General features: G+C 35.0%; 1 protein-coding gene across 1 annotated transcript; it reads left to right on the top strand.

Annotated features, from left to right (window-relative positions):
* Positions 1-3,224: 3,224 nt before the first annotated feature.
* LOC111152119 (protein phosphatase 1 regulatory subunit 3A) lies at positions 3,225-43,293 on the top strand. The gene is made up of 4 exons (XM_022510426.1): positions 3,225-4,012; positions 38,698-38,756; positions 38,869-38,993; positions 40,912-43,293. Exons 1-4 carry the CDS (start codon positions 3,225-3,227, stop codon positions 43,291-43,293), a joined length of 3,354 nt encoding a protein of 1,117 aa, XP_022366134.1.
* Positions 43,294-72,089: the final 28,796 nt, after the last annotated feature.

A 72,089-nucleotide genomic window follows, 5' to 3' on the forward strand; every position in this document is an offset into this window, starting at 1 on the left:
TCAATGTATTTTTGTTCCTGGATCTCTCCTGGCAAGGTCATATTTGGTTGGCTGTGTCCCTTGACCAAAGATCACTGATCCTCTTCAGCCAGTAGGGAGCTCATGGCACTCTTTGCTTTCAGGTTCAGATGATTATCCCTTTCCTCATCCCTTGAAGGATGGTAACTGATATGCCTGGGCCCTAGTTTACTGCACTAGTCCTCATGGCTTTTGTGCATTTATACTTTATAAATAGATCCTTATAAATAAACCCTTCTGGAAGGAATTATCTTATTTTGAGCATGATGTTGATTTCCCATTTACTGGGATCATGACTGATACAGTCCTTTACATTAAAGTTACCTTTGAGAATCTTTGATTAACACAAAGAAATGGAGTATGTGAAAACCTGAGCTGTAGTTTGTTAAGGAAAAGAAAAGCCCTAGTTCTTAGCCCTAGTTCTTTTTCCTAGTTAAAAAAAAAAAAGTATGTCTAAACAATTGAAGAAAATTATGGTACAAGTCATTTTTACAATTGAAGTAGTGGTGAATATGAGAAAATGGGATGATGATCTGATCTCGGATATGGAAAACAAGCAAGGTGATGTGAATTTTAACTGAATACCAACACCAAGTCACAAGGCTGGAACCAGTATTGTTTCTTTACATGCTCCAGAGACACTGGATCTGTGATACTGCATTCATCTGGGGGCAGATCACTAACAGAATAATATAGGTAAGCTGGAAGGAGGCCACAGAGGAGTAAAAAAGTGATAAAAAGCGCTGGAGGACAGACATGTGAGAAGAGATAAAAAAGATGAAATCACTGGGCTTTTGCTAAATGGTGACTGAGAGGGATTATTCAACTGTCTACAATTATGCAAAGGTTATAAACTGCGAAAGAGAGGCAGTGATTACTACAAATCAAGGGAGTAGTGCTGTGTAAAGACACACATTAAGAAGAGAAAACTTTAGTTCAAATAACAGGGCCATTTTCTAATGTAGAGCTGTTTTAGGTCTTATAAAGTTAAGTGTTCCCTACTAGAGTCTTTGAAAAGAAAACCAAATTACAGATCATCACTTAATATATGTGGACTCTCTCTAGTCTATTGTCCACCTATTGATGTGTCTTAGAAATCAGCCATTCCCAAACATATTTAGAAGTAAAAATAATGCCTGCCACTGTTACTGTTGATTTTGTGCTACTTTTAATGTGCAGCTCATTTACTTGTTAATGTTGCATTTTAACAATGAAAGAAGATGGGGGTTAAAAAATTTGAGCAGAACATCATCCAGATAGTAAGTGTCAGAGACAGAATACAACCCCAGAGGGCTTTAGCTCTATGCCTCAGCTCATAACCCATGAATAGTTAGATTACTTTGGTACATCATTGTATCTATAAATTTTATTCTTCTATTATTTACATGACTGTATGGATTATTGACTAATTCTTTAAGGTATTTTGTTACTAATGTCCTTGCATACCTAATGATATATTTTAGGTAACTTGGGATATGGTTACTTAAGGCTCACGGTCATTAACTTTGTAAGGGATAGCCATTTTCCATTCTTGAACAATACATGAGGTCACCACTCATTCTTGCTGTATTGATGATGTAAAGCCCAAATAATTTTATTTCCCTATTCTAGACCCCACTCATTTTTAATTGTAAATAATAATTTCCTGGGCCATGATTTTATGCAATTCAAATTGTCCAATAAGTTAAAGTGTATTTACAAAGTTGTAATTTTAAAGAAATGCTGTTAGGCAGCTCTTTTAAAAAAAATTAATCACCTTTCACAGTTTAATTAATTGAATGAAGAATAGGAATCTCCCTTCCCCTATGACCTCCAGACTCTGATCGGAATTATCCACTGCTAACAATTCTGTGTCTTTCCAGGAATATTCTAGGCACATATTGTGCACATTTTCTTTCTTCACTTAGCCATTTATCTCGGTTATCTTTCTGTGTCAATACATGAAGTGGTACTTTAGCCTTTTTAATGACTATATAATATTTTATTGTATGGGTGTCACATTATTTATCCAGTTTCCTTTGGGTTGATTTCTGAGTACTTTCTAAAGTTTTTAAAATAGTCAATTCTGTTGTAAACATATATCTATATTTATTTTTTCATACATATACTGGTAGGGTAAATTTCTAGTTGGAATATTTCAGGGTCAAAGCACATGTCTGTTTAAAATTTTTTATAGGTATTTACCTGATTGTCATTTCCCCAGTGGATTTTACATTAACAGAAAAAATATGGTGGTCTAAACAGGGCGGCTCACACTTTAAAACTCATATCAAATTCCAAGATGTCATGGTATTAACCTGTTTTGTGGGCATAAAATGGCAGTTTGCTAGAGATGAACATTTTATTCTACATAAATATTTCACTCCTGGGCCAGGCCTACCATTGCCCATCTATATTTTCAAGGCAATAACACATTACTTGTATATATTTTTCCATAAGTTAATTAAAAGAAACTTACTAATGTTTAAAATAACAGATTTGACTAACTATTTGTTCTAGGCCTTGGCTCAGGCCATTTCTTCCACCTGGAAAATCCACCTCATTCCAGCCCTGCATGTCTATATTCTACCTACCCTTCATGGTTTATTTCAAATGATAACTTCTTCTTCTAAATCATATTTCTTCAAGACTCCTAGAACCTTTATCTAACACTTTTATAGTTCACATTTTACATTGTCAGCCCCTGTTACATAGTAGCTATCATTATTATCAGGCACTGGATTTTCCCCCATTCTATAGATGTTCTTCTGTTCTCCTATCTGTCCTTGTCTGCTTCAATGGATTGATTTAGCTCAAAACTATGTATTAGTATGGGATACTACTTTTATTTTCTTTTCAAATAAGTGGTCCATGTTTTTGTTTTTAAGATCAACTGGTTAAAACAATTTTTTTAAATTCTAAATTCAGATTTTTCAACACAGCAAAAAATTATTTAAAATGTCTTTTTGGAAATCACCTCAAATGGATGTAACTTTAAAAACTGAGAGTTAACTCTGAAACATACTTGTGAAAGTAACATGGATGCTATCATATTAAAGGCCTTTGGAGGCAAGCTAGCATAGTTTACACGCCATTGGACCTATTTATAGAGATGACTCCTTTCTGCAATGTCAACTGTAACATAATACTTATTTTAAGCCTCAGTATCTCAAATATCAGCCTCTACTAGTTGTACAGTCTTCCCTTATTTGATATCAGAGAGCCCAATGGAGCCTTCTGAAGAACCTAGACAGATTAGCAAAGATAACTTTTTAGAAGTTCCTAATTTATCTGATTCTCTTTCTGAAGATGAGGAAGTTAAAACTACTTTCAAACCTGGCTTCTCCCCTCAACCTAGTAGACGAGGTTCTGATTCTTCTGAAGATATATACCTGGACACTCCATCTTCAGGTGCAAGAAGGGTTTCATTTGCCGACACTTTTGGATTCAATCTTGTGTCTGTCAAAGAATTTGATTGCTGGGATTTACCGGGTGTTTCAACTGGTTTTGACTTAAGGAAGGACATTTTTCACACAGAAGAATATGTTTTGTCTCCACTATTTAATTTGCCTTCTTCAAAAGAAGATCTTATGCAGCAACTTCAAGTACAGAAAGCAATACTGGAGTCAACTGAGTATCCTCCTGGGTCTACAAGTATGAAGGGCATTATTCGAGTTTTGAATATTTCTTTCGAGAAGTTAGTATATGTGAGAATGTCCTTGGATGACTGGCAGACACATTATGACATTTTAGCAGAATATGTCCCAAATTCCTGTGATGGTGAAACTGACCAGTTCTCCTTTAAGATTTTATTGGTTCCCCCTTATCAAAAAGATGGCAGTAAAGTTGAGTTTTGTATACGTTATGAAACTTCTGTTGGTACATTTTGGTCAAATAATAATGGCACAAATTACATACTGATTTGTCAAAAGAAAGAACAAGAGCCGGAACCTGTAAAACCACGGGAAGAAGTTCCTAACAGACAAATAAAAGGCTGTTTAAAGGTAAAATCAAGGTGAGAATCTATCTTAACATTCTTTACTCTTCATAATCTTTTTATAATCTTTTAATAAGTCTTTTTATGTCATTCTTATTTCATGTGTTGTAAGAAATAGCCATTCTGCTTAAAAATATACTGCTCATTATACACAAAACAATGGTGCTAGGCTTTAACAAGGCCAGTGCTATTCAAATAATAGCACCATGTTAGCTCTCCACTTAAAATGCAAGGAAAAGTATGGGTATAATATAGTAGATGGGGGAGGAGGGGAGCACAATGTACAGATGGCTTGCCTAATGAATTACGAATTGTTAAGTTCAAATCATGGAATCTAGATTCTTAACATGTACAACTTCACTTTGAAATTTATAGTATATTTATTTTCAGTGGGTTTTAAAGGTCTGTGGTGTATTTCAAAATATTTCTGATTAGCATAAAACTGTGTTTCAAAATGCTCTTAGTGCTCAGAAATTCATAAGTTTCCCCCCAAACTTCTTAATGATCGAGTCATATAGGGCTGTTTGGAGTACATGTTAAGGTAAATCATAAGATGTATGACTTTAATGACAAACCAAGAGAAAGACAAAAGAACATGAATGTATAAATAATATATATAAATATATAAATTACACATAAAATTTTGTCATTACAACCAAATATAACATTATAGAACACAAAGTAGTATAAGTTAATAAAAGCAAATGGAGCAGAATTTAAAAAAATGACCCAAATAGAAGTAAGTATATTCAGCTTTATAGATTAGAGATTTGGGATATGATTCCTCATTAGTAACCTTGCTCTCCTGTTAATATAAAAAAAAAGAAAACTGCATTCAGCCCTTTCTATTGTAGAGTTGGCTAATTTCCATGACACTGGGTTAGGAGATAAAACATCCAGGAGGAGATAGATCCCTTCTGCTCCTCAAAATGTCTCCGTGGGAAGTCCACATGTCTCCACAAGTCACAGGCAAAGGTTGGATTGTCCTGTGGGTGGTCCATCCTGTTACTAGACCTAAAGATTCTAGCAACTGTACCAGAAATACTGTAATATGATGAAGAGGGAACTGTACTATGAATCAAGACTCTGAGATTCTAAGAATAATTTAATCAAAGCATAAGGAATGACATTGAAAAAATTTTAGCCTCTTTATGCTTTAGTGCCTTAATCTATGATAGGACAGTAAATAGAAACTACTAAGTGTGTTAGTCTAATGCATTAATGAACTAAATATAACATAGGTGGAAGCAATTCAATCATATAAAATATTTCTATTTTCATTACCCTTTAAAGTCTTTTGAAAGATTGGATTACTCAACTTTGTGAATTTTGCCAACTTTTAGTCCAAATAAAACTTTCTCAGATCTTAACTGATGCTATTAAGAGAATAATATAACCATAATCTCTACATGTGCTAAAATAATAACTTAGATGTTTATGAAATTACTCAGCAACATGTTAGCTATATAGGCAAAATAAACTCAACATTATTTAATTTATATACACATACACATTAAATATTTTACAAAAGAGATGATCATCAATGAATAGCTATTAAACATGTTGCAACTTATTCTCTCTGCTAGAGAAAAGCAAAATTTAGAAAAGTCACAGCCTTATTGTCAAAGAGCTAATAGAAGGAGTGTTTAACTCAGAGGACTGTTCTGAAGTTAAAGATGCAGCTTTAAAATACAAGCAATACATACTGAACTATGATAAAAACAGGATTCCTTTGATAGGCCAAAGTTGACTTGATACCAAGAACAAAAATGGGCACTGATAGGCCTCATATCTACCCAACTCATGATATTATTGGAACTTCTTCTATTGTAAGATATGTATAACTATATATATCCATACAGACATTTGTATTCAGAACAGTAATCACTGGATTCATAGCGGACACCATTCAAGTTTTAATATTGCTTTGGGGAAAAACCTGAGAAGAACTAAACCACAAAATGGTCTGAAGGCCTGTAAAGTTTCCTAATGAGTTATAAAAATGGAAAAAATCTCTCTCCTTCAAAACCACAAATACATTTTCTGCACTTCTATAACTTAAAAGTGACCAACATAATTCAAACCACATTTTGAAAAAAGCATTTGCCTCTGGAGGAGGCCTTTTGTGCTGAGTTTCAGTCCAACATGAATTTTTACATCTGATTTATATACCACTCAAAATGGAGTGTATAAAGGAAATCCTGACAGATCCTTAGAACAGCATGTGCCATAATAGAATATTTATACAGCTTTTCCATGATATAATTTATATGCAATGGGGTTTCAAATATTCCTAAAACTCACACAAGAGAGCATTATCAAATTTCTAAATGAATATTGCAGTTGGATTTCATTGTGAAGAATTTAGTTGGGGAAAAATAGCACACCTTATTAGTGTTATTTTACAAAACGTATACTTGGCTAAAATAAAAGTGAACTAATACTTATTTGATCAAAAAATTACAGCTTCGAAAATATCCTCCTCCCTCCAAAGAGTTGCATAATTTAAATGGGTCTTTTTTGAGTGTTTCCACACTTCCTCCATAGCTTAATTTGGAGGTCGCTTCTTCCAACAGATAAATACAGAAGAGAAATTTATATGGATCTTTGCTTCATACATGCAAGTAATTAACAATAATGTGTTATATAACTCAGAGTTAAAGTGAAAATAAGCTGTCCTAATGTAGACAGTAACATACAACTTGAATTCCTCTTAATACCAAAGTTAATTTGCTATCAGGGTCCTAGAGATTTTATCTTCTGAAAGTGTCAATAATCCCTTCTAATAAGTTCAGAACGAACTATGTGAACACATTTACTGAGGTAAGATTTCTGTTATGTCAATCACCGTAGGCACTACACTTTTTCTACGGAGATTTTTTTCAGATCAGAGTTTGTATATCTCTACATTGATGAGGTTGTCTATTTTCTTTTATGTTTGTTAATCCATCCACTTTGACAGAAATAAATATCTAGACTAGGGAGAGGAATGCAGAGTTTGTTACTTGTAGGCATGTGACTGAGAGTGACCCAGAGGTATTTAATTGCACCGAAAGGCACGCATCAGGAGATACTCAATAAGTGTCACCACAGACAGGGCACAGGTGTATGTGCTAGCAAACAAACTAAGCAGATTTCTGATCCTCATCCCATAGGCTTTATTTCAAAATAAATGACCAAAAGAAATAAATGACATTAATAGGAGTTCCCTTAAATGTACATGAATAAATAAGCTAAAAATAGCATTCAGAAGCAGTTAAAATTATGGGCTTCAAAGTTAAACATATCTTGCTTTGGGTCCAAGTTCCACCATGCTAACTGTATGAATTTGGGCAAGTTAAGCTTGGTTTCTTCATCTGTTAGTTAGGACTAACAATTGTACTATCTTATAGGGTTGGCTGAGATTTCTATGAAATAATACATATAAACTTTTGGTACAGTATCTAGAACATAGTAAATGGTCAGTAAATGTTAACCAGTATAAAAAAGACAAGGCTAACTTTAGTTTAGATGGATCCCTGAAACCCTAAAAAGGCTCAACCTGCCCCAGAGTCTCTTCTTTCTTTCCAAGGTTCCTAAGTTTTTAGCATTGGAGAGCCACCTTTTGATCTCTTGCAGGACTTTAATCAATTAGCAAAACTAATTAAATTCTACCTTTTCTTGAGATGTATGTTACCTTATATCTGAAATGTTTTAAAACTGGTTATCTTTTTTTTTTAAACTTGTTATCTTAATGACTATTAAATATTCCACACTTACTAGATTATAAAACGGAGAACCAGATGGGAAGGGATAAAAAAAGGCATGAAGTTTGGCATTGAACAGACTTGTGTATTCACCCCAGTAAAATATATATTTATAGCTATGTGATTGTGGACATACTACTTTACTTCTCAACACCTCAGTTTATTCATCTTTAAAATAAGGGTAATGATGCCTGATATTGTGATGACTCAATTAATATAAAATTAGATATTCTTAAAGCTTTTAGTGCAGTGCTGGGCACGTATGAAGTAGTCATCAAAACCACCTATAATTGCCATAATCATTATCAAACCTTGTTCAGCTAACTAATTTCTGATTCTTGGACTTGCATTATTTTTCCAGATATCATAGTCTACCTTGTTCAGGTTTCAAAACTCATTCAACAAGTGTTTATTAAGGACCTATGTGTTGTTAGGCACCAGTATCCATGAGAAACCATGGCTGGAAATATGACCCTGTGAAGATGAAGAGAGGTCCCAAGAAAAAAGTCCTCACAGGGACTGAGAGCAGAGAAAGGGACAGAGAAAGAATATCAACTCCAATACTTTGGGTATACAAGGGAAGCCATGGATAAAAATTAAAATAAGAACCATTTACATTATGTTTCAGGTTTTCTAGAATAAGTGATCTATAACTGATCTCGTGCATGGGCTAGGGGAGTGATCTTTTTTTCCCCTCACCAGCTGCTAAATGTATGTTTCCAACCACTGGGTACACAGACTGACTTCATCTGGTTTTGTATTTTATTAAGTGAAACCAATTTATTATTTTAAATAAAGAAATGACATGATATAGGTGTTGGATGGTATTTATAACTTGGCCAGGTGAATGCAAATAAATTTCTGAAAGACTTCAATGCCAAAGGAGAAAATTGATCAGTCTTCAATTTTTGTACCTGAGAAACAGAACCAGGCATATTCAAGAAGGGAAAAGAGAGAAATACATTCTAAAGCATGATTTTAAGATTACAGAGAGTTTCCCTTTCAGGGTGGTAAAAATCGCTAAAACGAGGCCAAGAAAAGCACTGGAAAATGAAGCATAAGATATGGTAATGGGGCATGTTCCAGTTAGAGCCATTGGATTGTGAGACTTCCTTAATTTACACTTACAGTATAATCTGGGATCCTGGAAATAGTCCAAAGAGGTATAAATAGCCCCACGAGGCCTTTAGGAGTTAATGTATTCCATAACTAACTTGTTGTGAGTCCGTACTAATTGTGGAAGCCAGGTCTGCTTAAGGTGGGGACCTCTGGCAAGGCCATATGGAAACATAATATGCAGCTGCACAGGACCTGTCAAGAGGACTGTTTGGAAGCTGCCAGCTGGTTGACAGCAAGGAGCCAAGAAGCTTAGTTTCCTTGGAGATCTACCAGGGCTTTGTGGCTTCCTGGTTTTCTATAAATCCATACCCCAGAAGCCTAGACTCCTTGGCGTAGTTTTGTAACTTTTTCTAAGAGAAGGGAAACGAGAGTCTCATCATTCAGGGTGTTTCTCAAGTTCTAGCTGAAGGGAATCACTATGGATCCCATTGCTTACATGGATCCTCTGGATCTCCAACTTTAACTTCCCACCGGAAGCCCATCTGCAAGCCTGTAAAAATTATCATTTTTATTTATTGTTATTTTTACATTTTATTTATTTATTTATTTGACAGTGAGAAAGAGCGCACCAGCAGGGGGAGCAGCAGAAATAGAGGGAGAAGTAGGCTCGCTGCTGAGCAGGAAAGCCTGATGTGGGGCTCAAACCCAGGACTCTGGGATCATTACCTAAGCTGAAGGCAGACACTTAACAGACTGAGCCACCCAGGCACCCCAAGCCTGTAAAAATTTCTTAAAGGGCCCAAGCACTCTGAGCCAGTAAGGCTAAGGGGAAAAAAAAAGAAAAAGAAAGGAAGGAAGGAAGGAAAGAAGAAGGAAGAAAGATTATGAACTGGGACATTTAGTTTTTCAACTTCTTCCAACTTTACCCCCAAACCCCAAGAGGAATAATGCAGGATAAATGAACTCAGGAGAAGACACCTGAGGTGGGCCTGACCACTTAGTAAACTGGCAGACTTAAAAGATCTTCTATGCTCTGATACTTCACTTTGAAACCATGCCTGACATTTTTATATACATGTATACATGTATACACACACACACACACACACACACACACACACACACTCCCCTTCCTTAAATGCAGACACATTCAGGATGGCAGGGGCTATCTTTATCTTAAATCCGATGAAGGTTGGTTGCACATAGGGGCTTTAAGTTTGGATTGAGCCAATGGAAATGGATAATTTTAGAGGAGAGGGCACTATGGGATACAACCAGGTTTGAGTACAGAGTTTGCAGAAAGGGTTCCATAGAAGTATGAGGACTCTGGGGGTCTGGAGAGAGAGAGAGAGAGAGAGAGAGAGAGTGTGTGTGTGTGTGTGTGTGTATTTAGGGGAAAACGTGGAGTCCATAAACAATGAGGCATAATGGAAACAGCATACCCTTTAAATTGGGGGCAGATCTGGGCTGTCAGTCTAATTAATTACTAACTGTGTCAACTTAGATAAATTATATTTTGTGTCCTCTTTACAAAAGCCAAAACAGGGTTAATAATTTCTACTTGGCCGAAGTGCAATGAGAACTACATCAGCTAATATATATAAGCATCTGTCCCAGTTGCTGATACTTCATAGATATTCATAATGGCATTGGTGATAAATATTGCTTTTAAAAATCTTCTATATGACTGGTCCTACACTCAAAATTAGTGGAGGAATGCTTTATTTCCACTGTATCATTTCTGCTGCCAGGACCCAGGCTAAAAAAAAGTTTCAAAATTAGTTGTATTGTAGAGTCAACAAGCTTTGGAGCACTAACCAGAGAAACTAACCAGAGAAACTTATGCCATTGCTGCTATAGGGAAAATAATTCCCAAATTCCAGCAATTTCTGGATTACAAAAATTTTTGGAACATTGCCTGTTCATAAGTTGAACACTACTTTAAAAAAAAAAAAACTATAACATGTTTCTTAAGATAGTTCTTAAAATAGTTCTTTTGGACTAAATAAATGAGATAGTTGCACACAACTTCACCGTATCATCACTTTACACCTGTAAGATGAAATTGAATTTTACATAACTCTTTTCCTCTAAGAAAATATATTATACACCAGCGCATTTCAGTCATTCCTTTGTTTTAAAGGATCCTCTGTACCTCACCACTATATAAAAAAGAAAAAGCTTCTCGGGACATATGTCTCTAATCTTTTCAGGTTTTTATTCTGCCTCTCTAATAGTTTTACTTGGATAAATGGCATGGTAGTGTTATTATCTATTATGTGAGTAATAACCGGTTTTGAAGCCTTAATCATATCATCCTGCTATTTAAAGATTTTATGACAAAATGGTAATTCCTAAATTGTACTGTTTTATGGCATTGTTTGGTGACAGAGATCAGTTGTACATTAAACAAAGCTGTCTTACGTAATTCTGCTACTCCTTCCCCCTCAGGTGAGGACAGGGGGTCTGAAAATGGTTTGTCTGTATTGCATTTAAGTGCTATTCAAGTCACAAAGAGAAATAATGCTACCATCATAAGACAATGATTACTCTACGTGTGGTTGTGGACTTGAATTTTACTTACCCCTTTACTTACCAAAAGATAAAATATCCCCCAAATTTGTATTTGTAAAGCATGCCAAATAGTAGATTCTTTTCTTAATTATGTGAAACAGATTTTATAACCCATTTGACACTGAAAGTATTCTGATTTGTTTTACAGATTTAAGCCATGATACAAATCAAATAGACTAACTCTGTAAGGAAAAACCCCAAACTTACTTTCATTCTTGAAAATTACTGTGGATGTCCTCACACAATTAAAAATCACAAAAAATTGTGTAGGTAAATGTTAGCTTCATAAGACATATAATGAAATGAAGCTGAGAAGAATACTCACATCTTACTAGTATCTCCTTTTGAGGATAAATACTTACAAAAGATTTTAAAATGTATTGTTATAACTTAAATCTTCTGGGTATTTGCCAATAGAAATAGCACACAGATTTTAAAAAGCACATTTATATGCAGTAAAAAAGTGTAATCTTCATACATATTCTAATGGGGGCATAAGACTATTGTGTTTGGTGTAAATAAAGTTCAATCGTTGTTTCCAGGGTTAATACAACAATTGATTTCTGAATCATTTTCAATAAATCATTGTTGTAGAAAATACCATTTAATTCTGTTTTTTTGCTTTGAGGCAGAATTATTTTAAAAACTACCCAAGCCAAATGGTTATATATTCTCTTTTGAATCATCTTCTAGGAAGACTGTGTTCTTCAGTAATGTATTCTATCAGGAATTCTAGGTTTTTTATGTAGCCATTCATATTGTTCTATGTCTTTAATCTTGTCATTTGTTTCCTCTGATTCTCAGTTGAATTAAATGTTGGAGTCCCTATCCTTACAAGGTTAAGCAGAATCATATTGTTTTTGTGACTGTTTCTATTTTTCAGGTAAACCAACCTAATAACTTTAGATTTTTGCCCTGGGGCTCTAACCAGTAAAAATTAGTTTGTATTATTTAATGCAAAAGTGAGAGAGGAAAAAACTCACCACCAACTAGATTCTCTGAAGGGGGAATGACATGACTATTACAAAGACTGTGCACAGCGGGCACTAACATTCCAGGGGCTGCAGGGAATAGCAGACTAGCTAAAGAGCTCTCCCAATCCTGCCATCATTAGTTTTGAGTTCTGAGTACTGGAGGGATTGTTGTTATTACTGTACTTTCTATGGGGCCGAGGGAAGAGAAGTTACAAAATTCAAAATATTTGAGAAGATTACTCAGTTTATTTCTCAATTATACCTAAAAAGATAGCCGTTAGAATTTTTAAAGTCCTCTTAGACAAATAATGAATAATTTAGAATAGCTATGTACACTATATTCTAGATATCTAATTTTTATTTTTTTATTTTTATTTTTTAGATAATAATTTTTAATAAAATTTCACTCAAGAATGTTAACTGTATGAGACACTGAAAGAAATCTTGAATAAATTTGCAAAAATCAAATGTAATATAGATCAGCTGAAACTTAAATTGGTTCTAATTATATCATTTTGTAGAAAGTTTAATATAGTAACTACAAGCGGAATTCACCTGAATATATGTTAAATTTCTTGAACCTGTGTGTGTGTGTGTGTGTGTGTGTATATAAGTTTTAACTAAAAGCTATTTGTTCTAATCAATGAATATGTGCAGAGAACTGGGAAGCCAATCCAGTTCATAATTTATTTAGTAAATTGAACTTAGGGAGTAGTTAAGTAATACTGCCCATTTATATTTGAATTATTCTTAATTTGTGTGGAAAAACTACACACACATCTGTATATATCAGCTTTTTACTTAAACCTTATCTTGTTTGTGTGCATGTGTATGTGTGTGTAATACACATAAGAAATGCATTGTTCAAAAAAAAATAAAAAAAAAAAGAAACGCATTGTTCAGATAGTTCTTATGTTTTCTAATATTTTCCATTTTCTGTATTAATAATATCTCATTTAAAGCTAACTTTGGCAAACCAAGTTTTTAGGTAATACTAGTTGTAGGGACATTTAAGACATTTGTCTACAAATCTCATTAAACTCATGTAGTTCAACAAGGCTCCTGGTCCTATTCCTGATTTATCCATATTATGGGATTGCCTTTGTCCTTATATTGCTTTGTCATTCTTCCTTTAAATTACAATATTTCTGGCAATATTTTTTCATGGAATAGTTACTTCAAGGGTACAAAATAAAACAGCTTTCCTTAAATGAAAGCATTGTTGTTTACCATGTTTGCAACTGATGCAATTAATCTATAGGCAAAGAAATTAACATTTAACAAAAGACTTCCTGTTTATCAGATATTCATATGTCTGGAAGGAAGAGGACTTCCATCACACAGCCCTCTATTATCTGTTTAGTCAAAATGTTTACGAAGGTGTTATTTATAGTGGTGGCCTTTCTCTGCACTTTAAAAAACCTATGTGTGTCTCATCTTCCCAACTGGTCTGCAAGTTCCTTGAGGCCAGGAATGATGTATTTGTCTAAAAATTATTCCCCACTGTAACTAATAAAGGATTTGCATATAAAAAGCTCTCAAAATTAATATTAAAGGCAACTGGTTTTTTCATTTATAACCCTGAGGCCTAGTAAAATCCAAAAGCACCTTCTGAATAATTGAAGAGTGAATTATACTTGTTACAGTTTTAATGATGAGTGCTTTTATTGTTTTCACAATCTTTAAAAATCAGATGTCTTCTGGACATCTCCATCTGGATATCCAGGTGGCAAGTTAATCCCTTAATGTCTCACACCAAAGTTGCATCTCTCCTCAAATCCTAACTCTTCTTTATTCTATATTTTGTTTAAAATCATAGTCATTCTCCCTGCAATGCAAATAAAAAACTTCAACATAATAACTGATTTCTCTTTTGCTGGTTCTTATTAATTCTATACTCACATTATATCCTATAGCCATGAAGTAATGATTGTTCATTGGATCAAAAATAAAAATTACTTTAAAAATTAAAAATAGAATAAAATATAGAAAGACTATATTTACATAACATAAAAACATAAAAAGGAAATTTGTCTCTGCAATAACCATGTATTTATTATCTAAATTGACTCAAAATTAAATATAGAAATGAACACATTAACCATTCTAACATCTTATAGATAATCTAAATTTAGATGGTTACTTTCAGTTATCAAGGTATCAACAAGAGATCATATTGAGAAATAAATTAACATAGCCTACGATGGGATACTCTCATTATTGTCTTTCCTTCTATCCTAAGTCTTCTAAAGAGCTGATTCATGGAGTCACCAAAATATTACTTTGAAGTAATAACAAGTAATCTTAACATCTCAAATAGAATAAATATTCACTGGTTAGCCTTTGACTTTCTACATACAACAGTCCAGACCAGTGGAACCAGAGCCAGAAAAATCTAATAGGCTGAATAATGAAAAGACCAAACGCAGATATTGTATGTCTACTGATCAGAACAGAGTCATTCATCCTTCCTTCTTGCCAGGGCCAGGATCACAGCCAATATTCATAGTAGTGCTACTGCTGCTGCTATGGTGTTCCCTGATTCTGACACCTGTGGATTCTGGGCTTGCCTGCTGTCTTATCTGCTTTTCTTTATGTTAATGTCTTCTCTTGACCGGGCCTTTTGCCCCTGTGTACTGCCCTCCTTTTGCCCTCCTGTGTACCTAAATCTAAACTTTTTTAAGTTATACAGTACTGTCAGCTCTGTCTTGAGATTGCATTCTTGGTCTTCCCCTCCAGGAAACAAAAAACAAAAGTATTTAAGAGGAGTAATGCAACGTGTTTACATGTTTAACCTTAAAACTTACAAAAAGGTAGTGTGATGGATCTGCTATGTTCTAATGAATACTGTTTACAATTTTTTGGTATATAATTTTAGATTTAAAGAAGAGTTGCAGGAAGAATATGAAGACTCCCGACTCCCCATATTCCAGTATACTTATGTTTTAAAACTATATAACAGTGGGGTCCAGTTGCATTGATTCTTATAGGCCAGAGCTTCAACTTTTGAAAACTTTAAGCAATGGTAACTTTCTAGTTTGGAGCTAATTGCTGATTTTGTAGGATATAAAATACATTCAAAATATCTTGTGAAAATGTTAAACTCAAACTGATGTCGTACTGTCATCAGACATCATAATGTTCTAATTTTTTAAAAAATTTTAAAACTTTGGGGCGCCTGGGTAGCTCAGTGGGTTAAGCCGCTGCCTTCGGCTCAGGTCATGATCTCAGGGTCCTGGGATCGAGCCCCGCATTGGGTTCTCTGCTTAGCAGGGAGCCTGCTTCCTCCTCTCTCTGCCTGCCTCTCTGCCTGCTTGTGATCTCTCTCTGTCAAATAAATAAATAAAATCTTAAAAAAATATATTTTTTAAAACTTTGAAAATTATATTATTTTTCTTCTTATGGCAGTAAAAATTGGGAAACAAACATATTTGTATGTATTTCTTATGGCAAAAATAAGATGCTCCCCTATACTGAATAGCAATTAATTCTTACACTGCCACCCTCAACTAACATCTCACTGTTTTCATTAAGAGTTTTACTATAATTTTCCTAATATCCTAAAGAAATTTAGAGTGTAAAACCTAAGTTTACAACCCAAAGTAAAAATGTATTATTGAGGTAGGTAAGGCATAGAGTTTGTAAATAGTAATTATTACTATTTTTTTTTAAAGATTTTATTTATTTATTGGACAGAGAGAGATCACAAGTAGGCAGAGAGGCAGGCAGAGAGAGAGGGGAAGCAGGCTCCCCGCTGAGCGGAGAGCCCGATGCGGGGCTCGATCCCAGGACCCTGAGATCATGACCTGAGCCGAAGGCAGAGGCTTTAACCCACTGAGCCACCCAGGCGCCCCAATTATTACTATTTTTTAAAGAAGTTTTTAAATGAAGTTGTCTGGAAATTAAAGTTTTACCATTTAAATTTGTTGTTTTCCAATTAATTTTCAATAAACAAGTGGAGATGGGTTACTAATGAAAATGTTATTTGTGAGACTGAAGTAAATGTTTTCTGGGTAAGGTTTAACTGCTGAGAAATTGGGGGTTATTTATTTTTTTTAGTACAATAGAATGTGTTTGTCTGTGATTAATTGTAACCTCTAAGGAAATTAATTTTTTGGAAATCCTTTTTAAAATTATGTTGTCATGATTATAAAGGCCAGTTGTGTGTGTGTGTGTGTGTGTGTGTGTGTGTGTTTCTCCAATTCCTAGAGAATTCCTTGACCACTTAAGGTATGAAATTCCTTTCATTCATCTAATTTTGTATGTAAGGATCTGTTACATTAGTTAGAACTTGGCTGCCAAACTAGGAGGAATTTTCATGTCATGTATGGACTAAACCTTTTTGACAACTATAATTCTACGATATTTACTACTTTAATGTTACTTTGGTCTTTTATTTAGAAACTTTTAATTATATAAGCTTAAGGAATATGTGGTTTAAATCTATCATCATTTATCTTAAATGATAAAAAGTTATTTCTTATTAGCTCACTTTTATACATTATAGTAAGCAACACCAGCCCCATCTGACCTAAGAAGAAATTTAGGCAATGGGGATTTATTTGATCAAGTCCAGAAAATATTTAAGAGGAGAAACTGGGTTTGTGATTTAAATTCTCTAATCTCCTATGGCTCTGAACCATAATGCCTCAATAAGACACTTATTCATAAAGAAATAATAGGGTTCTTATTTTGTGTAGGACACTTCTAGGTAGCTTCTATCTTCAAGCATGAATTTGGTTAAGGAATATATTTATATACATGAAAAGTTAGCTATCAGTGTAACGTATGCCAAACAGAAGTACACATATTCAGAGAAAATTGTAGGAGATACAGAGCAATAGGCATTCAAGAAAGGACTGTTCTAGGGGCCCCTGGGTGGCTTAGTGGGTTAAGCCGCTGCCTTCGGCTCAGGTCATGATCCCAGGGCCCTGGGGTTGAGCCCCACATCGGGCTCTCTGCTCAGCGGGGAGCCTGCTTCCTCCTCTCTCTCTGCCTGCTTCTCTGCCTCCTTGGGATCTCTCTCTGTGTCAAATAAATATATAAAATCTTAAAAAAAAAAAAAAAAAAAAAAGAAAGGACTGTTCTGCAGGCTGCCCTCATTAGGAAGAGCATCACAGAAGAACTTAACCTTGAAATGGTAAAACTTGGGTAGGTGGAGAAAGAGCAGGGGAGTATTTACAGACTGTAAAAAATATGTGTGGAATGGCAGCACAAAAGACAACTTGGGGATTTTATTAGTCAATCAGATTGCCTAGAACAGACAGAATTGTGAAAGTCAAACTTGAAAAACAAAGATGGAAAAGAACTGTACACTCTTGCTAGGCTGAAATTTGAACTTTAGTCTCCCTGTTCAAGGATAAAGTAGTATTTTAGTTATATTAATTCAGAAAATTTTCAGAGCAAATTAATGAAAAGTATGAACTAGGTTGCTAACTATAAGAAATGGGATTGATGTAATTGTAAATGTTGAGCATAATTTCCCAAATGTTTCTCTCTTAATATGCTTTCCACTAATCATGTTTTATGAAAGATTCTTTATTGCCTTGAAAAACTACTTACGGCACTTATGAACACCATTGTACTTCTGCTTGTGTTTTGGGAGTCTCATGGTTTAGAAAACTTTTCTAGGTTTTTAACCACTTTTTAAAAATATTTTATTTATTTAACAGACAGAGATCACAAGTAGGCAGAGAGGCCGGAAGAGAGAGAGGGGGAGGAAGGCTCCCTGCTGAGTAGAGAGCCCCATGCGGGGCTTGATCCCAGGACCCTGGGATCATGACCTGAGCCAAAGGCAGAGGCTTTAACCCACTGAGCCACCCAGGCACTCTGTTTTTAACCATTTTTTTACTATCTCTTTCTGTATTTGGAATGGTTAAATACAGGTCTTATTCTTTTTTAATTTTATTTATTTTTATTAAAGCTTTTTTTTTTTTAAAGATTTTTATTTATTTATTTGACAGAGGGAGAGAGAGTGAGAGAGGGAACACAAGCAGGGGGAATGGGAAAAGGAGAAGTAGGCTTCCTATTGAGCAGGGAGCCCAATGTGAGACTCAGTCCCAGGACCCTGGGATCATGACCTGAGCTGAAGGCAGATGCTTAACGACTGAGGCACACAGGTGCCCCTACAGATTTTATTCTTTCCTCATTATCAATATTAGTTATTTAATTTTGCTATAGGTCACCTTTAATATAAAAAGCAGGTATGTATGATGGCACACATTTTTAGGTATTCCTACACCTATTTCATGAGTGATTCATTTTACTGCTCTGGTCATGTTCAGGGAAAATTTCCTTTTGTAATTAGTTGACTCAAATTCTTCCTTTAAAATCTAAGGTTTATGTTTTAACTTAGTGAGAAAGATTAATCCAGGCATCTCAATGTTTGTCCTTATGGATGGGTACATGAAAATTACACTAGTATGCTTCCTTCTATAATACCAATGCCCTCAAGATTGAGAAAGTATGGGTCTTAGTTAATGTCAAAGAAAAAAATCATCAAGATACCAGTGGCAAATCTCTTATTGTGCCCTTTAGCTTGTGCACTGACAGAGAATAAACCAAAAACCAAAAACCACGCGTGACTGGAGAAATGACAAAAGTGTCTTCATGCATTCAAGAAGTGTTATTGAGTATATACTGTGTCAGGTACTGTTCTAAACACTGGGGATACACTAGTGAAAAAATGACAATCACTTTCCTTGGTTAGCTGATATTCTAATGGGAGGGAAAACTAATAACTAATTAACTTAAAGAATTAATAAGTTATGTCAGAAAATGGCAAGTGCAATTGAGAGTATAAAATGCAATACCAGATAAGAAGGATGAGTAGAGATTGAACATCACTGAAAAAATGACAGTTGATCAGAGATGTGAAGAGAGTCAGTCATGAAGACACCTGGGAGAACAGGGCTCCATGCTGAACAAAGTCACAAGGGCAACACTTGAAGCAGTTTCAAGTGATGGACCTTTCCCCTCTGTTTGCATTAGATTCCCATGCTCCTTACACCCCCTATAGACTCTTGGGCATACCAGTCACTAACTAGCCATATGGTCTCATGCAGGAAAGGCAGGAAAACCATTTCTCTTTGACACCAAACCAGTTAAGGATCCCTTTCTCCTTTTTCTGGCTGCTCTCTGGCTTCCCAGAGTTTCATTTCCTATCTTTCTAGGTCCATTTTTTTCCACTGGTGCACCGCCTTGAAATTTTGTTTTAGTGAAGATGGAGTTGTACTACAGTTAATCAAAGAAGGAATTCAACATTTGAGTTATTGGAGTTAAAAAGCACTAAATAGTTGTACCTATCATTATTTTTATTTTCACCTATTTTGATTACCCTGACTATAGGCTATTAGTATTATACATATGGAATAAGCTTATGTAAATTGAGACATGTAAAAAGAAATTTTTTTCATAAAATCAACTTTATATACATATAAATGAAGCAAACCGGTGTAAAATGCTGATCCTCAAAGATAGCAAGTGCCTTCACTTACATATCAAATCAGGAAAAATGAAGACCAGGTTGTGGTATTTTTGTATGAAACATTCTCTTAACACATGATAAACTCCAAACACATTAAGCTATTAGCATTATCCACAAACTTACATTTAAATTATTATATTGCAATTTCTGCCTTTTTTAGTAACTGTCATCTCATTACTATTATTTTTACTTCAAGACTCTAATTGTTCTTTTATAGGATCTAACCGACCAGTGTCCTTGGCAATACACTTTATGGTGCTTGCATCTGCAGTAATTGTTTGGACAATTTGCCACATAGTACAACTGGAAAACGTTTTACTAGTTCAGGTCTAAATCTTTACAAACATAAACAGTTTTATAATGAGCTATATAGCTGTTAAAGTAGAAATGATGAATGTCTCTTACCTAAACAGCATGTAGGTTTCTTTTCAGTTAAGAAAAATAAGTAAATTTAAATGCACTGAAGTATGGGTGGGTAATCCCCATGATGAATAAAAATTGTTTTATAGACTTAACAGTAGAAGTACAATTTGTGTAAAATTTACATTAATGCCAGCCTATTTCATTATGTATATCTTCTTCTCTCCCCACCCCATGGAAACTTAATAACAGAGTATTTTTACTGAAGGACTTAATTTCCCACTATCCATACCTTCACAGAGTAAAAGCCAGGGTAGTATAGTGGTGTAAACCGACGTTTCTCAAGCTTGACTCCACACAGGAAAAGGAAAAATAAGGCACCCGTTTGCAGGCTCCACTACAAAGACTAACTGAATTGGTCTGGGGCAGGGCTCAGGCATAGGTGTTTTTAAAAAAGCTCCCCAGGTGATTCTGATGTACCCCAGGATTGAGAATAACTGGTGTAAACAATAAGATCTAAACACAGGTGTTCTGAATTATAATTTTTTTTAAAAACTGGAAATCATTAGTTTTAGTACATATCAAAAGAGTAATACTATTTAAACAAAAAGAAAGTAAATCTAAATGAAATAACGCTTTTGTAGGTATGGTGAGAGGGTTAAGCAAGAGTAGGAACATTAAGGGTAAAGTTAATTACTATTTAGAACGAAGTCAACTTTTAAGAGTTTTCTTTTAAAACAGTTTTTCTTCTTGAAAAAAATGTATATTTTATGATTCAGAAAATCAAGCTTTTAAATACAATCTGCAGTCAGATTGCAGGATCTGACCTCCTTCCAGTCTAATGTGTCTTTACAAGCCCACCTGTGTGCACAGCAGCTACTGCCTTCCTGGGCTTCCTCCCTTCCTTGAGTCTGGGGTAGTGCTCCTAATATTTTTTGCTGTAGGACCCCATGCTTCCCCAGCTCTGAATAGTACAATTGTGATTTTTAAACTGCCGGTTTGTATTTGTAGTTCTTTAGACTGTAAACTTTATGAAGGCAGAGTTTGTTTAATCTTGGCTTGTGCTCGTGGTTTAACTTCTAGTATAATGCCTAGCAAATATTTTTTTTTAAGATTTTATTTATTTATTTGTCAGAGCGAGCGAGCGCAGGCAGACAGTGGCAGGCAGAGGCAGAGGCAGAGGGAGAAGCAGGCTCCCCGCGGAGCAAGGAGTCCGATGTGGAACTTTATCAACGCTGGGATCATGACCTGAGCCGAAGGCAGAGGCTTTAACCCACTGAGCCACCCAGGAGTCCCATGCCTAGAAAATATTAAATATTTGTTGAATGAATACACACTGAGTTTTGTCTAACATTATTCTGAATTAGCATGATGTGCAATAGAAGGACTGAGTCCTTTAAGCCCACTTGATAGAAGTATTCCTCAGAGTGTTGACTGCAAAGTCTGTTGTTGCCTTGCTAAGGGTGTGGCGGAGATCCTCATCTTTGGCAATGTAGCTGGGTCTCAGCAGAATTTGGCTTTGTACCGGAGTCCTTCTGCAGCCCCAGTCTGTGGCCCAGTGTCTTCAGCCAAAAGTCTCCTTGCCTTTCGGTTCATATCTGGGTCTCAACTAGTCCTTCCCAAGTACCCTATTGCTCTTGTTTTGATCTCCAACCATAGTTTTATCTTATTGAGCCCTTCTCACTTTATCTACTTGGGATTTCCTGGAATAAACTTCGCTCTATTTGATCAGGGATCTAAAGGCCTTCCACTGGTATAGTAATCTTGGCACAGATGATCTCCTCCCTAATTACTCTATCTCGTCCAGCAGCAGGCTCCAGAGAAAAATAGGATAATGTTTGTACTGTGAGCTTCCTAAATCAGGTGGACTTCTTTCCTCGAATCTACGTGTTCGTTTGAAGCATTTCTGAATCTGCTTATATCTACTTCATTGTAGAACCTGGGTAGGACCAAAAAGCATTGGACGTTTTCTAGCATTTAGTATTTGAAATTAACATTAGAAGATTGTGAAGTATAACTAGGTGCTTGTGATAATTATATTAATAAAGATTATTTTTGTTAAAAATATTGTCTCCTATTTAAAGAGATTTAATCAAACAAAGTCTATATAGGGGGCACCTGGATGGCTCAGTCGGTTAAGCATCTGACTTCAGCTCAGGTCATGATCTTGGGGTCCTGTGATCCAGCTCTGAATCAGGCTCCCACTCAGCAGGGGGTTCTGCTTATCCCTCTCCCACTGCTCCTCCCCCTGCTGTGCCCTCTCTCTCTCTCCCTCCTTCTCTCTATCTCAAATAAATAAACAAAGTGTTAAAAAAAAAGAGACAATCCACATAGTGGAGAAAATATTTACAAATCATATATCATTAAGCGACTTATATCCAGAAGAATTCTTACAACTCAATAATAAAAAGAGAACTCAATTTTAAAATAAGCTAAGCATCTGAATAGATGCTTCTCTAAAAAAGCTATTTTAATGACCTATAAGCACATAAAACAATACTCAACATCATTAGGAATATGCAAATCAAAACCACAATGAGGTATCACTTCACATCCACTAGAATAATTATGTTCAATAAGAGGTAATAACAAACGTTGGTGAGAACTTGAAGAAATTAAAACCCTCATGCACTAATAGTGGGATTATAAAATGATGCAGCCACTTTATAGGAAAATAATATGACAATTTCTCAATATGTGAAATATGGAATAACCATAGCCCAGCAATTTCACACCTAAGTTTCTACCCAAGGTCCACACAAATGTAAATGTTTACAGAAGTACTATCCACAAACAGGAAAAGGTGGAATAATCCAAATGCCCAACTGGTGAATGAATAAGCAAAGTGTGTTATATATATATAATGGAATACTATTAAACAATAAAAAAGAAAGTACTGATACATGCCTCAACATTGACAAGCCTCAAAACGTTATGCTCTGTGAAAGAAGCCAGACACGAAAGGACACATATTGCATAATTCCACTTGTACGAAATGTCCAGATTAGGCAAATATATAGGGACAGGAAGATTAGTGTCTCTAAGGCCGGGGGTGAGAAATGAAGAGTGATTCTAAGGGACATGAGGTTTCTTTTTGGGGTATTAGAAATGTTTTAAGATTACATTTTGGTGATGGCTGCATGATTCCGAAAATACACTAAATATACTAAAAATTATTGTATTGTACACTTAAAGTGGATGAGTTTTATGGCATATATATTATTATTTGATAAAGTTGTTAGCTTTCAAAAACATTACTGATTTTGCATGGAGATGTGGATTTTATGATAAATAAACTTTTAGATCTACTACAGAGTTGAGGGCTACTGGAAATTAGAAATAGAGACTGTTTCTCCTGAAACTTAGCAATGAAGGTATTGTGTTTTAGGCAAGGTTAGAATAATAGAGTAGCAAGAAAATGAATATAGGTAGTATATAAAGTCCCACATGAAAGGGTATATTAAAATGTAGTTTCTATATATGAAATGTGGATAAGCTTCAAAGGATACCGGAGTACCTCTCCATGAATGCTGTAGCTAATTCTGCTATAGAAATAAAGAATGTGTTTGATCCCCTCTTTACGATATTCTAAGTTAAAAATGGAAAAACTTTCACTCAATAACATTTTTCTTATTTCTTTCAATAGGAAATGAGGATATTAACTTCATCTTTGTGCAAAGTTCAAAATGACAATATAATAATAACAGCTACTAAATACTGATTGCTTGCTGTATGCCAGACATTGAGTGGCTTAAATTCATTTCTTCATTTACTTTATTACATTGGTATGAATAGTTACTCTTCCTACTTCGTTTAATTAAACATTTTTTTTTCCTCGTGCCTTCTCTGTTGGGCTTTTCTCAACTCTCTTTTTCTCTTTCCCCTCCCACCTTCAGTATAAATGATACTATTCATGTTTCAGAGTCTCATTTCTTAAAAACAACCACTTTGTTCATGTTGCCCTGCCTTTAGCCAAAAACTGATTTGACATTGGAGAAATATATTAAATCAGATTTTATGCTGAATTTTTACTGATTTATTCAAAATGTTCAAGGGGTTTGTATATGTGAACCTGCATTAAATCCCAGAAATGTGGGCTGAAGGGTCTTTGAATGTAAAGTGGTAGAATCGGCAAGAGTATGGAATCTTTTGTGAAGAGAACTGCAACAGAGGATGGGAAAAAGAAGACAGTTCACAAAAGGTGTGGGTGAAGGGTGGCAAAAAAGACATGTAATGCAAAATGTGGACATTTGTGAGGGATGCCTCAGTGCATTGCATTAATAATTTGCATATTAAGAAGTCATGAGTCTTCCCGTTAATGAATCCCTAACTAGTCTCTGACACAATAGACTGAACCGTCCCTGGAGGAGTCATTATGGCCTATCATGTCAATGAGCCGCATATTAATGACTCTCTTACATGCTCATCAACAGGTAGCCTAATAGGCTCCCATTGAGTTCTTTTTCATTTGCTTTTTAAATGTATCCTCTCCTCCCTTCCTTTTGTAACACTATTGTGAAGAATTGACAAAAAGGTGCATTAAGATGATTTTAATGTGTGACGTAAGTTCACAAAAGCATTAAATTCAGAAATAATGCTTTAATTCTTACTCTTCTGCCTAGAAAACTTCTCAAATGCAGTTAAATACAAATCCAGTTGGATAATAGGATTCTTATTTGGATTTTAACATAAACCATCCAACCCAATTTACTATATTTCTCTTTTCCCTGATATATCAATTTATGCTGTCATTAGCATAAGTAGAATAGCTAGTTTGGAAATATGTTTGTGAAACTGAATTACTTAAACATGGAAATGAATTAGAATAGATTTCATGTCAAAAACACTCATTAGAACTAACACAGCAGCTAATACATAAAAAATTAAAAATAAAGAGGAAATAGCAGGCATATATTAATTTCAAAGCAATAAAGAAATGACCTAAAAAATGACTTTATAACTTTTAAATTTAACAATTCAAGGTAGTTACAGGAAGGCATTATTTTAACTTTTCTGGCTTGCTTTGGTACTCCTTGACTTTCGCTGGTCCCAATTATTATATTTAAAATATTTGGTGCTTTTTTTGCAAACATAAAATCTATGATCTCCTATTAAAAAATACTGAAGAATTGTTCTTCCAGTATTTCTACTGAATTACATACCATCTCACCTGATTTATTTTCTAGATGAAGGAAGGAGTATCAACACATGCTTGAAATTCTTTGTCAAGAGACAGGAATGGGTAGAAGCTGGGGGAAAAGTTGGAGAAGTTTCCTAGCACTTTGTTCCCCATTAAAAGAAAAAAAAACAAATGAACAGCCAGTTGTAAACATTGCTATTTTGAGGAACAATTGAGGGCAAAAATGCTCAGATAAGCAGCTACAATCTGGTACTCTGATCTCATAACCAGTCACCCTCCATTTGGCAAACACTTTTTCTGAGAGGGTCACTTCTTGAATGATTTGATTTCAAAGTCTGGAAGTCTCTTGCTCCTTTGTGTTGACTCTGCCTCCCAAGCCTCCCCAAAATACACTGGATATATCAATTTACATTTTAAATTATTTTTTCTTAGAACAGTTTCAAAACAATTATGTAACACAAATGCTAAGGAGGTTGTATGTCAAAGCTCAGTATTTAACAAACCAAATAGCTTAGCAATACTTACATGTAGATTCCACAAGGAAAATGTGTTTAATCAGAGTTTCTGTAATTGCAATTAGCTGGCTCAGTAGTTGTAACTCTCAGATAGTGACTTTTTACACAACCACAGATAAATCAACATCATTATGAAAAAAAGAATGCCTGCAACTTAGTATTCTTGGGAAAAAAATACACATGACAATACTCTGGTAATTTTTGGAAGATGGAGATGGTATAAAACTCTTAGCAGCTACTTTGCAGGGGAACTCTGGAGAATAAGGATGTCAGACTTCTGAAGTAGCAGGACTCTCAGCTGAAAAATCACTAGTTTCTTGTCACCCACCTACTCTATGGGTGACAATTACTTCCTTTAAGAACTCAAGTGAAATAAGGCTTTGGGGCCAATAAGTTTAAGAACTTTTTCTGATATCCCTCTGTTATGTATTCTTGAGTTTTTCCAGTACTCACTGTTTAAAAACATTCACATTTCTCTCTCAATGGAATATAACTGACAGATTGTTGTAGAGTATCCCTTGAGCCAGGTTTACCTAGAAGTCTTCTTCACTTAAAATTAATGGATTCTGCTTATAATTATATCCCCTCCCAAAGCAACCTACAATTTTTGGTTCACACTTGGACCTCCAGGAGGATACTTAATTCTTCACTGGATGCTCACAATGTAGTACCTCTTTAGGAAATACACATTGCCACAAAATGGCACATGCTGCCCAGATCCAATGACAGAACTAAATCTAAATAGTCTTTTTTTTGTCCTGATTCCTATACGGTGAGGTGAGCAAGAAAAAATAGCATCCAGCACTCTGACATGGCAAGGCAGATTTGAATGGGCAATCCTTAGTAGGCAACCAAGTCACGAAATGAAGAAATTTTGGAAAAGAAACTTACCAAAGGATTCTTCAACAAAGGTATGTTTTTTAGTTATTGAAATTTCCTTTATTGAGAAGGCATAGTACCATTGTTTTCAGTTATGTTTTCAAGATCAAGCACCAAGGCAATGGGCAATGCTCTAATTGAGAAATAGAAAAGATTTTTAGAAATGTAGTAATTCAGCTTTATGGAAAACAGGAAAATGACTCAATAAAACCATCTGGTCCCTAATGTGGCATATGCTTAGTTCCATGAATGCTTGAGCTGTTCGCTAGAGTTTACTCAAGGGGGTTGTGGTTTGCCATGGTTTATGATTACATTTTATAAGTAATAAATGAACTTATATGATAGGTATTATCCAATACATTTGTTTATCCAACCAGTTGTGATTTGCGTAATGTTCTGTTATTTGAAAAGTTTTACCTGAACATAAGTAAGATGAATTGGAAGCAAATGATTCTGTAATCTTTACTACAAATGATACAGGATCAGCTCACAAACTGTGCAGCTAGGACTTCTATCAGTTTGAACTGATAATGCTGATCATAAGATTTAACCAAGAGTTTATTCTTGACTGTATTGAAATTTTAATTTAGTAGCTATTTGTACTGATTTTTCTAGCATTTTATTTTTTTAAAAAATGGTCTAAGAAAATTCCAAATTAAACATTTCAAATTATATTCATAGATACTCCTATTATTTATATAAATATAGAACTCTAAAACTGGAAGGCATGTTATTTCATAGCAAAACTAAGAAGGGCAAGTTCATCCCAATTTGAGCAATAAAAGGGTTGATGGGTAGTGGCTGCCTGGCTGTGTGGAGAAGGTTCATAGAATTGAATCTGGTCTCAGCAAGAAAATTCCTTGATCTGTTATCAGTGCTTGCCATGGGTGCTAGAGAGAGAGAGAGGCCAGCATGAGAGTATTGTATTTGATATCCTTAATCTATCTAGAACCTTCACTTTGAAGATAATGGAATGTGATGCCCGAAAAACCATGTTTCTTACCATATTAGTTATTAGTCTCCAGATTCAGCGTTGAAGGGAATATAAAGCCATTTAAAAATGTTGCTGTTTTTTCTCTGAGATTAATTCTTGCTTCTTTCAATCCCTGTTAATAATGCAGAGCTATCTTTATTTTATTGTCCTTTCCTTATCATCAAGGAACTGAATGTAATTTGTCTTTTCAATCTAAATTCCTTCTGCATCATGCCTTTAAATTTTTTTCCTTAGATACTTCGGCTCACAATTAGAAATTTATCTCTTTAATTCTCTGTCTTTTGATCAAATATTTTGCTTCTGTTTTTGGTTTTACTCCTTATCAAGAGAAGACTACTGGTGTTGTAACACCAAAGGAACAGATATTAAGCTCCAGTAGTTAATGTATTATCAACATTACCTCTTGTTGAGTATAAGCTTTTGTTTTCCTCCATCCTCTAATTCAGAAGTGGCTTAAAAAAAAAAGAATAATAGAAGGTGAATTTTCAGGAAAATATCACCACAAAATTATGAAAATAAATAGTATACAAGATGTAATTATTATTCTAGGAAAGCCTTTTCAGTCTTTCTAGAAGTAGCCATTTGTCAGTGCCAATGCCAAGGCTAATGTATTCTTTTTAAGTGTCTTTAAAAAAAAAATCGCAAAGAGGTACTATTTTTTCTAATTTAAAAGCTCTCCATTTTTTCCCTTTCTTTCTTTAAGGAAGGAGGAGGATAGAGGAAATAAAATGAGACCAAAGAGGACAGGCTGAAATGCTTGAGAAGTTCAACTTTTATTTACTTTTTAGCTGTTTCAGAGTGAAAGGTGGTGCCCAAGAATTCCAAGTTTGTTTCTCTTTAAGCAATGTCGAGCACCTTGCAGCAGTGTTAAGGAGACACAAATACAAGTCATGACTCACTTTGGAAATGATCCTTTTTTTATGCCAACTTTTTTATTCCTTGTGGAACAGAGTTACACTTTTGCTGCCTACAACCCAATCTTGATATTTACCCGGACTGGCTGGGTAATTCCATCACAACAGACTCAGATTATGTGGAACAGGTCTCTGAGAGGTTTTACTCACTTAAGAGACATATGAGCTTTTTAGCACAAAGGCATTGTAAGACCTTGGGAAAACCATATCATTACTTATACGAAAACAACTACATTTCAACAGTGTTAAAATCAACTCCAAAAGCAGAAGTGCCACATACCCGGAAACTGGAGTAGTACAGTAGTATTAACATGGTGCCTAAATCTTGACACTGAATAAATAAAATGTGGATTAACATTCCCGTACACACTGTATTTGGAGAGGACATTTTTCAATAAAGCTACTTTTACCAAAGATCTAGTGATTTTTCTTTGGAGGATGGTCTTCTGAGAAGGGCACTGTAAAAAGAACTAAGCAAGTATGCTATCATGGGTTGTAAATTTTACCCTTGAAAGTAGCTTGTAAATTAAAGATAGGAGAGCATATAAGGTAAACATCAAAAACTATGGATAATTCCAAGTGAAAGGAAAAGAATGGTACTTGGGTACCATGGTAGTGTAGAGTGTGTTTATCACACATCACTAATAACAATAACAACAACAATAGTGATAATAATGATAAATTTATTAAACTCTTCCATGTATTGAGAACTGTGCTAAATTATTGCCCTGTATAAGGAGGAGGCAATATTTTGGAGCAACTTGAAGCATAGAGAGGTTATCACGTCTGAGGTCACATGGCTAGAAAGTGGCTTAGTAAGTGGTAAATAACAGGAAAGAATGAGATTTACATCCCCGTCTTCCTGCTCTTTTTCACTCTGGACTGACCCTTTATGAAAGAACATTGACATGGTAACCAAGAAATTTGCATATAGTTCTAGTTTAGCTACTAAACTAGTTAGTGTGTGTATGACTTCTGCCATATTGTTTAACTAGGCTTCAGTTTCTCCCTCTGTAATATGATGGGTTGGGACTGTCCAAGTATGAGGACTCTTATAGATCTGAGATCCTGTAAATTGGAGGAGTTTGGCATAAAAAGTAATGCAAACTTTCTGAAGTTACATGAAGCTCAGAGGTAGAGAGTCTATAGAACTGACTAAAGTTTTGAGTGATTAACTGCTGACTCAGAAACACAAATTATTGTTTTTCTGTTAACTTACTAGGTTGCAAATACATTTTAATTCCTACCTTATCAATGTTTCATCATTTTATTCTCCAAGGCACATAAATTGGTCTATGTTTCAATGTATTTATTTTATGGGTATATGTGATACATACACAATTATTTTCCTTTGTGCATAGAACTGCAGCCCTCCTTACATAATTGGACGTGAATTGCTGAAAATTCAGAGACATAAGGAGGCACTTCCTGTATCACCTTCCTGGATTCTTAGAGTGTTTTCCTATAGCCCTGATAGGAACGAACACTTAGATCAGATGTCTTCAAACACGTGAACATCTTTGAGCTTCTACTAAAAAAATGCAGATTCCTATTCCCCACGCCAGACATGCTGATTCAGATCTGGTTTTGGGCCTCCAAAGCAGCATTTGTAACGAGTACCAGGTTATTTTCACATAGAAGGTCAGTGAACCACATTAAAGTTTGTGCCTCTTCAGCTGGCTGACTATCAATCAATACCTTGGGTTTCAATCTTTCATTCTTCTTGAATTGTATCTTAAATTTCTTGACAAATTCAGAATAACTTTTTTACTGATAAGGCATTTGTACATGCCTTAAGCTTAGAATTGCTGCTCCCCTCTTCTCTAACAAGTGTTATTTCTTGTTTAGTTTTCAAATTAAAGGGCAAACCCTCCTGGGCACTTTTCATACCCCATACTACCTCCCACTGAGCACACAATTATTACACTACTGAGTTATTCCTTTATTTAGTTGTCTGCCTTCCCTTGTGGTTTGTGAGCCCTTTGACAGCAGGAACTCTGTCTTATTCATTGCGATGATCTAGTACAAAATTTGGAAATTTGTGAGCATTTGAATATTTGTTAAATGATGACTAACTGAATTAATTAATATTGATTGCCATGCATTTTAAGTTACTATTTTATTTCTTATAGATCATTATTGATTGGAAACCATTAGTTTTTTTTTTAAGATTTCATTGATTTATTCAACAGAGAGAGAGAGAGATCACAAGTAGGCAGAGAAGCAGGCAGAGAGAGAGGGGGAAGCAGGCTCCCTGCTGTGCAGAGAGCCTGATGTGGGGCTCGATCCCAGGACCCTGAGATCATGACCTGAGCCGAAGGTAGAGGCTTAACCCACTGAGCCACCCAGGCGCCCCAACCATTAGTTTTTTTATATACTCAGAACATATTTTTTATCTACTTGAGGCCATCACATAAAATTTCAATGTCATGTCCCATTTCTTTGAAGTGGGGGAAAATTTAAATTGTAAAGAAGATGCAAGCCTTTGTGCAACGATATTATGAGAGAAAAAACATTAAAATCTGGGCTTTTTGATTCAATAAACTCTAATTTTCACTTCCCATTTGGTCAAAAGCTCAAAGGCTTTCTAAGCCTAACACATTTTCTCAATGAAACTCATTGCTTTCCTTTACCCTTGTTTCTCCTCCTGAATTCTCTATCTCAAGTGATGCTAGTTCCATCCTTTTAAATTCTCAAACTAGAAGTCTCTGCATTAGCCTTAATTTCTCTCCACTCTTAAGTGTTTTCTAAATAGCAGAAAAGCATGTTACAAAGTCATAGCAAGCTAACATGGAATAGGGTAACCAGATTTGGGACCAGGAGGGCCAACTAAAGCAGAGAAATGATTCTTCCCACTGCCTGTCATCGAGGGAAGGGGCAGTGTGCATAGCTTGACCCAATAGATTCAGTCCACTGAGATACATCACATCTTTATTGGGGTTTACAAATTTGGCCTCACATCAAAATCATCTTGGGAGTTTCTCAGCTCTATCATTCTCCATTCCTTCCTTACCTCCATGTGCAGGTCTATTAATTTAAAACTTACAGAGATCAGATCTGGTGCTTCTGATATGAAAGGCAATTTGGGGAACTCTTGTTATATCAAGAGCTATATAGTGTTCACCGGAGAAGGGAGGGACAAGGTAGCAGGGGTCCTGAACAGTAGAGATGCTTAAAGTTATTTTATGAGCTTGATCTTTAGTTCCTTAGAAATTCATCTAGATAGAATGCTCAAATCTAGCAAAACTAGTAGGCTACTACTTACAGGCTGGCTAATAACCACTTAGAATATTATGGACTGAGGTGAACAGTGTGGATGGGAAGACATTTTATTTTTCCCCAGTGAAGGACTAGAATAAAAGCCAGGAACCTAAGCATAACTTGTGGGTTCCCTTTCCAAGCATGTGAGATTAAGGAAGAAGGTGCTTCTCCTGGGTACCTGAGATGTAGATCACCCAGCCCATAAGAGATCAGAAACCACACTGCAGATTAACTCAACACCTTCTTGACTTATAGTACAGGGGCTCCAATTAACTGTCAGATTTAACTCTTCCTTGCTTAGGTCTTAGGAGTGAAAATAGTAGTTTTCTAAATCTCATTAATGCAACCAAGGTCAGGCAGAGAAAGTCATTTAAAAAAATCTATCTACAGGGAATTTATCAACAAATCATATTGTTGCCACATCACAAGTTATAACTCAAATTTGATTCCTCTCCTCTTTCCTCATTGCCATTCATCTTAAAACCTCATCATTTTTGTGCCTGAAATACTGTAGTCTTCTGTCCAGGTTCTCCTTAGAGAAGTCCCTAAATGAACCTCCAGAGATTGGTTCTGAAATGGACATCTGACCATGTCTCTCTCCCACTGAACTCCCTTTTCCCACGCCCCCCTGCAGTGGTTAAAAAGTGTATAAAGAATTCGGCCCCACTCTGCTTAGCATGCTAAGCCCTTTTAAATTGGAGGGGGAGACAAACCATGAAAGACTGTGGACTCTAAGAAACAAACAGAGGCTTTTAGAGGGAAGGGGGTGGAGGGGTGAGTGAGCATGGCAGTGGGTATTATGAAGGGCATGTATTGCATGGAGCACTGGGTGTGGTGCATAACCAATGAATTCTGGAACACTGAAAAAAAATTGAAAAAAAAAAAAAAAGAAAAAAATCTACTCAAAAACAAACTGGTGGTTACCAGAGAGGAGGTGGGCTTAGAGATGGGTTAAATAGGTGAAGGGGATTAAGGAGTTTAATGAAGGGGATTAAGACATTATAGTTTATTCATCTTTGATTTCCCAGTGTTTGTTATTAAGTTATGAGAGTGGGTGATCAAAATATCTTCTAGAAGAATGAATGACCCTTATGATTAAATAATACAAAAGACTATATTATATGATTTAAGATGCGCTGGAAATAAACTTTCTCCACAAAATATGTATCTTTTTGACATTTTAATTTCTAAGTGTATAAGATTTTAGAATGTTGTTTAATTATTTGAAGTCATAATTAAAAACATTGTCCTGAGCTTTGGAAGAGGGGAAACTTTCAGCATTATAAGACAAAGAGGTAAAGAGAAGGTAAGAGTAGAAAAGATGCTGTGCATTTGCTCAACAGCATTTGTTATGCCCCTAGTATGGGTCAGGTGCTGTGTTAGCCACTGGGAATACAAATAAATATGAAACTTCTTTGCTTAAAAGGGCTCAGTCTCCCTTAAAAGGGAGACTAGAAATATTCAATAGTGCTTTTCCTTTCTATGACAACTGCATATAGTTCTGGCTCTATCATAAACCAACAAGTGCTTTGTTTTTTTCCTCAATTCTAAAGTTGTTTTAATTATACTCTTTAGATATAATTGGTTATATGACTGGCACTTTGAATTTCACAGTGGGATTTTATCTAAAGTCATCCTCTAATCTAAGCCAGAGAGCAACTCATTTGTCCTAATAAATCATCTGAAATTAGAATTTAACTAGATTATTTTAAATAATGTAATAAGCACCCGAAAAACTACCCTCAAAACAACCAACTTCTAATCACTTCCTTTCCTCATCCCTTATCCCAACTTGTCCCACCTGATATAACCATAATCTTGAAAATCAAGCTTCCTTCTTTATATATCTTTTTAGTATATTCTGTTTTCCCTGATATATACATATATATATGTATATATCACATAATGTATATATATGTATATATCACATACTTCATAAGTATATTACTTTAGTAGTTTTTAGTTTATAAAAAATTACTTTAGTAATTTTTAGTTTATAAAAAAGAACTTTAGTAGTTTTTAGTTTATAAAAAAGAACATCTTCTGATGTAATGTTTTGGGACTATTCATTTAATGTTATATTACTAAGATTTATCCATATTCTTGTATGTCTCTGTGGTTTATTGATTTTGAGTGCTATATAATATTCCTTTTTATGTTATGCCATAGTTTTGTGTCTCTCTCCTGTTGGTGGGCATTTGGATTGTTTCAAGTTTGTATACTTGATAGCAATTTTTATCAATTAAATGGATATTAAAATAGTATCTCCTTGTGGTCTTGATTTACATTTCTCTGTTCTCTAACAATACTGCCTATCCCTTTCTGTGCTTACTGGCTATATGTAGTTTCTCTTCAGTGAAAGGTCTGTCCCTCTCCCCTGATTCTATGAAAATGTTTGGGCTATCTTATTGAATTGTAGGAGTTCTTTATATATTCTTGATGTTTTTTTGTGTTGATTTTATGTAACACATGCATTTTATCCTAGTTTGTAATTTTTATTTTTCTCTTATAAATCTTCCTTTTAATGAACAAGTTTTAAATTTCAACATAGGTAAACTGGCAATCTTTTTTTTTACAGTCACTTTTTTTTCCCTTCTTATTTAAGAAAACATTTCCAACTCTGAGTGTGTAAGATATTCAAATGTATTTTCTTTTTTTTTTTTTTAAGATTTTATTTATGTATTTGACAGACAGAGATCACAAGTAGGCAGAGAGGCAGGCAGAGAGAGAGAAGAGGAAGCAGGTTCTGCTGAGCAGAGAGCCCGATGCGGGACTCAATCCCAGGACCTTGAGATCATGACCTGAGCTGATCATGACCAGAGGCTTTCACCCACTGAGCCACCCAGGCGCCCCCACATATATTTTCTATTAAGAATTTCAAGGCTTTGGGGTACCTGGGTGGCACAGCCAGTTGAGCGACAGACTCTTGGTTTTGGCTCAGGTCATGATCTTACCATAGTGAGAATGAGCCCCCCACTGGGCTCCATGCTCAGTGTGGAGTCTCCTTGAGGATTTCTCTCCCTTTTCCTCTGCCCCTCTCCCTGCTTGTGCTCTCTAAATAAATAACTGATACTAACCATACTTCTGATAATTAGGTCAGTGACAATTGTAACTTAATGACAATCCCATGACTCAAAATGGCATTCCATCAAAGTAAAACCTGTTAAATAGATACCAGAAATATACAGGAGTAAAAATAAACCTCTACTGGTCAATTTAATCAAACTGGTTGTATAAATTTCACATTTCAACAAAGCACTGGCAAAGAGAATATTTTGGCTTTATATACTTAAATCAGATGCTAGATTTTTTTTTTTTTCTGAGTGAAGGAAATGTTTTGTTATAGAGGATACACAGACTTCCAATTTTATCTGAACTTCTGGGTTCATTAGACATTAGTTGCATTACTGCCAACGTTTTTGTTGCTTCTAAATAAGTATGATTTAGTGTATTGCTTAACCTATTCATAGGGACAAATTTGAATCTTAGATTTTTTTGGTTGTTTAAAACAGGAATATATTTTCAAAAGAATAAACGACTTTAAAATTCAAATTGTTTATATTTCAACATTCCATAGTGGAACATTTCTGTGTTATTTTTCAATTTCAAAGATGGTAATAGTTAATTTAAGTTTCAAGGGTAAATTTCTTGAACAACTTTCCTGATATTTGTTCATTATACCTATTTAGGAAACCAGATTTTCATGAACATGCACAATGTTTACAGAGAGAGGTATATCTAATTTAGGGTGTGCTATAATAAAAGCTGTGTTTTGGAAAAATTACATTGTGAGTTCTCTTATGATTTTTTAATATAGAATTACAGAAATACAGAATATAATTAAATCATCTAGATTCTTTTTATATTTTGCATAAGTATGGTTCCAGGTGGCTAAATTATTTTAGGATACTATTAGTCTAACAAGCAGAAATAAAAGCAATATGAACACTTCTGCTACATATGGGTCTTGCTAGAGAAGTTAATGTAAGGCTATAAACATTGGTCTTGCACAGTATTGGCCACAAACATTAAAATTAAAATGCATGTATATATCTGAAAAAATAAATAAATCTTTTTAAAAAAAGATTTTATTTGTTTATTTGACAGACAGAGATCACAAGTAGGCAGAGAGGCAGGCGGAGTGAGAGAGGAGGAAGCAGGCTTCCCACTGAGCAGAGAGCCCAATGTGGGGGTCAATCCCAGAAACCTGGGATCATGACCTGAGCTGAAGACAGAGGTTTTAACCCACTGAGCCACCCAGGTGCCCCATAAATAAATATATATATATAAAAAAAAGAGAATTTCAAGGTTTTTGACATTTCAGGTCTTATTCCATCTGGAGTTGATTTCTGAATATATGTTGTGCTGATTTCATCTTTTCTCATAGAAGCAGCCATTTTCCCTATCTCCATTTATTGAACAATCTCTTATTACCTGTTATGTTATATACCATGTTTGCCATATACCCAAGTTCTAGATATGTGCATCAGCATAGCAGTCTTAAGTAACTAAAACTTCATAAGATTTCTTGAAATTAGGTAGAACAGGTTTCTCCTCACAGCAACTTCTCAGAAATATTTCATCTATCTTCAGTCCTTTAGTCTTCTCTTTAAGATAGTGTTTTCAAATTTTGTAAAAAAAAAAAAAAAACCAAAAAAACAAAAAAACAAAACCTGTTGTGGATTTTTAAAAGATTTTATTTATTTATTTGAGAGAGAGCAAACAAGAGAGCCCAAGCATGGGGAGAGGCAGAGGGAGAGGGAGAAGCAGTCTCCCCCTTGAGTAGGGAGCCTGATGTGGGGTTCCTTCCTAGGACCCCAAGATCATGACCTGAGCCAAAGGCATATGCTTAGAAGACTGAACCACCCAGGTGCCCCAAAAACTGTTGTGGAATTTTGATTAGAATTGGATTGAATCTTGGATCAATTTGGGAGAGAATTAATACTTTAATATATCTTCTTCCTATCTATGAACATGGTATGTATCTCAATTTTTCTAGGTTTTTTATTTCTTGATACAACTTTATTCTTTTCCTTGTAGGAGTCTTACACATCTTCTATTAGTTTTATTCATAGATATTTGGTATAATATTTAAATTATGTATTTCAGCTTTTCTTTCTTGTATTTATCCCTGAATCTAAGATTTCACTCCCATTTTATGTATTTACATGTTTTATAAGACACCGATATAATAATATACATTTTAGTACCTAATTTTTTGTCCCTCATATTAGTTCAAAGCAGGTTTGTTTTCTTTTGATGCAATCATTTTTAAAAAATTGAAGTATCTTAGAGAATTAAATTAGAAAAATGATTGATTGCATTTTGGTTAGTCAAAAACAGAAGGCTTTAAATGGCTGTTTTTTCCCTCTACAAATGAGATTTTCAACACTGTTATGGAGATAAAGAGGAAGCAAGAACAACTAAATGGTGTGTAATGGTTTATATATTTTTAAGTCCCTAAATATCATGTATTTGGAGAAGGAAAAAAATGCATGAGCTTGCAGTTAGATTGCACAAAAATAATTCTTTGCATAATTATTGGCCTCATTAAACAATACAGACTTATAGATTCAGTATCAATTATGTAGCTACTATATTTTTCCAGTGATCTTATATTTATGTAGAAATATTTTCTTCATGGGCCCACTGGAAAATACCAAATATTTTTGGTAAAGTTAAATTAAACTTATAAACTTATAAATATATACAATATATATATATACACAAAACTTATAAATATATACAAAAAATACCTTCTTGTTTAGTCCAGATGGAAGAATTTTCCAGTTTTCTCGTGATTGAAAAAAGATTGGCTTTCCTGGGATTTGGAGCAACATTATCCATGCAATGAAGTGTAGACTCTATTACACAACTTTATCAGCCATTGCCAAGTTTCTAGATGCATTTTATTAAAGAGAAAAAGTCATTGAGAAAAGTCATCATAAGAAAATTCAGCCGAGACAATACAAGAAAATGTGAACACTGGCCCAATCATTTCCAATAGATTGACCTGTTTGTTGAGTGTCATGGACAAATCTAAATTCTAACAATGCCACAAATATACCTACAAATAGAATACATTTGAAAGAAAAATGTATTTGTCTTCCTTAATCACCATGCAGAAAATTATCATAAAGGAAGTATAACCCAAATCATTTTAAAGAAAGAAAATACATGCTTTCATATATGCAATCTGAAGTCTTGGTTGTAAAATTAGCCTGTGGCAATACAGACATAAAGTCTTTGAACTGAGTATAAATTTAGCTGCCTTTCAGTTTTTAGTTTGTTTTTTTCTCCTTTCCTGGAGAGAGAGAGTTAATGTTATATCCACCTAACTGAAAGAATTTTGAATAAAATGCAACACAAAAAAATTAATAATTGGAACATTAAAAAGCAATTTCCACGACCACAAATGGACTGTCAGTTCATAAAACTTTATCATTTAAACCAAGAGAAAAATGTTCTCACTTGCAAAGATTAAATTCATGCATGATGGAATAATCAGCATTTACATATATTTTTACTTTGGTTATGTAAGTTTTGAATATAGACAACACAATCTTATTTATAAATATGGCATTGTGGAAATTATTTTAAAAATTTTTCTACTACTAGTGAATTACTACTGAATTAGTCTAAGAGATTAATTTTATTTAAAAAGCATACCAAGTAATGCAAGAAAATATGAAAGGTTATATAATATTTGAATTGTTGTTTGTTTGAATTTTCCCCTGTACAAAATACTTAGAAGAGGTAGTCTCAGAAAACATTTATAACATTCTGTTTTAAATTTGACAGTAAAGAAGAATCATTAGCAACATCAAATGAGAGTAACTTTGAGAACTCAAAGATTACAGGTAATATTTTTTACATGATTTTTTAATTTAATTTTTAAACAAAATCTGTATCTTTTGTTAAAACCTACAATGATAACGATCTTACAGAGACACAATTTTATTAACTTTGCAGATACCTATATTCCAACAATTGTTTGTTCTCATGAGGACAAGGAAGACTTGGAAACCAGTAATCAAAATGTAAAAGATGTAAACAGGGAACATGATGAACATAATGAAAAAGAATTAGAGTTGATGGTAAGTGTTCTGGTTGCCACGGTATTACAGAGGATGAATCCATTTATGCTTCAAAAATGCTGCAATGCCTGCCTTTCAATAGTTTCAACTAATATAATTTGCAAATGTGAAAGCACAGCCTATTTTGTCCTTGCATCTCTAGCTTGATCAACAAGGCACTTTGATTTCAGTATGTTGCTTCTGGTCTCTGCAGTGGTAAATTAATGACATTCATTTCTTATCTCTTCACCAGCGGCTCTGAGTAATAGTTTGTAGGAATTATAGAAGAGGTAGCACTATGCTGATGTGCATTTCTAATCTTTGTGACAAGTGTACACTTAGCATAAACTCGTCTTTAAAATGAGAGGGTTGGACTAGATGATTGTTAGAGTCTGTCCAGCTTTTCAAGTCTGAATCCTGCATTTAACAGCATTTTTAAAAAAACTTACTTCCATCTTTGTGAGAATCTCACAGTTCTATATCATTAGGAAGTATTAAATTACCAAATGAGGAGAAAATAGTCTGTGCTATATTTTTTAAACGGGAAACAAATTCAGTACTGTACAATTTAGTATTAAATTTGTTATCATAAATTTCACACTTGGTGAACATTCAATCTATTTGGAATTTTGGGGGGATGGTTTAGATAGCATTTTTATCACAAAGGAAGAAATGGGAGTAAATGAGTCACATAATGCAATTTATCCTTTACTGTATTTGGTTGGAGCTCATATCATTAGGATACATGGATTCATAATCATCCAAGATTAAAATGACATTTGCCTCTTCAAGTGTCAGTGCTGAAACAGAAAAGAAATAGAGCTCATCTCTTTCCCCACATTTTCCACCTTTTCTATAGTGATATGGAAGCTGCATCACTAAAGTATGCAATTTACTTTGCTCCAACTTTAAGAAACTACAAAGTTGTCACCCATTGTGAGAATTCTCACCAGCTGAAAGTTAACATCGCCATTTTTTTTTCAAACCAGAGAATATAATGAAAGGGCCCTGAAAAATCACATGCTTCACCAATACACCTCATTACAATGAGCAGGCTCAAATATAAAAGTTTGTTTAGAAGTTACTGAGATTGTACATCCAATAAATGAATAGGGAGCTGTAATTTAGATGCTAATTTGCTCCATGCTGACGTTAATGCATAAAACAATGAAGCTCTATAATAGATGGAAATACAACCAAATCTGTGGAACCCACAGGCATTGGCTTACAAGACAGCTGTGCAGTTGACAAGTAACATGAGCCTTATGTGAGAAGAAGGGGAAAACGTAAGATTTGCATATAATTATTGAGATCATGCAAATGTCAGTTATGAGGAGGAAAAAAAAAACACAGGCATCTCACTGTTAAATCCTGACAGTTGGCATCACTGAAGAGCTCAAATACATTTGAGTACCAGTTGGCAGAGGGTCATTAAAACAGAATTTGCAGAGACATTAACTCCCTCACTTTTCTTTGAGTGACGTTTTGCTATTAATAGTTTGCAGAGGCTTTGCAGAAAACATATTAATAAGAGAAACTGTAACAGGGGCACCTACAGCAAGTGTAAATGCAGCAAGGGGCACCCAGGAAGCTGCTCTCTAATTGATTAGCATGGAGCTATCAATGTGTATATCCTAAGTGAGGAGAAAGTGCAATGACAAGCAAGAATAGTTGAATAATACAATGTGATATTTGGAAGCTGGAAGGAGAGTGATTAATTTTGGTCCCTTTTCTTATTAATCTCATTCACAAGTCATAGCCTAAAAGGATCCCCCCAAAACATCCGGCTTTCAGAATTTATACAAAATCCACAAATGAAATGAATCAAGGAAACCTACCAGTTAATTGCTAGCCCCACTAACGAAATCTATCTAATTCATTTTGTATATTTAAAATCATTTGATTATTAACTGTTTTGTTTTGTTTTTTATCCCTTAAGATAAATCAATGCTTAATAAGAAGTACTGCTTCCAGAGATGAAAAGAATACATTTGCAATAGATCCGGTCAATTTTCCAAATAAAGCTGAGGAGTTAGAGAAGAAGCAAAGCCATGGTGAAGTACACCCTGACTTGTTTAAAAGGTCTTTGTCTCCAAGTTCATCAGCAGAAAGCCCCTTAAAGGGAGATTTTTACTGTAGTGAAAAATATTCCTCAGAAAATAAGTGCAGACATCCACCTTCAAAGGAAATTACTACAGATATAGGAGAAATCAAGCCACCATTGGGAGATACTAGCAGTAATGCATTAGTGCAATTACATATTGGCAGCAAAGAAGTACTGGATGATAATGCTAATCCAGCTAAAAGGAGAGTCAGAGTACAAATATCTTGTCCCTCCTCAGATCAACTAGTTGCAGACAACTTTAATAAAAAACATGAAGGAAGAGCTGAGAAAATTGAGATAAAAGATTGGGAATGTTTAAGAAGAGATATCCACTCAGAAGAATCAATGGAAAAAGGATCTTCTAAGAAAGGTTATGACAATGGTAACACTGAGGAGGAGGAGCAAAGAATACAGTTAGGTGTTAATGTAAAACAAAGCAAAAATTTTCATTCAATCTTACATGACCAAGAAAGGAAGATGGGCCACTCTGAAATCAGTACGGAAGGGGCGGCAGCTAGCAACAGAGACCTAACCATTCAGCTGAGTAAAGACATCACAGTTCCCAACCAGGCAATCAGAGCAGATATGTTTCATTCACCAAAAATAAGTCTAAGTTGGGAAAAAGCTGTGTTAACAACTCCAGAACATGATCTCTTGACTAGCGAAGGCACTACATTAGGAGGGATGCATGGCCAAGTTTGTTCACCAAGAAGTGGAAATGTTTTGAGGAATGATTGCCTTTTCCAAGTTGAAGAAGAAAAATCAGATTGGATTAATCGTGAAGATCAGATTAAGAATGCACAACAGAAGCAAAGTTGGAATGTTCTAGAAAGTCAGAGAGAAGCAAGAGAAAGTAAGACAAATAGGACAGAACAGATCAAAGAACAATCAGATTGTGAAGACATGTGGGAAAAAAGAGATAATACAAGGAGTTTGAAAGCTACTCCTACGGAAGAATTGTTTACCTGCCAAGAAACAGTGAGCTGTGAACTGTCTTCTCTAGCTGATCATGGTGTTACTGAGAAAGCAGAAGCAGGTACAGCTTATATAATTAAGACAACATCAGAAAGTGCTCTAGAAAGCATGTCTGCTAGAGAAAAAGCAATAATTGCTAAGGTACCTCAAGAGACAGCACGAAGTGACAGGCCCATCGAGGTAAAGGAAACAGCGTTTGATCCACATGAAGGGGGAAATGATGATTCACATTATACCCTTTGTCAACGAGATACAGGAGGTGTAATTTATGACAATGATTTTGAAAAGGAATCACGTTTAGGTATTTGTAATGTACATGTAGATGAAATGGAGAAAGAAGAAACCATATCTATGTATAATCCTGGGAAGACACATGACAGGAAGAAATGTGGCATTGGAAATTTCACATCTGTAGAAGAATCCTTACAAGTCGTTACAGGCAATCAAAAAGCAGCATCAGAACTGGATTTACATTTGGGAATGTTACCAAAAGACAAAAAAACATTTCCAAAAAATAAAGATCACAAACAGGTCCAAGAATTAAAGAAAACAGATAGAGATGCTCTTATTCATTCTGCTTTAAACTCAGACACTAACAGAGCTTCTCAGAATGGCTCTCACGTTGCCAATCACCATGCTAAAACCTCAGTGCCATCTCATGAACAGGCAATTGCTGTAGAAAATATAATTACTACCATGACTCTCCAATCTATTTCTACTAAATCAGAATATAATTGTAATCCAACAAGTGAAATCCAGGGTGTTGAGAAGCACCCTCATCTTGGTTCTACACCTGAAGAAGTTTCTAAAAGTTCAGGAAGAGAGACCTCAGGTAGTAGCAGAGAAAGATTTAAAAGCCAGATTTTTCAACAAGGAGAACACGGTGTAGAAAAATCTCTACGGTCAACGATTTTCATCAGCGAAGCTGTTGAGAACGTGGAACAGGCAAGGCATGAAAATGAAGGATTAGCCTCTGGACAATCACTGTGCTCTTCAGGTGACAAGCAATCGGAGAGCTCTACTTCCACTAGTCTCCCTGCCCAGGAAGGTCAATCTGAAAGCAGCGAATCTCTGCTTTCAAAATACACCAACTCTAAAGTCTCTTATGTCCTTTTGTTTCTGATATTTCTTGTAACCATCTACCAGTATGACTTAATAATTGGCCTGGCATTCTACCTTTTTTCATTGTACTGGCTATCCTGGGAAGGGGGGAAACAAAAAGAGTCTGTCAAAAAGAAGTAACTTCACCACTATTATTATTTTCTCGTAAAAGATAAGCTTTTTAGCCCCAAACATTTGGATTGGTGAAAGAGACTATTCATTGTTCAAAGAGCCAGTGCAGTTTTTCTCTTGAAGGATCATTTAAAAAGGAATGCGTATGAAGTTTGCTCCTTCATATAAGTAATTATTCTATATAGGACCATTATGTTTGGATCATTAAATACCTATATGAATATGAGATCTGAAGCACGTCAAGTTGAAATTAGGTACAGCTGTTGCTCCTTAGCAGGCTATGAAGTTGCAATGCTTCACGTCTCTTCACTACTTAAAGTGCCATTTCTTGCATTCATTTCTTTTGCAGTAAAGCTTCAATTTTTCCCCCCTAGGGTATTTTTCCTTCTACGGTTTTTTAAAAAATAGATAAAACATGAACAATGGTAGAGGACCTTTTTTTTTTTTTTTTTTTTTTGGTCTTTTGGTATTGACCATGAAATTTGCATTTATCCCTTATCATTTATCAGCACATTTTGATAGATCAAATCTTTAAACTTTGATTTCATATTTTTAAGAACAACATCCATGTATATTGAAATGCATAAACTTAAAGACCTTTTTTGCTTGAATAATACTTTATACACAGATATTTTACCTCCTATATACCTACAAAGTTAGAGCACTCATAAGCCAAATCTGACAAAAACTGAAACAATTGGGAGATGATCTCTCAGTTTACAAAATTTTGTGGGTGGCCTGTCGATAAGCAATGTTTTTCTCTTACAAGAAGAGAAAGAATAACACAGCTGAACAATTTTAATGTCAAATATTCAGTTGAAATTTTAAATGAAAAGTTCCACAAGCATCGCTTCAGAATGAATTTGTACCTATAAAGCATCAAGTATTAAATGGTAATAATTAAAAAAAAATTTCCAAATGAGATGTTTTACTTGGTAGTATTTTTTGTCTTCAAAAAATTTTTTAATCTTTTTTTAATAAGACAATGAATTATTTTCCGAGGTGCATATAGAGACAAACTAATCATTGATGATTGTTATATAATCATCAGGTTGTTAGATGATAAATCATGGTTTTAGTGGGCAGATAAGTAGACCTGGAAATCTACTCAGGGAAAAATGAATATCCCAGATAGCAGTGACTTTAGCTGCTGTTATTGTCTATGGTTAAGTATGTTAAATAATGGAACTAATCATTTTGGTCAAATAGTGGGAATGCGAAGATTTTTATATAAGATTTCAACAAGCATTTATTAAATGACTGTTAGATGCAAAAATCCCGTGCTCTGGTCTATGGCACAGTACTTCCTTTGATACCCTGAATGGTTAGTTTTCAGGGAGGATGCATAGGTATGTAGTTTGATACTTTTGACTTGGCCAGGAATATGGAAGAAAGTAACACTGAGGGAGTCCATTTGGGTGATTTCTATTTCATAGGAACTTCCTTCATAGAGCATGCAACATGATCTTCAGAGAGAAAAGATAACCTATTTATCTGTAAAGGTAAATTTAATGACTAAAACTTGCATATATCATCCCATGCTTCTAAGAAACATGCATTTATGGGAATAAAAAATGAGAACAAAGCATTTAAACTGACTTTCATGTGGTAGTAAATGATTTCCCTAATTCTCATTAGGTACACAACTATTTCCAAATCCCTAATTGTATGCTTGTCTCAAGTCCCATTGAAATTGAATGCTTGACTTTAAGTTTTTAGTTGAACAAATACAAACATCCTGAAGTAGAACTTAGGGCAAATATTTGATTGTTTGAGAAAGCACATTTTCATTAAATACAAGTGGAATACTGTAGGGCCATACCTAGAATATTATCTCTAAAATTGCTATCCTGATAATTTTGTTGACAGGTCCAAATTACAGCAGAGTTAAGGTTAGTATTTCTTCAGATCTTAATGGCTTGGTTTTTGTATTCTACCTTTAAGAGTTTCGGTCAATACGCCATATCTTATTAATGCAAAGAACACTACATTACTTTATTAACACAGGTGCCCGAACTATAATTATTCCCTTATACATAAAGAATGAATTTTTTTTCTCTTTTACTTAACTTTTGGTAACATTAACTTACTAAACCTTCTCATTATGTACTTGTAATATGACGATAGAAGTTTCAAAGAATTTAAAATATTTGTGTATTTCTCTGCATGCAGTGAAGAAATAATGGGTGATTTAACTGACTTTCTAAACATTTCTTATGAAGAATTTGAAATAAAGTCATAAGAACTTAGGAAAGTGTTGCTAGGTGGAGAGGAAGATTTTTGCAACCCATTTTGATCGCAACATTATGACGAGCAAGAGAAATGGATCTCAGAAAGAAGTGGGAGCCCCTGGTTAATAAAGATTCGACTGTGACAAGGTAATTTTTATAAGTATAGATGCCTTCACTGTGTTCCCCCCCGCCCTGCCCCCGCCCCAAGTATAGGTTAAGGGCAAAAAGAGGGTGTGGCAGAAAAATAGAGAACTGCATTACACATCTGCCTCCTATTGTGCCTAAGAAATGTGATATAATAACTATCACCTTTTATTTTGCTGAGCTTTTGACTATTAGAAACAAAATTCTGAACATTAATTGGCAACTATAGGTAGTAAAATCAACTATCTTAAAAATCACATATCTGTATGTCATCGATATCCCAATAGATTTTCCACATAAATGGAAATGAGTCAGTGAAAGAACTCACCTTGCAACATTCAAGAACTTTGGGTTAATGCAGTTATGCTTCCCTGCTGAGTTCTAATATTTTGATAATGAAATAGTGATTGTCACTGTTTTGTGAGAGAAACAGGATCATCTCTTACTTGTTATCTTAAACAGGTCTACTGGGTAAACTGAAAACTTAAAAATATCCAGACCCATTTGGGGATATAAACTACTTCATTTTTCCAAATAGCATTTATGGCACTTTCTTGATAATTTTTTTTCAGTCATGAATGTTATTTCACATCACCAGGCCTGTTGCCTTTTGTACTAGGCTGACTTTTGCATATAAATAAATAAATAAAGCACACAAAGTAAAACAAGAACAAACTAGCAGGAGAACTAGTAAAGATGCAGGCAGGAGGACTGTCATCCCCAGGGCCAGTTCATCCACTGATTCCTGTTACCAGAATCTCTGCTCTTTCTTTCAAGTTTTCAGAGTGAATACAGAAACTGAACTATGCAATAAGCACTGTCTTTTGTTCTTTGAATCCTGCCTCAGCCAGTTCTTATGGAACTGAGGAATAGGGTCAAACTTGGTTCCACAACAAAGTATGAAAAGAAACATGGGAGACCATGCTTTTCCAGTGTCTTCACAGTTGTGAAGTTCACATGTGTGAAGAGAACAACTAAGAAAGTTACTTCTATTTATTTAATTAAATTAAGTTGCCGTTTCTATTTTCAGAAATAGTTCATAATAAAAATCATAGCAACATAATCTACTTTTCATCTGTTAAAAATAAGTTTGGTCATTAATACATTTCCATAACTTTATCTGAACCTCTTTGAACAGCAAATTAAATTTTCACTAGCCTATCTTTGAACAATCACGTGTTTTCATGAAATGTCGTCATTGTACTATGCTAAAAACTTATTAAACAAATGACTCTTTAAAAAGTTCAGCATTTTTGTTTTGTGTCATTTCTGTATTTGTTAAATACATATATATTACCTTCATTTTTTTTTTTTAACTTAAGTAGGCTCCATAGCCAGCATGGAGCCCGATACGGGGGCTCCAACTCATGAACCTGAAATCAAGACCTGAGCTGAAATCAAGAGCTGGATACTTAACTGACTGAGCCACCCAGGCGCCACACCTTCATTTTTCAAAGTGAAACAATATATTATGTAAAAATTTAAGGAAAAATTCCCTAAGTTTTCCCCTAATATATCCAATTCTCTATATTCATGATAATAAAGAGCAGTATGGGTAAATCAATTTTATTTGACTCAGATGCTTCCCCGATTTGATTTTGCAACACATTTCATTCAATGGTTATTCAAGTTACTGGTCTTGGTTTAGTGCATTATCCTGAACACCCCACCTGAACCACAAGGCCTTATTTCCCACTGCTTTCTGCCTGAAGTCCTCTGTCAGTCAAGTAAGTCATGTTGTCCTTAGAACATGCCATGCACCTCAGTGGGTTAAAGCCTCTGCCTTCGGCTCAGGTCATGATCCCGGGGTTCTGGGATCGAGCCCTGTTTCGGGCTCTCTGCTTGGCAGGGGCCTGATTCCCCCTCTCTTTCTCTCTGCCTGCTTCTCTGTCTACTTGTGATCTGTCTGTCAAATAAATAAATAAAATCTTAAAAAAAAAAAAAAAAAGAAGAACATGCCATGCACTTCTGTTCCTCTGTGGCTGCTCTCGTACACCCCTTTGTCTGGGGCACTTTCAGGTATCTTTACTCTTCCAGTCCAACTCTGTACATTTTTTCTATGTACGCCTCAAGCCCTTATTCTTTTGAAGTCTCCTCCTAGTTCAGTTTGTGGGATATCTTTGTTTTCAGATCTCTTTTGACACTCATCTTCCTGCATGCAGTGGGCATTTGAGTAATTATCCTAACTGGACTGCCTGCTTGTTCCGGACAGGGACAACGGTTTCTTCTTCCCTTCCATCATCTCACAAGGAATCCTCGGTCAGTACTTGTGGATAAAATTGAATTGCAGTAATGCCTCCTTCCTATCTTGCTTCTAAAATGTAGACAAGATACTCTGAGGTCTGATTTTAAAATGAGTAAACTTAGTCAAAACAAAGTTAGGATAGTTTAGTGAACTTTCAAAGACCACATAGAAAGGGGCAAAGAGAATAACAAGACAAAGTAATGCAGTGGGTTTGGGATGTGGAAAAGAGACACGCAATCCTTTCTCTCCATTTCCCTTAATAATTAAATTGATTTTCGGGGCGCCTGGGTGGCTCAGTGGGTTAAAGCCTCTGCCTTCGGCTCAGGTCATGATCTCAGGGTCCTGGGATGGAGCCCCGCGTCGGGCTCTCTGCTCAGCACTGAGCCTGCTTCCTCCTCTCTCTGCCTGCCTCTCTGCCTACTTGTGATCTCTCTCTCTCTCTGTCAAATAAAAAAAAAAATCTTAAAAAAAAATAATTAAATTGATTTTCTATATTTATGAATTCTTCTTGGCATAGGAAACATTCTCTTCATTCTATTTTGTGGGAAATAACACACAGATTGTATATTAAAAGAATAATAATGTATACCTTAATTCACCGAAGTGAAAATTGATAGAACAAGACCTGCTTTCAGATAAAGTAGTGCAGGAGCTTAAAAGCCAACAAACATCACAAGGTACAAAGTGTAAGAAACTCAATCTTCTCAAGTCCTGCTATGCCCTTTGAAAATGGCTGATCTCTCAATTTCACACCTGTTCTGCATGTCAACGTTTCAGGTTAAGCAAATAGCACAACCAGCAAAAACAGTCACTGGATTTTTTTAAAAGGAAAACATTTGCCATATAAACATATAGAAGAGTCTGTATATACATATTCACAAATATACTCACATAAGCACACAGGCACATGCACATATAAGCGTACATGGGTATTCCAACATCTGACAAATAACAGGAATGGCAGAGAACATAGTCTACTAATACAATGTGTAGTAATGCAGATGATATAACATGTAAAAGACTTATCCTTTCCTTGAAGACACTCATTTTATATATTCTATATGAAATTAAAATGGTAACACAAAAATATGCCTATTTTTTGCAGCAGAGTCTAAAGGAAAGCAGTGTATGGCCTACAGATGTAGTATCACGTCATGTAACAGCTTGACACCATCAGAAATTAGTCTCTTAAGACTTAAAATAAGATACACATTTACTGTATTGTAGAATTCATCGATATCATGTATTGATTTGGTTCTGAAACAGATTTCAAATTTCCTAAAGATACACTCTATAAAACACAATATCAAACAACAGAGAGGTGGTGCTTAAAAATCACTCTAAGAGGTTAGACATTCTCTTTGTAAACACTTAAATAAACCATATTCTACTTTTAATAGTTTCGTGTAGGAGCCTTTTAATGTTCAATTTATAAAATATTTTTAGCATGGAGCATTTATGAAAATATAACACATTTAAATAATGTTTATACATACATTATAAAATGATATTAATATCATGCTTTCTATACATCAAACGACTCTTCCCAATTAATCTATGAATTTTGAGAAATTCAATTGTCATTTTCGTTATGCACATAAAACTCCACGTTAAAGTGAAAAAGTTCTGACTCCTACCTAAGGAAGGAAAAAAGGTTAAGGAAAAGATAATTTATTTCCCACCTTCACAGACATAAATGGAAATATTTTAAATACATTTCTATTCTTTGCAAGTTGAAAAAGGAAATAGGAAGTAAAGATAAGAGATTATAAATGTCCTTCATACAAAGTCCCTCATTTCACTGTCTTCAATATTTGGGGTAAATCCTACAGATTTCAGTTTTAGTTAGTTATTTTCTCCCATGTGAATTATTTGGCTTACCTTGTCTTATCTTATCCTCATCCTTAAACCAGTATTTAAGTGCAACATATTGATTTTTCATTATGTGAATGAAAAATCATTCTTGCTCAGTACCCAGCTAGTCTGGATATTTGAGTATAATATCTACATCTATAGCTCTATTGATCTGTGCATGTGAAGTTCATCTTTAATAATAATAGTAGTAATAATAACACTTACTATAACTATTATAGTAAGAGTTATTATAACAATAAAGCAATAGCCAGCTCTCAAGCATTTACAATAATAGGGCACTGCTTTAAGTCCTTTATATACAAAAACTCATTTATGTTTACAACTCCATGAGAGAAGTACATATTATTACCTTCCCATTTTACAGATAGAAATGGATACAATGAGAATCTAGTTTTTCCAAGGTCACACAGCTAGTAGGTGGCAAAGTCTAGATTCAGACTCCAGTAGACTTTCTCCAGAGTTGACCCTCTTAACCATTGTATTGTGTTGCTCCTTCAATTCAGATATACTAATTTATGGTATGAACCACAGTTATATTCTAACATGCTACATGGTGTTAAATTGTATATAAAAACATTACATGTAACACATCATCTTTTCCACAGATAATCCTATCTTTATTAATGCTTCTAAAAAAAAAAGAAAGAAAGTTCCTAAAACTATTCTGTTCTTTCCAATTTATTCAGATGGCCTCAATTAAAAATATATATATACACTGATTCTCTTCCAGGCCCCAAGAAATACACCAGTCCCATGTCATAACCTAGTCTGAGTGAGCAAAGGAGATGGAGACATAAATCAGCAATTGCAATCTTGTGACCAGTTCAATAATAGAGGTAAGATTTAGGAAAAGAAGTGGCACAAAGGAAGGACTGTTTGGTCCTGTAAACACTTCATTTCTTTGATTTCAGGGATGCGCCGTCTTTTTAACACTATAATTTTAGGCATCAAGGAAATCACAATAAGACCCTCCAAATATCTCATTAGAATTAAGTTTTACAATCTTAATAACTACAGTGAAGATACATCTTGATATGAATGGTATAGTGCTTATTTTTGCCTGATGTCTCACTATAATTATTAATAGTACTATTTTCATTTTCAAAAGTCACATGACTTGACTGAAAAATTACAAGGTCTGCCTAAAAATCCAATAAAATATCCTAGCTAGTAGTATAGTATAAACCTAGCTAGTATAAATCTCTCTGTGTCACATGAATAAAAGGGGAAGCATCCAATATGAATACCTCTATAATCTACAGACAAAATTCTTGTCCTTAGGGTTGCCAAATATAATTCAGATATACCAGCCACTGGTCAACATAGGTAAAGAAGTACAACATTTTTGCTGATTCAGTATTGCTGAGAGCAATGATTAAAAAACAAAAGCAGGGACTTATTTAAAGAATGCACTGGTCAAAAGCCGTTGGAAAGATGTCATTTACATTATTGGCCCAAGATTATTATAACACTGTGGAACTAGACAGTATAGCCTATACCCTATTCAGAGGGCTCAGGACATGATAACTCCATTATACATGATAGCCAAAGCAGAATTATCAAGATAAAAGAAACCTTTACAAAAGCTATGGTAGCCACTGTATGTTACTCAAAATTATAATAGTCTATGTTGTTGGAAGCTATATTATGAGTATACATTCTTCTTATTATCTGTAAGAGGAAGAAAAATTTTGTGGAAACAAATTAGACCATATTACTGGCATTCAACAAACATGACCTAAGCCAATAGCATTATAATAGCCAAAATAAGTTAAATATAAACAAATGACCTAAGATATTCAGTGAGAGACAAAGACATTTGAAGACAGAACCAGTGTCCCTCCATCTAGTTTGGTCTTTGCAATAACCTTAACTTCTGGCCTCACTTCAAAACAGGTGTGCTGTGCTAGGACAGTGAATGGCAATGGATTCAAGTGGAAGCATTTCTTTCACTTCTGCTTAGGAGGTGTGTGTATGCAATACTACCTAAAGAACTACTATCATAAGTTAAGACCACAAGATATGTTCCAGCTGAATGAATGGCAAAAGGTTAGCATACTTGCCTTAAAAGCCTTTAGCTGTCTTCAACCCACATAAGACAAAGAGGAGCAGGTTTTGAATAATGGTTTTTCTATATATATTCTCTCCTCATTTAAAAAAAAAAATCACTGGGATCAATATTATGTATCTATAAAGCTGTTCTATTGGTGAAGGTGTAGAGATCTTAGTATTTTATAAAGTTGGGCATCATTTTTTAAATTGTTAAAGCCAAAGGGAATTTGATAATAGTCAATCTCATTCTCTCAAAGTGCTTTGTCTGGAAATAACCAAAACCCCTCAAAGTATTTTAAGGGAAAAAGAAGAAGAAGAAGAAGAATGTATCATAAAGAAATAAGACAACTACTCCAGGGCTAGAGTGAAAATAGGCATCAATAGGAACAAGAAAAGCCATCAAAACTGGAGTTTCTCTAGGCTTTTGTGTTTTCCCAACTCCTCCTCCCCCGCATCTACTTCATTTTTCTGTTTTGGTCAGTGGATTTTCTCTTTTGATTTACTCTTCTATGTATGTGGTTTCTAAAGTAGAATTCTCCAGTAACAATATTACAACCTGATTGTAAATGTCCAAAAGTTAACTGGTTAGAGTTTTTTGGATGTCAGTTCTAAACTCCTAGGAGACAGAAATTCATTTGGCTCCATCTGAATAAAATGTTCATTCCAGATGGAATCCACTGTATCCCTGTAACTGGAGGCAGAAAGTAATGGGGACTTCCTGTAAAGGAAATGTTTTCAAGTTCTCAAGAGTAGGAAGGGATTTGTAATGTGAAACTATAATGCGCCAATTCTCATATTTTTGTGGATATATTTTTGCCTCTCTTTTTCCTTTTGTAGACCTATAAGGCCCCAATTTCTTTTTTTTTCTAAGTTTTTATATAAATTCCAATTAGTTAACATATAGTGTAATATTAGTTTCAGGTATAGATTTTAGTGATTCATCACTTACATACAACACCCAGTGCTCATCACAAGGATCCTCTTATAATGCCTTAATTTCTATAGATTTATAGTAGATATTGATATTGTGGGGGCAAAGTAGATCTTTATATTGGTGAGGTAAATTTCCTATATTTTGCTCTTTAAAATTCTACAACTCTTGGCCCTTTGCTTTTCCATCTGAATTATAGGATCAGCTTATCAAGTTTCATGGAAAATTGTTTTTTTTTTAATTTATTTTTTATTTTTTTATTATTATTTTTTTAAATATTTTATTTATTTATTTGACAGAGATCACAAGTAGGCAGAGAGGCAGACAGAGAGAGAGAGAGAGAGAGAGAGAGAGAGAAGCAGGCTCTTGGCTGAGCAGAGAGCCCGATGCGGGACTTGATCCCAGGACTCTGAGATCATGACCTGAGCCGAAGGCAGCGGCTTACCCACTGAGCCACCCAGGCGCCCCTGGAAAATTGTTTTTAATGGATTTTTTTTCTGTGTACAATAGAGAAGAATTGACATTTTAAAAATATTGAGTCCTTCTACAAAAAGTGTATTTTTTGTTTTCAACTATTATTTATAACATTCCCCATGAGTACACTGCCCATTTATTATTAGATTATTCCTATATACTTTATGGATTTTGGTGCTATTGTGAATGAATTATTTTTTTCCGATTATATTTCTTTTGGGAAATTATTAATATATTGTAAGACTTGACTTTTATGTGTCACTTATTCAATTACTTTGCCAAAATCTCTCACCAGTTCTATTAGTTATTAGTTTGATATTTTGTTATACCAATAGTGTATAAGAACATTATTGACTTTTGCATACTGATATTCTTTATGCATTTTGCAAAAAGTCTCACATTAGTACAACTAGTTTGTATTACTTTTAATCCTTTTCTTTGTTTTTTTTTTTTTTTGAGGTGAATGTATACCTCATTTATTTTTAATCCTTCTCTTAAAGAAAGTTCATATAACACTATAAAATAAAGCTAACATTTTTAACTGAATTGAACTGGTCTTGAGATAATTATCTATACCTCAAAACATGTATGTGTGTGTATATATGCATATATATAATATTTTTAAATTTTCCATTCACTTGTAATTATTTCCTGTTTCCCATAATTCCCACTGGAACTTAACACATGAATGTGTTATTTAACAGGACAGTTAATTTATTTAATGATCTCTGATTTTTGGTGTCAAATTACTTTAGACTACTGTCATAGAATATGATTTATTGTCAATTATTTGAACTGTGATAATACTTCCTCTGTAATCTACTATATTATGAACTTAATTATTATTCTATGTATTTTTTTTGGATGTAGAATTCTGTATATATTTACTAGGTTGAGCTTTCTAAGTTTGTTGTTCAAAACCACATGCTAACCAATATTTAGTCTGCTTCAACTAGCATTCCATTAAATCTTCTACTAATATTATGGAGGTATCCATTTCTTCTTGTAATTATGCCTGTTTTGCTTTAAATATTTCAAGACTCTTAGTTCTTAGTTGCAAATAAGCTCATTATTGTTAATATTTCTTAAGTGAATTTTTCCCTTTCTTTTTGTCCATGATATCTTTATTAATATTTTGCTTTAAATTCTATACCATCTTATATTAATATTGCTGTACTAGTTTTCTTATGGTTAGTATTCACATCACTTTATTTCATATCTCTTGCTAGCAACTATGGCTGTGTTAAAAAAAATCCAATCTGGGGGCACCTGGGTGGCTCAGTGGGTTAAAGCCTCTGCCTTCGGCTCAGGTCATGGTCCCAGTGTCCTGGGATTGAGCCCCACATCAGGCTCTCTGCTCTGCAGGGAGCCTGCTTCCACCTCTCTCTCTATCTGTCTGCCTCTCTGCCTACTTGTGATCTCTGTCTGTCAAATAAATAAATAAAATCTTAAAAAAAAATCCAATCTGTAATCTGTCTTTTAATAGGTGAGTTCGAGCCATTTACAGTTTTTTTAATCATTTTTTTAATTTATTTTCAGCATAACAGTATTCATTGTTTTTGTACCACACCCAGTGCTCCATGCAATCCGTGCCCTCTCTAATACCCACCACCTGGTTCCCCCAACCTCCCACCCCCTGCCGCTTCAAACCCCTCAGATTGTTTTTCAGAGTCCATAGTCTCTCATTGTTCACCTCCCCTTCCAATTTCCCCCAACTCCCTTCTCCATTTACAGTTTTTTAATTAATATATTTGAATTTATTTGTATCATGCTATTTTGAGTTTATATTTTACAGTTTTTATCTCTTTGTTCTCTATATTGCATTCTTAACGAATTCCTTAAATTATTCTTCCAATTCACTGGTTTTCTCTTCTGCTTAATGTAGAAATTATTTTTCAAATTTTAATAATCATGATTTTTATTTAAATGTATAGAATTGTTCTCTTTCATGACTAGCCATTTTCATTTTTCTTCTTTTTAAAAAATAATTCCTTGTTATTTAAAAATAGAAGAATTCTTCCATTTATCAATTTGAGTATCATAAATGTAGATATTCAAAGTCTTTATTGGCATAGTTCATACAATTAATTTAGCTTGGAGTGAATGTGCCAATTCTTGCTTTGATTAGCTGTATTTGATTTCTTCATGTGCTTTAGAATTTTTGTTTATAAGCTCATTTGTCACTTTCTTTCTCTGAGTTTGTTTCTCCCTGTCTCGATCCCAATTTGTGGTTGTTTTCACTTGGCTTCTTGATCCTCACATGCAGAACAACCTAATCATATCATCATTTTGGGGGCTTTTGTGCTATGGGGACAATAGAAACCTTGCAGGTTCTGTCAACTGCAAAGTCAGTTGGTTGTTTTGTGCTAGTCTTAGCAGGGAGACTATTTATTCGTTGTAGACTTGTAGCTTATGAAGGTTGTATTCCAGGTTTCAGTATGTGTTTTCTCATGAGAAGGGGAGCTCCACCCCCAGTTGTTGGGTTCAAATTGTGAGCATTATCAAATGTTTGTATTTATCCCAGTATTGGATGTGTCACATCCCAGGAAATGGCAGGAGTGGGAACTGGAGGGAGAAAAATTTAGTCTTGCATGTTAGCTGAAAATGGTATTAAAGGGAGAGGAAAAGTACATGCACTGCCTGTCTCTGTTTAATAATGCCCATTTAAGATAATCTCACAGTGATAGAGTGAGATAGTTTACTCCTAAGGTTACTCCTAAGAAAGGCTTTGTTTAAAAGGTTTGATTGATCAATGCTAGTTTTAACAATAGCAACAGATATTGAGTATATTGTCTTTTATTCTCTTTGATGAGTGCTAAAATTTTAAGTAATAAGAATTTAGAATTTTATGTTTGTACTGGAATTAAAATAAGAAATTAATAAAATTTAAAATAAAAAAGAAGTTAGAATTAGATCAGAGATGTTGTAGAATTGATTTTTCAAATATTTATGATTTATCTATAAATTATACTACCACATATCCCTTTATGGAATTCAAAATTTATAGAACTTACATTTGAACATCATTATGTTAAAGGGAAAGAAATGATTTGTTATTAGGGGCTCCTAGGCCTCTGCTCAAATTCTTATTTCATGTAATCCAAAGATTCCCTAGGGCTTGAAAGGTCTATGTCTAAATGCCTAATGGAAGCAAATGTTCTTTGTCATGATCCAGGTACATGCATTTGAAGTAGTTGATATTATTTTATCATTTCCTCATATTTGTAACAGAAAAACTGAAAGTATCCTGGGTAAGGGATCATAATCCCACTGAGAAACCTGAGAGAGAACTCAGCTTTTGGATTTCTAGGCTTTTTCTTTTCCATTTCATTTTATATCACACTCTCCCTTTCTTTCTTCCTAATCTTTGCCACTATGATGATAATCTTTGCTGCCTTAAGATGATCTCAGATATATATACATACACACACACACACACACACACACCATCTTGCAAGATTTTAGACTGAGTCAAAGCATGTTAGTGTTTGCTATACCACTAAAGTATGATCCCACTAAAATATAAAATTACATCTAATACTAAAATATAAAACAATACTTAATATTGTATAGATTATTCTCATTAAATAACTAGTGAGAAGAAAAAGTTATTTTAGTGCTGAAAACCAATTAGCCAGTGACTGATTTAGACTACTATCATGTTTCAGTTTCAAAAGGCATGACCAAAACACAGCAACATCAGAATACATTGCGACCACTCCACTGGTTATTTGTGTCACCCTCCTCAACCACATCATGGCCTATGGGCTGACCTAATAAGATATCAAGCCCTGACAAGTGTAGAATCCCTTTCATCTTATTCAGGGAAAATGCCTACTATATGTTTACTTTTCATTATAGGAAAATACATCGTTATGTATTACCTCATCAAAAACATGCTTTAATATAACCTAGAAAATTGAGTATGGTTCGCCAGATACCAAAACAATTCTTGTATGGGAAAAGATTGAATTAAATTGGGATTTTACTAGCATATTGAGTAAACACTTCATCTTTGATATGTTAACGCTACCTGGGGACCTTGAGAGGTTTTTGCCTTCCAATTTATAAATTAGAATTCTGCTGTAGTTGTGACCAAGTATAGAGTTTTTGTTTTAAGTATTCCTACTCAGGACTTTCAAAGTATTCTGCCTGCCACAAGAATAATTTTAGCATGTTTAAGTGAGCCAGTGGAAAGATTAAATCCAAAACACAAGAGATTAATCATTTTTCTATTGTCATGAGAAAAAGTTGGTAACTCCATAGCTATTTCTTACATTATTGCTAACCATAGCTGACCATAACTATTTCCTGAAGCTAACAGATGTTATAGTTAGATGCTGTGGAAAATTAGGAGTATACCACACTGTGAAAGAAGACTCTTGATGACATTGGGAAAGATTTCAAGAGAGCTGGCTCACAGGCAGGTCCTTAAAGCCAGAATAGAATTTTGATCGGAGGTAAGAAATTAAGAAGTGTTTTATCCAAGATAGCTGAGTTAATTTAACTCACCAAATACTTAGAACAAACTATAATAAGTAGAGTTAACTACTAATCAGCACTGCTGTGTGCTAGGCACTACTCTAAACATTTAACAGAAATTATCTAACTTAATCTATTTAAAAACCCGAGATAAACACTATTAATATTTTCACTTTAAAGATGAAGCGCTGAACGATGTGGATGGAACTAGAGGGTATTATGCTGAGCGAAATAAGTCAATCGGAGAAAGACAACTGTCATATGATCTCCCTGATATGAGGAAGTGGAGAGGCAACGTTGGGGGTTTGGGGGATAGGAAAAGAATAAAGGAAACAAGATGGGATCGGGAGGGAGACAAACCATAAGAGACTCTTAATCTCACAAAACAGAAGGTTGCTGGGGGGAGGGGGGTCGGGAGTGGGTGGTGGGGTTATGGACATTGGGGAGGGTATGTACTATGGTGAGTGCTGTGAAGTGTGTAAACTTGGCGATTCACAAACCCCCTGGGGCTAATAATACATTATATGTTTATAAAAAAATTTAAAAAGTAAAAAAAAAGGTAAAACATAAATCAGAAAAAAAAAAAAAGGTGCAGCGCTGATGAACACAGAGAGCACTCAGCCAGTAAGTGGTAGAATCAGGATTCAATCCAGAACAGCTGACTTCAGAACCTAAAAACAAAGGTCTTGGAGTTGACTGCCTGGCTTCAAATTCTGATTCGAATCATCCACAGTATGCAGGATACTGCCTGCTACCGAGTTAAGTGCCTAATAGAAGTCATCTATTTTAATTATGTGTATTGTTATTACTAATAAATTGCTATGTTATTGCTACTTCTCTGTGGCTGTATGTAAGTTGTTTAATGTACTGCAGATGATACAAATATGCTAGATTGAAGGTCTCAGTCTTCAGTGAACTTTCAGATTTTTAGGAGCAATAGATATATACCCCAGAGGTATAATAGGTTTAGTATGGGAGAGATTAATTCCAAATGGAGGAGATTAAGGAAGGCCCCAGAGGTGGTTTTTGAGTAGAACACTGGATGGGTAAGCTTGCAGTTGAAGAGGTAAGGGGCAAGGCATTACAGGGTGAAAGGACAGTATGCTCAAAAGGCAGAGTGTTTTAAAAAGGTTCAGAGTGTTTTTGGAGAATAGCTTGATTTGTACTTAGTTTGCAGAGAGGAAGGGAAAGGCAGTGAGAAAAACAGGCAGGAAAGCAGCCTTAAGTTTAGATTTCATGGAGCCCTGAAGAAGTCTTTAAACAAGTCAGTGATAGATCAAAGGCATTTCTGGAAGATTATTTTGGGAGCAGGCATAAAGTTGAAGGCAGGAGGACAGAAGTATTACTATGGGTATGAAAAAGAATTCAAGCTTGTTGCCATAGTTCATTTCACCTTTATTATTCTAATGGCACACTCTATCATTAATTTTTATGTGTGTCTCTGGACAAGTCCCTTACTATTGTGATCCTCTGTTTCCTCATCTATAAAATAAGGATACGATCACAGAGAAGGCTCTCTGTGCTTGACTTTGTGCTTAAAACTTTAACAAATAGGGTCACCTGGGTGGCTCAGTGGGTTAAAGCCTCTGCCTTCAGCTCAGGTCATGATCTCAGGGTCCTGGGATCAAGCCCCGAATTGGGCTCTGCTCAGCGGGGAGCCTGCTACCCTTCCTCTCTCTCTACCTGCCTCTCTGCCTACTTGTGATCTCTGTCAAATAAATAAGATCTTAAAAAAAAAACCTGTAACAAATAATTTTTGTGCATGATGATGGATATGAATATCTTTCCTTTTTGGAAAATTATTTTTAATATTTTTATTCATTTGGCACACAATTCTATATTTTGATCATTACTTTTTACTTTATTTGCATTTCTTTTCAACTAATGGTAAGTTGAAAGCCCATATTTTATACTTCTATATCTAAATAAAAATTAGTATATCATATAGGCTCAAAAAATATTTACTTATTTAATTAATTAGTGCCAATATGAAGTTCTTTGCCTTTATGGTCCTTTTCCAGTGAGTTTTAAAATTTACCAGATTAAGTTTTCATACATATTTGTTATATAAAATTAAAATGATGATTCATTTTCCTATCATTGCTGTGTAAACTAACAGAATTTATTTTTATTGTGTGTATTTTTATATCTTCTCTCCAAAACCAGAAGAGAGTGGAAGAGGACTTTTTTTTTCTCAAAATAATAATACAAATCCATACAGCATGGGACAGTTATACAATGATTATTTTGAGGACTATGAAAAGTCTAAATATTTATTCCATGTAAAGAGAGCTGACCTCAAGTTAAATGGCTTCTGCTTAGAACTTTTGTTGTGACTTTCACATATATTTTCACATTGCTCTTTGAGTACAGTAAACCTGTAGAGATCCCTTGATATTTGAAGACTGAATGTCCCCTAGATACCGTAAGATGCTATAGCAAACAAAGTCCTGTTGATCTGAGAAGCCACTAGAAGTAAATCTTAAAACTAATTATGGCTCTCCTGCTGAGAGTTTCTTTAAAGAGCCACTTTCCAATTTCTGTCAAACATTTGCAGTTCTAGTACAAATACATTCATTTTCTTTTTCAGAATTCACTTGTATTTCAACTTCAAGACAGTGTTTGTCTTTCATTGTGAAATAGGGAAAGGTTATAAAGAAATTTCCAAGGAATTAAAAATTAACTCTTAAAATCCTATTTTAATTTTGCAAGAACTTGATGGATCCAGTTCTAGAAATCATAGAGTTACACAACCATTTTATAGATTTGGGATGGCGTCATTGCCAATTTTGGCTTTGAATTTTAAAAAATCAGTTTCTTAAAAATAAACTCTCTGAATTGATTTTATTGCCAATATAAACCTTAGTGGAAAATTACCAAAATTCCTTTATTCTTTTGGTCACATTAGTTTGTACCCCACAAAAAAATACATAGCAGCAATGAATTCCCTGTACTGTTCTCTGACCAACACAGCAGAGGTATTATTGTTTGTGGATGATACACTCTCCCCAGTCAGGGGTTGCATGGAGATTTTATACATTTAAGATGTCTCCCTGGCAGACATCATTTTTGTTCTAGAAAAGGAAATGGATTGGATTTAGTCCAGTTTGTCCCTAAACTCCGTCTCTTCACAATTGTTCAAAGAGACGAATGAGATCAACTATAAGTCTAATTGGGCTATTTACCCCAATTAAATAAAAACTTGTTATTTAAAGATTATTTGATACTTAGACAAATACTATATATAAAATAATTAGTTATATGAATATAAAAATTGAACTTGCGTTAGATTATCAAATGCTAAGGCTTATTGTTACCATCTTAACTAAATAATTCATGCAAAGCATCTCTTATAGTCTCTATCATATTAACAACCTGAACGGAATGAAGGCTACTATTTGGAATTTACTGACATACCTAAAAAAATGTGTAAAGTTAGTTTCATTAACTAGGTTTACATAATGCATTTTTCTTATGACAATCATACCTCTTATGATATTCAAGGATATATCCCTTTAATAAATTTTAAATGAATGAATCACATTTTTCTTGGTTCACTGTCATTTGACTGAACCCCGTAGTTATATCCAATAAGAAGTAAGGTAAAAATGAAGTTTCTGTCAACTATTTTCCACTAACAAACATAGTGACTCACCTTCCAAATAAAAGCATATCAACATGAAAGTTTCCCAAGGGTATATTCTAGGTCATAATCTTTATGTTAATGAATTCCTTACTGAATAGTAAATCGTAAGAATATATTACCTTATTCCTATAATACATTACCTGTCAGCAGGTAATTACCCATCAAAACCTAAACAGAGAGGAAGATTGCCCTGTGACAGCAGTGACCCCTGCAGGTAAAATTAAAGAAAAGACGTATACTGTAATCGGGCAAAGATTCCCACTGCATATTAGAATGTAGTTAGCTAATGCCAAAGCATAACATTTATCAGTAAATCCCAATGAGACTTGTTATTATTTTCTAATTGTCATTGGAAATTTTATAGTTTGTAGAATAAATCAAGCATATATTTTAATATTTTAGCTATTATTCAACAAATTTACCTTATGCACATTACCTAGAGTTTCTAGAAAACTCTGTCCAGATAGGGCCTGTTAGAAGGTATCTGAAGTTATCTGATTGAGGAGCTAGAAGAGATCACAAATGGTATCTGTTTTACAGCCTGCCTGATCATTAGTTTCAATAACCAGCTAAGTGAGAGCTCAAGATGTACTCAGTATTGCACATGGTGTCTCAGGAACTCCCAGTGAGATAAGTAACATTATAGGAAAAGATAGCTGAGTGGCACTAAGTGGCAAAGTTGAGAAACATACCTCCAAACCCCTGTTCCTGGACATTATATTATATGGTGAAGCTAGTGTTTAGGAAAGTTCACAATACGGATATGTATACTTCAATCTCAATTTAATGGCATATATTTAATGCCTTTTGTTTAAAATGTATGGAGTTTAAATGTATGGAGTGATTATTTATTATATCATTATGGGCTGGGTCCTGAAGAGATATGAAAAATTAGCATGGGGAATTTTTTAAAAGAACAATGTATCACATTAATAGTTTAAAAAAATGCAGTTTCAATTCTCTGATGGTAATAAAGAGAGTAGCCACCAATTCAACCATTTCATATATATAATTGAGTCATTATTTGTAGTACTTATATCAACATTACAATTCCCCAGAAACCTATGAGAGGTATGAATAATTTTTATAGCTAAACATTTTTCATGATCTCTTATACTGTTTTTCAAAAGGGATAGAGCATTACATTTTTTAAAAAATTATGCTTTGGAATTCAGTATTAAGTTTATCTTCTTTTTTTTATTTAAAGATTTTATTTATTTTGAGAGAGCGAGAGAGAGAGAGAGAGCAAATGCATGGAGAGGGAGAGAGAGAATCACAACCAGACTCCATGCTGAGTGTGGAGCCCAAAGTGGGGCTTGATCTCATGACACTGAGATAATCACCTCAGCTGAAATCACGAGCTGGTGATAGGTGGATAGGTGCCCCTATCCTTGTCTGTTATGTTCTCAATTAACCTATGCAAAATGTGAGGCACAAACAGGAGAATGATGATTTTTGTTACTCTTAGAATATAGTGATGGAGGTGTATTATGGTCAAATACTGTCATTATTATTATTATTATTTTGAGAGAGAGAGTGCACATGTGCATGTGTGGGGGAAGGGCAGAGGGAGAGAGAGAATCTTAAGCAGACTCCATGCCCAGCACAGAGACTGACATGGGATTCAATCTCATGACCTTAAGATCATGACCTGAGTTGAAATCAAGAGTTGGATGCCTAACCAAATGAGACACCCAGGCATCCCAAAATATTGTCTTTAAAAGAGCTTTCAATTAGCTGTAAAATTCCTAAAATCTTAACTTTCTTAAACACATAACAAAAAGCAAAAATAAAAGCAGAACATTCCATACCTTGATATTTTTTGATTTTCCCCATATAATAGTAAGCAGATTGCCAAAACCAAAAATAATAAAAATGTACCAAGACATCACAGGGAAACCAAGTATTAAATGCCTATTCATTTTTTTCCATAAATATTTAATGAACACCTAATATGTGCCAGGCAATTCGACAGAAACAGGGTGTACTATGGTCAAAAAAACAGACATATTCTCTTCATCACAGAGCTTAACTGTCACAGAGCTTTCTGTCTAGCAATAACAGAAAAACAAATAATGAAGGGCGTTAAGTGCTCCTAACTTTACTTCTCCTAAAGCAGAAGATGATATGAAGGAGAACAACATGGGGAAGTCTAACAGACAGAGTCAGCAACGCAGGCAGCCATGAAGAAATGTTCCAAATATGAACTAAGGCCTGAATAAATAAAAGGAACAGCCATGGAAAAGCAGAGGGAACAGTGTGAATGGAGGAGCCTGGGAAGGAAAGAACCAGCTCTTGTTGAGAAACTAACCCCAAGCTAGTTAGGGTGGTGTGTGGAGGGTAATGAGCAGCAGCACAAAGGAACTGAGGTCAGAGTGGACGCATCTTATAAATCACGATGGGGAGTCTGAGTCTCATTTAATGTGTAATATTCAGGTGGGGACTAACAGAGCTTTCTCTTGCTGCTATGTAGTGATAAGTCACAGATGGAGATGATTAGAATGGGGAAGGAAGGATATGGGGAACGAAGAAAGGATATTTCAGTGGATAAAAGCCAATTTTACCATGAGAACAAAGTCAATTATTTCCTCACATTCCTAAAAATTGACAAGGAAAGGGGATATTGTCTTAAAAATATCAGTTGCCATATTAATGCTAAAATAAAAAATTTTTGTAGATTGCATTGATTCAATATTGGTTATACCAGGTAAATATATGCACTGTCATACTGATAATGGCTACAAATGCTTAGTCTGTGCTCTATAATTAACTGAATAAAATTATATCCCTTTTAATTAAAAAAAAAAAAAGCAGACAAAAATTGACCAGTCTTCAAATAGATTAGTGGAGAAAAAACTCTTTCATGAAGTAAATTCAGGGTGCTTCCCACCCCCCAGTATAATAAGCACAGGTCAAATTAAAATAACAACAAGACAGTCTGTACATAATGCCAAACAACCAGGCCGGTCAATGAGGAAAATTAGTCAAGCCAGTTATATGGCTATGGGAGAATTCAGAAGGGTGGGTTTTCTGTATTTAATACTTAAAAGAAGTGGCTGCTCACATAACTATAATTACTTTGTTCATTTATAGGTAAAGTGGGATCGAATAATGCCAGCATAATGGGATTTAGGGAGATTAGTATGAAAAGTGTCCTGCCCAGAGCCTGGCACATAGTAGGTACATGGTTTATAACCACAGTTGGGGGCCTGTTTGAAGGGACTCAGAATCACAGATGGGATTAGGGGTTTATGGAAACTTCGATGATTCATTAACAGTCAATAAAAGAGAATAATTAATTTCAACTTATTTAAAAAATTTCAACAGGCAAATCATAAGTAGGAAATTCTGTTCTTCAAATATTCTATAATTTTTAAAATCTAACCAAGTGAGAAGAATGCAGTAATTAGATTGAGAAGGTAAGAGAGTCAGTGAAATTCAAACATAACTTTAAGTCCTCTAATCAATGTTCCTTACTGGGATGTGTTTCTCACCCTCTTCCGCATAAATATAGCATCCAAAACATAATTAGGTTTAGGGAAAAAAAACAATTGAGAATTTTATATGTTAAATTGTGTCCTTCAAAAACATATATTAAAGTTCTAACCTTTAGTACATCAGAATGTGACCTTATTTAGAAGTGTCTTTCAGAGATAATTAGTTAAGATGAGGTCATACTGGAGTAGAATAGGGTCTTAGTACGTTATGACTGGTGTCCTTTTAAAAAGAGGGGAATACAGAGGGAGAGACATTCAGGTAAAAGCGATGGGACAGCAGAGGCAGAGACTGGAGTGATGTGTCTACATGCTGCGGAATAGCAAGGACTGTAGACAAACAGCAGCTGCTAGAAGAGGCAAGGAAGGAAATCTTCCCTACAGACTTCAGGTGCCTAATGGCACCCTGTTTCAGGCTTTTAGCCTGCAGAACCAGGAGACAATAAATTTTTGTTATTTTAAGCCACCCAGTTTGTGGTACTTTGTTACACCTGCCCTAGGAAGCTAATACAAGAGTACAGCCACACGGAGGCCCAGTGTTGTCCTCACTCTAATTTTTACCCCCATCAAAACAAGAGAAGTCAAAGGCCACAGAGAATGAGAGGACACCAACAGCATTGCATTCTTAACCTTAATTTTGATATGGCCAACTGCATGCCTTACCAAAAACCAAACCAAACCAAACCAAACCAAACAAAAAAAAAGGCAAGCAAACACCCAGACCTCGACACATTAATTAATCTTCTCTTCTGAGTCACTTATGCCTCATTAAATGACAGACAAATGTTTATCACTGTTGGACCTCCAGGACCTCCACAGCCGTAGAGAAATAAGGCCTATTCCACTGACTTCATGCATCTTTAACAAGGGTGCCGTTGTGGTCGAACACCAGAAATCTCTCTTATTGATGATGATGTACGTTACTAAAACAACACAATTGGATTTTTTTTTTTCAGACCCAGGTACATGAAATTGAGCTTACAGTGCTGCAAGTTAGGAAAACCTTGTTTTTAAGGCTGTAAACTGCACATAACTTTGTGAATGTATTCATATGCATTATATTAAAATAGATTATGTGTGCCTAAAATCCTAGATTATAAAAATAGCACCCGGCTAAAAACTGGATTTTTTTAGTCACTGTTCTCCCTTTCTGTGACCATTATAGTTTTCTGTGTCCTGTCTTTCCTGCACAGTCTTATTTGCCATCAGTCTTAATTCATTTTTACAAACAAATTAAGGCAGAGAGCCAGGTGAGGTTTGCAACTCTAGTCTCTATCATTCACTTCCCTATGCCTCTGTCAGAATCAATAAATACTCATTCAAAGGAGGGGGGCACTATGCAACTCATTAATCCTCCTGCTCACTGCTTCCAAAATATGGGTGGCTTGTTAGGTGCCCTCTGAAATCCACTATGCAAAGTGTAGCTTCTGAGCACTGTTAAAGACCCAGCAATACAGCTGTAGAGCACGAGAAGAGGGACTTATCTGTAATAATTACACTGGTGTATGTGTATTCTGTGATACATCGACTCACAGCTTTTTCCAAACAACTTTTTTCCTCATACAGGATAGAGGTGGTAGGTTGCTTTTGTTTTCAGAGACTCTTCCAAGCCTGATGTCTCCTCATTGTTTAAATCTGTCCTTGAACACGAGCAACACCTTAGAAATTTCCAATTTTACACAACACTTTTCAAAGCACAAAAAAAGAAAGTTCTTCAAACTCCAAAGAGTGAATAGTGATTGTTGACTTGTTTAGAGTGAATACTGAAGGAGGTGGTGTGCAGAAACTCCTTCAGCAATTCATGCGAGGAATGTGGACATCAACACCATTGAAATTCACATGTAATACTGGGGGTCACAGACAAATACAAACTCTGAATGGGTCTCCACGCTTAGGTTTCTCACTCTCCATGACCTTAAAGCTAGAAGTGTGATATCTTGGGCTTACTCTTTGAAATCTTTTGTTGCCTTCAGTTTGGAAGATTTTATTGTTATTCCTCATGGATTTTCTAATTCTAAGAGAAGTGACGTGAAAAATAACATCAGCCTGAACTCAGTAACCTCCACTTTATTTTACTTTATTTTTTTAGTTTGACTTGCCTAAAAGCCTTTATAGCTGCTGTTTATTATTTCAAAACACCATTAATACTTACTATGTGATTCATTTCCATGTAAATTTTTCTTGTAGAGAGCTTTGATTTAGAGCAATGTATGCATTAGGAGGAAAACATCGTATAATTATTTACTCAAAAAACAAGAGAGACGAGGGTTGAAGAGAGCATATCCCATGAGATTTAAGACTGACAGATTTGCAGCAAAAACCTTTTGTCTGGAAAGTGAGAAAATGATCCTAAGAACTAAGTACAATATACCTCTCATCTTGTCAAAACCAAAGAGGATGCTTTACATGTGCAAAATGTCCAATTGTCTATTCTCATACACAACTAACTAACTTGGAAATATATCTGACTTGGAACATAACCAAATTGAAAGTAAAACCTGTAATCATAAACATGACACTTTTATAGATTAAAAAAATAAAACTATTAGATTTTTCAGAAGTAGGACTTTGCTGTTTCATACTTTCAAACATTTATTCTAGTGAATTAACTTATTGATAAAGTACAACAAAGTGATAGTTTATCAGTTAGAGGGTACTGAGCATCAAAATCTTAGGGATAATAAAAATAAGAGCTTCTGTCTTCTAAGAACTTATAATATTCCAATCATAATGTTAAGCTCTTTATTTAAAATGTTCCCTCTCATCATCACAATGAGGCTATGGAGTTCACAGTATTATCTTCATTTAAAATAGGAAATATCTGAGAATCATAGAAGTTAACTACCTTGCTTAAGATGACATAACTGAAAAGAGGCAGAGTTGGAGGTCACATGCAGGTTTGTCTACCCTAAAATAAGTGTGCTGTTTGCTATGCCCAAGCAGCTGTGCTGACCAGATATTAGAGATGGTAAGTTTTACCAATTCACTGGATTTCCCAAACTCCCTTCTAATCTCTCTCCATTTCTTCTTTCCTTTCTCCCTTCCTTCATGCTCTCTTTCTATTTTCATTCTACTAAAACAAAAAAATGATTTGAAGGAACATATAATGAAGTACATGTATAATAGGACCACTACAAGCTCCCCAAGAGATCATATATGTCCATAAGTTCATGTAATATATAGGATTAGGAGTTACAACAGCACTCCTTTTGAAACACAATATTAACAAACAGTTTTAACACTTTATCCATTAATTTAGTGTTCACTCATTCAGTACAATGCATTGAGCTGCTCCCATGTTCTAGGGATTGTGACAAGTCCCAGAAATAAGAAGATGAATGTATTACAGGTCTTTCCTTTGTGACAAGTTCCTTATTACAGACAATACTCACAGAATAATGTATAAAGTTGATGGGAATGGGGGGGCCTAAGTAACAGTATTCAGAGTTGAAAAGTTTCCACAGGAAAGAGCATTTCAGTGGGTCATAGAGAATAAGGAAAGATTTTCTAGGAGAGAGAAAAGAAAGAAGTATCACTATTCCTGTAAAAGCATGAGAAAAGGCTTGGTCAGCTCTGGAACTAAAGCACGTGGTCGCTCCAAGGAAGTGGTAAGATATAAGGTAATATACAAAATTGTAGAGTTTGTGGATCAGATACACAAGATAAGATAAATAAGCAACTTGAATGTGTACTAAGACTTGTGTTATTTTAAAAATACAATTTGGAACAATCTCCCACTTGCAAAAAATCACAAGTATATCACAACAACAACAACAACACATTTTTTTCCTGAACCACTTGAGAGTACATTGCTGATGTGACATCCCTCCAGAATTCTTTACTGAGTGTCTCCTACATATAAAAATATTTTCCAGGGTGCCTGGGTGGCTCAGTGGGTTAAAGCCTCTGCCTTCGGCTCAGGTCATGATCTTGGGGTCCTGGGATCGAGCCCCGCATCGGAGTCTCTGCTCGGCAGGGAGCCTGCTTCCTCCTCTCTGCCTACTTGTGATCTCTGTCTGTCAAATGAATGAATAAAATCTTAAAAAAAAATATTTTCCAATATAACCATAACACAATCTCAAAATTTAAAAATCAACATTGATACATGATTGTCTTGTAAGTTTAGAATTCCATTCAAATTTTTCCATGGTCTTGATAATGTTATTTATAGCAAACACATCCAGTTCAGAACCAAATGCTGCCATCTAGTCTTTTTGATGCTCTTCATTTGGGAATGGTTCTTTAGTCTTGACTTTGACACTCTAGAAGATTACAGGCCAGTTATTTTGTTAACTGTTCCTAAATTTGAGTGTCTGATGCATCCTCATGATTTGATTCAAGTTATGCTTCTTCTGCAGGAATACCATAGAAGAGGGGCTGCACTTTCTCAATGTAGTTTCAATTTGTCTCTTTAATGATGGTCACTTTGATCACCCAGTTAAAATGGTGTATGTCAGTCTTCCTCACTGCGAAATGCCTTTTCTTCTTATTATTTTTTTAATTTTTTAAAAAGATTTTATTTATTTATTTGAGAAAGAGAGAAAGCACAAGCCACATGAGGGGCATGCAGCAGTAGGGCAAAGGAAGATGCAGAAGCACCCCCCACCTGCCGCCGCCCCAGGATCCTAGGATCATGACCTGAGCTGAAGGCAGACATTTAACTGAGTGAGCTGCCCAGGCACCCCTGAAATGCCTTTTCTAACTTTTGTAAATAATTAATATTTGCATGAGGAGGTAGTTTGAAACTATGTACATATTTCATTCCTCACTAAAGTTTTTTTTTTTTTTTTCAAGATTTTATTTATCTATTTGAGAGAGAGAATGAGAGAGAAGGCCAGAGGGAGAAGCAGACTCCCCATGGAGCTGGGAGCCCAATACGGGACTTAATGCCGGTACTCTGGGATCATGACCTGAGCTGAAGGCAGCTGTTCAACCAACTGAGCCACCCAGGTGCCCCTCACTGAAGTTTTTATTGATTTAATTCAGTGGTTTATATTATCAGTTACTTTCATTATTTGTTTTGATGTTCAAATGGTTCCAGAGTTGGCTAGTGGAGCTGGCCTTTAAGCTGACCCCTGTATCCTTTTGGTAGCCCTCATCATTCTTTGATTTCTGTCACAACTTAGCTCTTGAGTCAGCCATTTCCCCAAGGATCCCCAGTTCTCTATAAAGAAGAGTGATATTTGGAAGTCAAGATCTGGATGTACTCAATGCTGTTGGAATAGGGCACAGTTACTGCTCTTGGGCCTTCTCATTGGACAGTTAGGGAATATGCATACACACATACACAGATGCACACATATATGTATGTGTGTGTGTGTGTATACATGCACATATAAGGTGGCAGATTTCATTTTCCAAGATGGCCATAACAAGGTCTCCCATTCCACATGATCTACATGATTTTTTTTTATAGGACACATTAATATTCCTCTCATTTGGAAAACAGATCCATGCCTGTCTCCAACCTTGAATCAGGATGTTATGCACTTTAGTGTGTCCCCTCAAATTCATATGTTAAAGCCCTAACCCCTCAGTTATGGTATTTGGAATGGGGCTTTCAGGAGTTAGTTAGGTTTAAATAAGGTCATGAAGGGGAAGCCCTCGCCATGGAATTAGTACCCTCATATAAGGAGACACCAGAGAGAGGAGGCAGCTATCTTACCAGAACCCAACCATGCTGGAACCCTGATCCTGATCTTTCAGCCTCTAAAGCTGTCAGAAAATAAACTAAAATTCTGTTTTTAAAGCCACCCAGTCTTTGATATTTTATTATGGCATCCTAAGCTGACTAATACTTGTCACTATGGCAGAAATGAGACTAAGGGACTTAAAATCTAGGTCTTAAAAAATTATACAGCTTCTTTCTGGTCCCTTTGGAACCCAGTCATCATCCTATGAAAAAGCCGAGAGCCACAAAGAAAGAACAGGTGTACATGCTCTAGCAATAGCCCCAGCAGAGACCCCAGGTAGTTCAGCATGGAATTCTAGACATTTCTTTTCATTTACTGTTTTACTTTTTTGTTTTCATGGTGTTACTTCTTGCATTTCCCTTTTCTTTCTTTTTTAAATTTTATTTATTTATTTGAGAGAGAGCAAAATCGAGAGAGATCACAGCGGGAGAGGGAGAAGCACACTCCCTGCCCAGCACGGAGCCCAATGCCAGACTCAATCCCAGGATCCTGAGATCATGACTTGAGCTAAAGACAGATGCTTAACCAACTGAGCCACTCAAGCACCCCACATTACCCTCTTTTTACACTACTTATCTCTGATGTATGTATTTTTTCAAACATTGTCATATCAAAAATTCTATCAAATGATTCCCCCCCCAAATTTCTTCCAGTTTTCCTGCTGCAGTCAAGACTAGCTGCTTTCAGGGTGTCTAGCAGTTCTCCTGGAGCCTTATTTCACCGTTCTCTGGGACTGGATCTAAAGGTACCTGCTAATGTTAAGTACAGGAGAAATAAAATTTCTGAGATCTTACATGTATGAAAATTTTAAAGGATAATCTTTACATAAACTTTAAAGTAATTACTGGGCCACTCCATTCAAACATGTGTGTAATAAAATAATTGGTTTCCCTAGCTGCATTCCCTTAACCAGTTTGATTGAAATTATGGGCAATATACTAGAGAAATGATTATAACTACTTTCAAGACCACAGAAATGATTTGGATCTTTTTTATTAACAAGACTGGGAAGCAAACTTTAATTAATATCAAAGCTTCTTACTATATACTAGAATTCATTCTCTCTAGAAATGGTTTATATACCTACTAAGTGTAAATATATATGTGTGTGCATATACCTACAATACAATATAAATCCTTAGCTTAAAATTAATTTTCAATTAAAATATTTGCCTCTTGGGTGCCTGGGTAGCTCAGTCGATTAAGTGGTTGGTCAGGTCATGATCCTAGGGTCCTGAGATGGAGCCCCACATACCTGGCTCCCTGCTCAGCAGGGAGTCTGCTTCTCCCTTTTCCTCCCCTCCTTGGCTTGTGCTGTCTCTTGGTCACTCTCTCTCTCTCTCTCTCAAATAAATAAATAAAATCTTAAAAAAAAAATAAAACATTTGCCTCTGACTCATCTTCTTCTTCCCATTGGTTCCCTTCCCCCCAATACCACTGTCAAGAGAGTAAGTGTAAGAAAAATTTTGGAGATCTAAAGTACTGGTCAGAGGTAAGAAAGTCAAGGAACTTTGAAAAGCAGAATTAATTTAGGACTA

This window comes from Enhydra lutris, unplaced genomic scaffold (genome assembly GCF_002288905.1).
Source record: "Enhydra lutris kenyoni isolate GAN:26980312 unplaced genomic scaffold, ASM228890v2 scaffoldscaffold27, whole genome shotgun sequence".
NCBI classification, from domain to species: domain Eukaryota; kingdom Metazoa; phylum Chordata; class Mammalia; order Carnivora; family Mustelidae; genus Enhydra; species Enhydra lutris.

Excerpts from the sequence above, each read along its gene's own strand:
- LOC111152119 (XM_022510426.1), top strand. The coding sequence starts at position 3,225 with ATGGAGCCTTCTGAAGAACCTAGACAGATTAGCAAAGATAACTTTTTA. Across the intron at positions 38,757-38,868 it reads TGAGAACTCAAAGATTACAG|ATACCTATATTCCAACAATT; the intron begins GTAATATTTTTT and ends TTAACTTTGCAG. Across the intron at positions 38,994-40,911 it reads AAAAAGAATTAGAGTTGATG|ATAAATCAATGCTTAATAAG; the intron begins GTAAGTGTTCTG and ends TTATCCCTTAAG.